General features: G+C 32.6%; 3 protein-coding genes and 1 non-coding gene across 4 annotated transcripts in view; 2 read left to right on the top strand and 2 right to left on the bottom strand.

Moving 5' to 3' along the window:
* Window positions 1-17,664: 17,664 nt before the first annotated feature.
* On the top strand, window positions 17,665-18,435 carry LOC113862376. The gene has a single exon (XM_027495464.1). It carries the CDS (start codon window positions 17,665-17,667, stop codon window positions 18,433-18,435), a length of 771 nt encoding a protein of 256 aa, XP_027351265.1.
* Window positions 18,436-18,952: 517 nt separating this feature from the next.
* LOC113861515 (G-type lectin S-receptor-like serine/threonine-protein kinase At1g11300) lies at window positions 18,953-22,015 on the bottom strand. The gene is made up of 7 exons (XM_027494372.1): window positions 20,698-22,015; window positions 20,512-20,616; window positions 20,176-20,378; window positions 19,889-20,099; window positions 19,569-19,806; window positions 19,340-19,490; window positions 18,953-19,261 (listed from the first exon to the last, which is right to left on the bottom strand). The coding sequence occupies exons 1-7, from the start codon at window positions 21,989-21,991 to the stop codon at window positions 18,953-18,955; spliced, it is 2,511 nt and encodes an 836-aa protein (XP_027350173.1). The 5' UTR covers window positions 21,992-22,015.
* Window positions 22,016-38,137: 16,122 nt separating this feature from the next.
* LOC113864052 lies at window positions 38,138-38,244 on the top strand. The gene has a single exon (XR_003504658.1). It is a non-coding gene; the product is annotated as a small nucleolar RNA R71 (small nucleolar RNA).
* A 31,077-nt stretch (window positions 38,245-69,321) lies between these two features.
* The window catches only part of LOC113862375, a 5,733-nt gene continuing 2,965 nt past the window's right edge, over window positions 69,322-72,089 (bottom strand). The window contains exon 3 of the mRNA XM_027495463.1: window positions 69,322-70,379. Within this exon, the coding sequence (XP_027351264.1) occupies window positions 69,322-70,379 (1,058 nt within the window). The remainder of the gene's footprint in view (window positions 70,380-72,089) is intronic.

Raw genomic sequence — 72,089 nt, 5'->3', positions numbered from 1 at the left:
TTTGGCCTCAGCCCAAAGATGTGAAGAGCTTGCGGGGATTTTTAGGTTTAACGGGATACTATAGGCAGTTTGTGTAGCAATATGGTCTCATTGCTAGACCATTGACTCAGCTATTAAAGAAGGATAGTTTTTTGTGGAGTGAGGAAGCTCAAGTGGCATTTAATAGACTCAAGCAAGCCATGACCTTACTGCCCACGTTGGCTGTTCCAGATTTTTCTAAAACATTTGTTTTAGAAACGGATGCTTCAGGAACAGGTTTGGGTGCAGTTTTGCTTCAAGATGGTAAGCCACTTGCTTTTTGGAGCACTGCCCTGTCAGAAAGAAATAAAAAAAAGTATGTGTATGAGAGGGAGTTGATGGCAGTAGTTAAAGCTGTGCAAAAGTGGCGACATTATTTGCTGGGAAGTCATTTCATTATAAGGATTGACAAAAAAAGTTTGAAATTTCTCACTGAGCAACGATTGTGGGCAGAAGAACAGTTCCGTTGGATTTCGAAGTTATTTGGGTATGATTTTGAAGTGCAGTATAAACCAGGCAAAGATAACACAGTAGCTGATGCTATGTCACGACGGAGCTCTTATTTTTCAATCTCGGTTATAAAGATGTCTGATTTGGAGGAATGGCTAGAGGAGATTCAACAAGATACTAAGTTGAAGGGAATCATACAGGACTTACTACTGAACCCAGCTTCTCATGAAGGGTATGTTCTGAAAGATCAGAAACTGTTCTATAAGAAGAATAGTTTGGTGTTGCCTAAATCTTCTGCAAAAATTCCCATTATTTTAAAGGAATTTCACTCTTTGTTGATTGGAGGGCACTTTGATTATTTTAGAACATTCAACCGAATTGCCAATGTAGTTTATTGGGAAGGTATGAGAAGTGATATAAAGGAGTTTGTGGCTGCCTGTGATGTGTGTCAGAGAAATAAATATTCTACGCTAACCCCAGCTGGATTTTTACAACCATTGCCAATCCCCACAGTGGTATGGAAAGATATATCCATGGATTTCGTAGGAGGGCTGCCAAAATCCAAAAGGAAGAACACAATTCTAGTCGTGGTGGATAGACTAACGAAGTACACCCATTTCTTGCTGCCGAGTCATCCCTACACTGCTGGAGATGTGGCAGCCATTTTTGTACAAGAAATTATGAAGTTACACGGTTTTCCGAGTTCTATTGTCACAGATAGGGATATGATTTTTATGAGTAATTTTTGGAGAAATTTGTTCCGAGCAGTGGGTACCCAGCTGAAATTCAGCTCCGCCTACCACCCACAATCGGATGTTCAAATGGAAGTGGTTAATAGAAGTGTGGAAGTTTACTTGAGGTGTTTAACGGGGACAAGACCCAAAAATTGGAGTTTGTGTTTGGCTTGGGCTGAATCTTGGTTCAACACTAACTATAACGCATCTAGCAAGATGACTCCCTTTCGAGCCTTATATGGGATTGACCCTTCTACGCTTTTAAGAGGGGCTGTGATTCCCTCTCGAATGGAAGAAGTGAATCAGCTGCTGCAAAGCCGTGATGAGCTGTTGGGAGAATTAAGGGAAAATCTTCTTAAAGCCCAAGATGTGATGCGGGTACATGCTAATAAACATAGGAGAAATGTGGAGCTGCAGGAGGGTGATTGGGTATTTTTGAAACTTCAACCTTATCGACGAAGGTCTTTGGCTAAGAGAGTGAATGAAAAATTGAGTCCTCGCTTTTATGGACCATTCAAGGTGTTGTCTAAAATAGGAGAGGTGGCATACAAGCTGGAATTACCTCCAACTAGCAGGATTCATCCGGTGTTTCATGTTTCTTTGTTAAAAAAAATGGTGGGTCTGTTAGTTCAGTCACAGCCACTTCTGGAAATGTTGTCTGAAGATCAGGAATTATGAGTTTCTCCAGAAGAAGTTTTGGAGGTTAGAGAAGCTACTGCGGGTGATGTGGAAGTTTTGGTACAATGGCAAGGCCTTCCTGCTTACGAGAACAGCTGGGAATTTGCGGCAAGGATGCAAGAGGCATTTCCTTCTTTCCACCTTGAGGACAAGGTGAATCTTTTGGCGCACAAGTATTGATAGGCGTAAGCCACTTTTAGTGAAGGTCTATCAGAGGAAGCCTAAGAATAGGACAGCAGCCATGGATTTGAATTTGTCAAACATAACTGTATTGGTATAACGGTATTTTTGTTTCATGTACTATAAATGGTTAGTTAGAAAGGGAGGGAAGGCATCTTGGGAGAAATTAGATGTTGTAAGGAGAGGCTGGAACTCTCAAAATTCCAGAGAATATTCATAGAAGACTTAATAAAAATTCTATTCTTTTTTCAGTACTTATCACAGTCTTTCTTCCATGAAATGACAAATTAAAGTTTTAAACGACAAAAATGATTTAAAATAAATTGGAGTAAAACATAAAATGCAACTGATTTGCACTTTATTTCAATAAGGCTAGACCAAGCTCCAACAAAAAGTTATGGTTTCAAAGTGCTCGTCGCTGTGAATTGGAAGTCGAGAATGTTCAAAATTGCTATCCTCTCACCAACATCAAGACATCACCATTGTTAGACATAAACAAAGGCGTAATTAACCAATAATGTGTAGGATGAACTTGAAGATCGAATTAACTAACATTCACTATTAGGAATGTTTTAGAGAGTTTATAAATCCTTCTTTCTCATTTAAAATATTTCGAACAAAAATAACTATCACATAATTATTTTTCTTTTCTCCCTTTCTTTTTAAAAATCAACTCCTAAACAAAGTCTTAACGATAATAATAATGAAATGTGTGAAAATGTGACATAAGAAAAGAGGTTGATAGAGAGTGAAAGAGATAAGAGTGGGTAAGGATGTAATCTCTTCGGTATGTAAAAATTTAGAGTTAGAGAAAAAATTATTAGAAGTATTTAATATAGCATAGACTACTAATTATCGTTCACCAAAAACTAAAAAAAAGGTAACTATATAAAAACTAAAAAAAAATAAAAATTAATATATATATATATATATATATATATAAATAAGATAAATAATTTAAAAAGGTAACTATATATAAAATTTGTCAATTAATAATAATGTGTAACATAATCATGTTTACAAGATTTTTATTCATAAAAAAATCAATCATATTAAATAATGATTATTTATTCTTTCAATAGTTATTTTTAAAATAAATTACAAAAATATATTATTATTATAATTATTATTATATGTCAAATTTTAATAAAATGAAGTGTGTCAATGTGAACGATTATTTTTATAACAATGTCAAATATGTTTTTGTTTGTAGATTTTTAAAATTTTAGTATTTAAACATTAAATAACTAATGATAATTGAGTTGAAACGTGTTTTCTTGCATTTTTTAAGAGAAAAAAATATGTTTTCTTTAAGATAAATTTTAAGTTCAATTGTTGAGACAAAAATAGACACTAATTATGGTGAGTAACAAGAAAATAAAAAACAAACAAAGAAAAAAGATCAAAGTAAGTCAAAAGAAAATAAAGAATTAAAAATAAAAATAGTAAAAATAATATCAACCAGTCAAATAGTTTTAAAGTTTTACCTTTTTATTGTTTTATTTCAATGAAAAATAATCTTTTATGTGTGGTCCATCTTTTTTATTTTTTCACACAAAATAGTAGAATTTTGGTTGGGGAGGGACGTGTGTTAGGCTAGAGATTTATTATTGAGTAATCTATAATATTTTATACTTATTCAATGTTAATTGAAGGATTATTTGGTACTGGAATAGATTTAGATAGAGTTTGAAATTATTTAAAAAAAAAAAAAAGTGAACAGTACCGTATGAACAGTGTCAGATGAACAGTAAAACTGCCTATGAACAGTGCAAACCGCGTACAAACCGTGTATGAACAGTGCAAACCGCGTATGAACAGTGAAAACCGTGTATGTACAGTGACAGCTGACGTCATCAGTGACATCATCATGACATCATTGCTGACGTCACATACGTGTACAGTGCATGTACAGTACGCGTGCACAGTATTTTCCGACATGAATAGTGCCCTGAACAGTGTTTCCGGCATGAACAGTAAGGCGGTGAACAGTGTTCCGGCGATGAACAGTAAATTCCGCGCGGTGAATGGTAAATTTCGAAAATTTTCTATAAAAAGGGGGCTTCACACGAAATTTTCATTTCTTCACCCCTATCTAAGGTTCTCAAAGGTTCTAAGGCCAAATACCACCATTTCTCTTATACTAAACCTTCCTAAACTTAGATTTCTTGTCAGATCTGAGATTCTACGTCTATTCTGAAGGATTTGAAGTAAGTTTCTTTAAGTTTGAAGCTAGATTTACCGTTCGTTTCTCTTCTCCTTCTCTTTCTCATAGAAGTTCATGGTGTTCTTAGGAGAAACTTCGTTCTAAAGCCGAATCTTCGGTGAATCTTGCATTAAAACAAGTAATATTCGGTAGATCTAGTGTGAATCATCTTTTTGAGGTAAGGGGAGTTTACTTTAACCTATGAACTACGTTTTGAACGGTTTAAATATGCTATTTTAAGATGTTTTGATATGATTTTGTTAGATCTATTGAATAAAAGCTATTTTCTAAGCTGTAACTGTTGTTAATTGATTTAAAATGCTGAGATTTTGGCTGATCTATCTTAAACTTGCCTTAGCTGAGCTATTAAAATAATTTTGGCAGTGTGCATCATGCTGAGATATATGTTTTGCATCATTATAGAGCCGAGTTACATGTTTAGGTGGGTAGACGTGTAACGGTAAGTTCATGCTGAGCTGCTGTGCTGTGCTGTCTGGATCCAGATACCGGAATGGGTCGCTCCCGGACCGGCTCGGTTCCTTCTGGATTACTTAGGCTGTGAAACCAGTTGGAAACCGTTTTCATGTTGTGCATTAGATGGGTTGGAAATGCATGGGATTATTGCTGTGAGAAATATTTTGCTCTATATATATGATTTTATTTTAAGTTTGGTAAGCTCACCCTTGCATTTCTTTCTTTGTCGTTGTGTGCGTGTGTACTGCGATGATCGTACGGTGGTACGTGAGCAGATGTAGCAGGTGTTGCATCTACTTCACAGGCTGCGGGGCCAGTGGAGAAATGATAGAAGTTGAAGTCGAGTAATATTGCATCTAAGTCCTTTTTCCTTATATTTTAAGACCTCATGTAGAGGGAGCTACGTAGTATAATTTTGGGTATTTTTGAATATTATGAACTAAATGTAATATTATGTTGTTCTGTTGGATATTTGTTGTAAGAAACTCTGTTTTATTTTGAATGAGAAGAGAATTTCATAATTATATTTTCTATACTTTATTTCAAATAAGTTTGTGATGTAGAAACAATGTTCTCGGTTCCTTATAAAAGGGGTCGTGACATTTTAGTGGTATCAGAGCATGGTCTAGGTAAACCTACGGGGTGAGGTTGTTAGACGTCAGTTGTGCATATTAGACATGTCAATTTTAGCTGTGAATCATATATCATAATTTCTAATCATCAGGTTGTGAGGGGACGAGCTTGATCACCTCGGTTCTCAGACACGACAGATGTAGGAAATCTTGGTATATGATACTGGGGTGAGCTATAGGCGATTCATGCTGCATGAATAAAAGGTTGTTAAGCTAAGCTGTAAATGATTGCTGAGACAAGTGTGTTTGTTATGCTGTGTGAAATGCTGATATGATGTTGTGCTCAATGCTAAATTGATTAAATTGTTATGATATACTAAATATGAATATATCACTGTAAGCTGAATCTGTGAATATAGTTATGTGATGGTATTGCTGAATGTATTAAATGTTAGTAAACTAAGCTAGTCTATATATATTAGGATGGCTAGACCAAGGAGATCTGCTACAAACCCTCCCCCTCCTGCTGACGTGAACCAAATGGCTCACGCCATGGAGGCCATGGCAGCCACTGTTAGGCAGAGTCTAGATATGATTCAGCAGCAGCAAGCTGCAAACCAAGCCGCTGCTGCAGCACAGGCAGCAACAGCTTCTGCCTCAGCTGCACCTCCTCCTGAATACCATGGTTTGTCAGAGTTTAGGAAGAATGATCCCCCTCAATTCATGGGAGTGGATGGACCAGATGCTGCTGAACTCTGGATCAGGGAGATTGAGAAGATCTTCCTAACTATGGGTTGCGCCGAAGAGAGGAAGGTGTTATATGCTACTTATATGCTGACAGGGGATGCAGAGATGTGGTGGCACGGAGCTCGTGCTATGCTGGAAGCCCGAGGTGAAGTCATCACTTGGGCAGTATTTAGAAGTAGTTTTCTGGGAAAATTTTTCCTTTCCCATGTTCGTGCTGCCAAAGAGCGGGAGTTTCTAAACTTGGTGCAAGGAAACTCATCAGTCTATGAGTATGCAATACAGTTTGAGCGGCTTTACAGATTTTATTCTCACCCGACCTCGGAGGAGTGGAGATGTCAAAGGTTTTCAGACGGGTTGAGAATTGACATAAAGAGGATTTTAATCCCACTTAGGATCACGGAATTTGCTGACTTGGTGGATCAAGCCACCATTATAGAGAGTCTTAATGCAGAGGATGTTGGTGGAGTTGGGAAGGCTCCATCTAGTAGAGCTGCTAGTAGCTATGGTAATGGAAGTAAGGGTGCTAAGAAAGGCCCCTACAGTCGGTCGCTACGCCAACAGCAATCTCGACCATCTCAGTCGAGAGGATCGGCAGCATCAGCCCCGGTGCCAATAGGGACTGCTACTTCTACATTTCAGCCTAGGGGAGCAACTTCTTCTGCTCCTAGAGCCTCAGTGCCACAGATTGTCAGATGTTTCAGGTGTGGTGGGCCACACTACCTGAGCCAGTGCCCACAGGTTGATGTCAGGGTTTGCTTCTCGTGCCAGCAGCCAGGGCATCTTGCTAGGGACTGTCCTACGCCTAGTGGGGCAGTTTCGTCTTCTGCTAGCGCCTTGCACGCTGTTAGGCCTAAAGTGACTAGGGCTCCAACGGCAACCAGATCGAGAGCAGAGGGACGTGTATTCACTACTTCTGCATCAGAGGCAGCCCAGGCGACAGATCTCGTTCAGGGGACAGCGGTAGTGGCAGGTACTTCTCTTTCTGTATTGTTTGATTCTGGAGCCACGCACTCTTTTATTGCAGACATTTGTGTGAGAATCTTAGGGTTATCAGTGAGCGATCTAGGATGTGAATTGGTAGTATCGACACCTACTTTAAGTTCGATTAAGACTTCGACGGTTTGTGTTAGGTGCCCCATAGTAATTGAGGGACGAAAGTACAAAGTAAACCTTATTTGTATCCCAATGTCAGGGTTAGATGTAATTCTGGGTATGGATTGGCTAACTGCCAATCGTGTGCTAATTGATTGTGGCCGGAGGTGTTTAATCTTTCCTGAGCAACAAGGCTGTGTGGAATTAATTTCTACTCGACAAGTAGAAACATCTTTAGGTGAGGGAGTATCTTGTTTTGTTTTGTTGGGAGTTATGAATGCAGAAGTGGAGCAAAGCCTTCAGTCAATACCAGTAGTACAAGAGTTCCCTGAGATTTTTCCAGAGGATATTCCTGGAATACCTCCACGTAGAGAGGTGGAGTTTTCTATAGATTTGATTCCTGGAGCTGAGCCAGTGTCTGTAGCACCTTACAGAATGGCGCCGAAAGAGTTGATGGAGCTTAAGGAGCAGATCGAGGATCTAATGCGGAAACAGATGATGAGGCCGAGTGTATCACCTTGGGGAGCACCAGTTCTCTTATTGAAAAAGAAAGACGGAAGTTCTAGATTATGTGTTGATTATCGCAAGTTAAATAAGTTGACAATTAAGAATAAGTACCCGTTGCCACGAATCGATGATTTGATGGACCAGCTGAGAGGTGCTAAGGTATTCTCTAAGATTGATTTGAAGTCTGGGTACCATCAGATCCGAGTGAAGGATGAAGATATTCCTAAGACTGCTTTCCACACTAGATATGGCCACTATGAATATATAGTGATGCCTTTTGGAGTCACAAATGCTCCAGCTGTGTTTATGGACTACATGAATCGAATCTTTAGACCTTTCTTGGATCGATTTGTGGTAGTCTTTATTGATGATATTTTGATTTATTCTAGTTCGTCAGAGGAACATGCAGAGCATTTGAGGACTGTACTTAGTGTCTTAAGGGAGAAACAATTGTATGCTAAACTGTCTAAGTGTGAGTTTTGGCTAAAGGAAGTGAAGTTCCTTGGTCATGTTATATCTGCTAAAGGAATTGCAGTTGATCCTTCCAAAGTTGAAGCGGTGTTGCAGTGGGAAAGGCCGAAGACAGCCACAGAGATTCGTAGTTTTGTGGGTCTAGCAGGCTACTACCGGAGATTTATAGAGGGATTTGCGAAGATAGCTGCACCATTAACACGGTTAACTCGCCGTGATCAACCCTTTGTATGGACTGAGGAATGTGAACAAAGCTTTAATGAGTTGAAGCAGAGACTAACTTCCTCTCCAGTGTTGATTCTCCCTGATACTAGTCGATCGTTCGAGGTGTACTGTGATGCTTCCCATCAGGGATTGGGATGTGTGTTGATGCAAGATAAGAGAGTGGTAGCTTATGCATCTCGCCAATTGTGAACTCATGAGCAAAATTACCCGATTCATGATCTTGAGTTAGCTGCTGTCGTCTTTGCTCTGAAGGTATGGCGGCACTATCTTTATGGAGCTCAGTTTGATGTATATAGTGATCACAAGAGTCTGAAGTATTTATTTGATCAACGAGAGTTAAATATGAGGCAGAGACGTTGGGTGGAATTTCTTAAGGATTATGATTTTCAGCTCCAATACCATCCAGGGAAAGCTAACGTGGTGGCCGATGCATTAAGTAGGAATGTAGTTCAGGCATTCTCCTTAAGAGTTAGTGAAACTCTTTTGGTAGAACAATTCCAAGACCTGAACATACATGTAGACTTATCACCTGAAAAGATTAGTTGTAGCCGAATTGTGGTGACTAATAATTTCTTACAGGAAATTAAAGACAAACAACTGTGGGATCCGATGTTATGTCGGATTGTATTTCTCTTAGGGACAGATAAAGCAAAGGGTTTTAGTAAAGGTGCTGATGGTATCCTCAAATGCCAAGGTCGAGTTTGTGTCCCTAGAGATACTGCATTAAAGAGAGCAATTCTAGAAGAAGGACATAAGGGTAATCTCAACATTCATCCTGGTGTTACCAAGATGTATCAAGATCTAAAGCAGATGTTTTGGTGGCCAGGCATGAAGCGAGAGATAGCTGAATTTGTTAAAGCTTGTTTGACTTGCCAGAAGGCAAAGGCAGAGCACCAAAGCCCTCCAGGAGAGTTGCAGACAATGGAAATTCCAAAGTGGAAGTGGGACCATGTGACTATGGACTTTGTTTCCCATCTACCTAGAACAATTAAAAATCATGATGCCGTGTGGGTCACAGTTGATAGGCTAACCAAGAGTGCGCATTTCTTGCCAATTAACATGACCTTTAGCTTGGAGAAATTAGCAGAATTGTACATTAGAGAGATTGTCAGGTTACACGGAGTACCTTCTAGTATTATCTCTGATAGGGATCCTCGATTCACTTCCCAGTTTTGGCAGAGTTTCCAAGAAGCTATGGGCACACAGTTGAGGTTGAGTTCTGCATATCATCCGCAGACAGATGGTCAATCTGAGCGTACTATTCAGACCTTAGAGGACTTATTACGGACTTGTATTGTAGAGCAGAAGAGTAATTGGGAGGATATGCTTCCTTTGGTAGAATTCACTTATAATAATAGCTACCATTCGAGTATAGATATGGCACCATTTGAAGCTCTGTATGGCAGAAGGTGTAGAACCCCTATCTGTTGGTTCCAAGATGGAGTACATTTGATGGTTGGACCTGAAATGCTGCAAGAAACTAAGGAGAAAGTTGAACTTATTAGAGAAAAGCTGAGAGCCACCCAGAGTCGACAGAAATCTTATGCTGACCGACGCAGAAGATCCCTAGAATTTGAGGTTGGTGATCACGTATTCTTGAGAGTATCACGCACTACAGGTGTGGGGCGAGCCTTAAGAGCTAAGAAGTTAACACCTAAATTCATAGGACCATATCAGATATTACATCGTAGAGGACCAGTAGCCTATGAATTAGCACTACCACCTCAGTTGTCAGGACTACATAATGTTTTCCATGTGTCGCAGTTAAGAAAGTATGTTCCTGATTCGTCTCATGTAATTGAGCCTGATGTTGTGGAGTTACGAGATGATTTGTCTGTGGAGGTCCCAGCTGCTCGTATCGAGAATACTAGAGTTAAGGAACTTAGAGGCAAATCTATTCGATTAGTAAAAGTTGTTTGGGACCCAATAACTGGTGACGCCACATGGGAGTTAGAGGAAAGAATGAGAAAGTTGTACCCTCATCTTTTCTCTGAGTGATAAAATTTTCGAGGACGAAAATTTATTTTCGGGGGGAGAATTGTTAGGCTAGAGATTTATTATTGAGTAATCTATAATATTTTATACTTATTCAATGTTAATTGAAGGATTATTTGGTACTGGAATAGATTTAGATGGAGTTTGAAATTATTTAAAAAAAAAAAAAAAGTGAACAGTACCGTATGAACAGTGTCAGATGAACAGTAAAACCGCCTATGAACAGTGAAAACCGTGTATGTACAGTGACAGCTGACGTCATCAGTGACATCATCATGACGTCACATACGTGTACAGTGCATGTACAGTACGCGTGCACAATATTTTTCGACATGAATAGTGCCCTGAACAGTGTTTCCGGCATGAACAGTAAGGCGATGAACAGTGTTCCCGCGCGATGAACAGTAAATTCCGCGCGGTGAACGGTGAATTTCGAAAATTTTCTATAAAAAGGGGGCTTCACACGAAATTTTCATTTCTTCACCCCTATCCAAGGTTCTCAAAGGTTCTAAGGCCAAATACCACCATTTCTCTCATACTAAACCTTCCTAAACTTAGATTTCTTGTCAGATCTGAGATTCTACGTCTATTCTGAAGGATTTGAAGTAAGTTTCTTTAAGTTTGAAGCTAGATTTACCGTTCGTTTCACTTCTCCTTCTTTTTCTCATAGAAGTTCATGGTGTTCTTAGGAGAAACTTCGTTCTAAAGCCGAATCTTCGGTGAATCTTGCATTAAAACAAGTAATATTCGGTAGATCTAGTGTGAATCATCTTTCTGAGGTAAGGGGAGTTTACTTTAACCTATGAACTACGTTTTGAACGGTTTAAATATGCTATTTTAAGATGTTTTGATATGATTTTGTTAGATCTATTGAATAAAAGCTATTTTCTAAGCTGTAACTGTTGTTAATTGATTTAAAATGCTGAGATTTTGGCTGATCTATCTTAAACTTGCCTTAGCTGAGCTATTAAAATAATTTTGGCGGTGTGCATCATGCTGAGATATATGTTTTGCATCATTATAGAGCCGAGTTACATGTTTAGGTGGGTAGACGTGTAACGGTAAGTTCATGCTGAGCTGCTGTGCTGTGCTGTCTGGATCCAGATACCGGAATGGGTCGCTCCCGGACCGGCTCGGTTCCTTCTGGATTACTTAGGCTGTGAAACCAGTTAGAAACCGTTTTCATGTTGTGCATTAGATGGGCTGGAAATGCATGAGATTATTGCTGTGAGAAATATTTTGCTCTATATATATGATTTTATTTTAAGTTTGGTAAGCTCACCCTTGCATTTCTTTCTTTGTCGTTGTGTGCGTGTGTACTGCAATGATCGTACGGTGGTACGTGAGCAGATGTAGCAGGTGTTGCATCTACTTCACAGGCTGCGGGGCCAGTGGAGAAATGATAGAAGCTGAAGTCGAGTAATATTGCATCTAAGTCCTTTTTCCTTATATTTTAAGACCTTATGTAGAGGGAGCTACGTAGTATAATTTTGGGTATTTTTGAATATTATGAACTAAATGTAATATTATGTTGTTCTGTTGGATATTTGTTGTAAGAAACTCTGTTTTATTTTGAATGAGAAGAGAATTTCATAATTATATTTTCTATACTTTATTTCAAATAAGTTTGTGATGTAGAAACAATGTTCTCGATTCCTTATAAAAGGGGTTGTGACAACGTGAGATTCATATTTTTTATAATATTAAAAATATTTTTTAAATAAATATAAAAATAATTAAAAATATATAATTAAGAAGGAAATATTATATTAACATTTTTAAATTTTGTTAAAATATTTTTAATTTTTATATAATTTTTTACATCGACTATATATTTAACTCTCTTACTCATTTATCCAAATAGGTAAATTAAAATTTTTTCATTTTTTTATCCATTCATCCAACACATTTTTATTTTATTTTCTTTATTTTCTCTATACTTATTTTATATTTTATTGAAACATTGCATTAGAGAAAAAATATTAAATTTTTTTAAGATAAACAATTTTATAAAAATAGCTAAATGTAAAAATTATGAATTAACCATAATGTCTACCCATTATGATTAAATTTATAAGATGTTTATTTATAAAAAAAATTAATAATCTTAGTTGTCCTTATAGCAAATTCATTTATAAAACAAAAAGTTTGAAGTGAGGAAATAATAATTTTAGTTTTTTTTACATTACATACAATTTTAGAGGTATTCATTTTTCTGCCTTTTCTTTCTTATTTTTGTTTTATTTTTTTTATTATTTTCCCTTCATTTTAATAAAATAGGGAGGAAGAATTTTAATGTCATTAATTTTTTTTATTAAAACATCAAATTCTTTTTTTAACTTTTAAAAATATTAGTATTTTGACATTAAGTGACTAATGACAAATGAGTTTTGACATGTTTTTTTCTAGAACGAAATAAGAGAACAAATTAAGGTGAGTAAAAAAAAGAGATAGAATAAAATAAGAAAATGATGAATTTCAATGTCATGCATTAAATTCAAACTTGGAAGTCTTTCACTTTTTCTTTGCAAACTTCCTCCTTTTTTCTTTCTTTTTTATTATTATTGTTGTTGTTATTTCTCCCTAATTTTAGTAAAATATTCTGGTTTTTCTTTCTTACTTTGTTTTTTCTTATTTTGTCCTACAATTTAATAAAATGAGGTATTTCAATGTCATTAATTACTTTTACTAAAACATCAAATATATCTTTTCCAAGTTTTAAAAATATAAAAAATTTTGACATTAAGTAACTAATAATAGGTGAGTTTTGACCTGTTTTTCTTGAATGTTTTTAAGAAAAAAATGTCTTATTTATAACAAAGTTTTAAGCTTGATGATTGAGGCATAAAAAAGACAGAAATTATGAAAAATGATAATAAAATAAAGAACGAAGAAAGAAAATGGTGACGGTAATATTAACAAATCAAATAATCTTGACACTTCAAGTCCATCATCACCATCAAGTATTATTTCACACATACTTATCTTTTAATTTATATGCTTTTTACTTATTTTTTATTTTATTAAAATATTAAATTAAATGAAAAATATAAAAATTTTATAGGATAAATAATTTTGTAAAAATAGCTAAATATAAAAAGTATTAAATAATAATAATCTGTAACATTATGATTGAATTTATAACATCTTTATTCATAAATAATAATAATAATTATTAAGTAGTGATCATTCATTCTTTAAATAGTCATTTATAACAAATTAACATAAAATAAACAGAGTTTGAAGTCTTCACAATAATAGTCGTAGTGGTTATGCATTATATACAAACTTAAATATTTTTGACCTCTTTTATGCAAGCTTTCTCTTTTTTTTCTTCTTCTTTATTGTTGTTGTTGTTATTTCGCCCAAATTTTAGTAAAGTATTATGCTTTTTTTTTTTTACTTTTATTTTATTATTTTGTCTTCCAATTTAATAAAATGGGGAGTTGAAATTTCAATGTCATTAATTGCTTTTATTAAAACATCAAATATATTTTTTATTAAGTTTTAAAAATATTAGTATTGTGCCATTATGTGACCAATAACGGGTGAGTTTGATGTGTTTTTCTTATATTTTTTTAAGAGAAAAATATATTTTTTTATAACAAAGTTTTAAGTTCAATTATTGAGGTATAAAAAAGGCAGAGATTACGACAATTGACAATAAAATAAAGAACAAAGAAAGAGAACAGATTAAAGTCAGTAAAAAATATAGAATGAAGAAAGAAAACGTTGAAGAAGATATCAACCAATGAAATAGTTATAAAAGTTTTACTTTTTTTATTTTCTTATTTTAGTAAAAAATAATCTTTTATATGTAGTCCATCTTCTTTATTTTTTCACACAAAATGATAAAATTTTGGATGGGGAGTGATGTGAGATTTATTTTTTTATAATTTATTAAGAATATTTTTTAGGTAAATATAAAAATAATTAAAGACATACAATTAAGAAATAAATATTATATTAACATTTTTAAATTTTTTGTTAAAATATTTTTTAATTGTTATATAATTTTCTTACATAGACTACATTTTTAACTCTCTTTCTCATTTATTCTAATAAGTAAATTAAAATTGTTTCATTTTTTTATCCATTCACACAACACTATTTTCATCCCATTTATTTTTATTTTATTTTATTTTCTCTATACTTATTTTATATTTTATTGAAACATTGCATTAGAGAAAAAAATTATAAAATTGAATAAATAATTTTATAAAAATAGATAAATATAAAAATTATTAATTAACTATAATGTCTAATACATTATGATTGAATTTATAAGATCTTTATTTATAAAAAATTAATAACTCATAAATCCTAACGATTATTCATTCTTTAAATAGTCATTTATAGCAAATTAATTTATAAAACAAAGAGTTTAAAACTTAAGCAAATTGTAGTCTTAGTTGTCTTGCATTATATACAAGTTTGGAGGTCTTTACCCTTTTACTTTTTCTTTTTTATTTTTGTTTTATTTTTTATTTTTCTTATATTTTAATAAAATGGAAAGTGAAAATTTTAATGTTATTAATTGCTTTTATTAAAAAAATCAAATATATATTTTTTTATAATTTTTAAAAATATTAGTATTTTGACATTACGTGATCAATGACAAATGAGTTTTGTGTGTTTTTCTTATATTTTTTTTAAGATAAAAGAAATATGTTTTATTTATAACAAAGTTTTAAGCTCATTTATTAAGGCAGAAAAAAGGCACAGATCACGAAAATTGATAATAAAATAAAGAGCAAAGAAAGAGAACAAATTAAAGTGAGTAAGAAAAAGATAGAATGAAAAAAGAAAATGATGAAGATAATATCAACAAATTAAATAATTCTAATATTTCAGCTCCATCGTCACCGTTAAGTATTGTTTTATATGTACCTATCTTTTAATTTAGTTGCTTTTTATGTTACTATCTATCGAAAATGAAGCATGTTCATCTCCTAATATGTTATTTTATTTTTGTTATGAATCTTAAAATTTTTTTGTTTAATAAAAAATATTGTGGTTTACAATCATGTAGAGGTATGAGGTTGTTTTAGTAGCTATAGAATCATGATTGATAGATCAAAAGATAACAACTTTATCTTTATTTTTCAATACTTGTCCTTTCTTTTCTCCATTTAGCTATCTCAAATATTATAAGTTTTCATCCTTTACTTATTTTGGATTACAGGGAATTAGTTTACTTTTTAATTTAAAATTTATAAATTTTCAAAGTTTATCTTCTATCTCATATTGATTTATTCTTAGATAAAAAAGTAATAATTATGAAATTGAGCTTGAATTAAAATTATTGAACTAATTAAATATTTTTTTAGAATTTGAATCTATCTATTCTCTTCCTTCAAAAGTACAAGCTTCATTCTATTGTCTTATTTTAGTTATTTATAAAATAAGGATGTTACATGAAGTTTAAGACAATAATAGTCTTAGTTGTCATACATTATATACAAATTTGGAGGTTATTCACTTTTTCTTTGCAAACCTCCTCTTTTTTTTCTTTATTATTATTATTGTTGTTATTTCTCTCCAATTTTAGAAAAATATTCTGGCTTTTTTTTCTTACTTTTTTTTTATTTTGTCCTTCAATTTAATAAAACGAGGTATTTCAATGTCATTAATTACTTTTACTAAAACATCAAATATATCTTTTTCAAATTTTAAAAATATCAAAATTTTGACATTAAGTGACTAATGAGGGATGAGTCTTGATGCATTTTTCAGATAAAGTTATTCTTGATATTTGAAATAATCTTTGTGAGATGATAACTTGAGAATTCTTAATTCGAAAGCCTTTTATTATTTTTTAATAGGTGCACTTGTCTACGAACAAAGACAATAATAGTCTTAGTTGTCATGCATTATGTACAAACTTGGAGGTCTTTGAACTCTTGTATGCAAACCCTCTCTTTTCTTCTTCTTCTTTATTATTGTCATTGTTGTTGTTTTTATTTTGTCCTAATTTTAGTAAAATATTATACTTTTTCCTTCTTACTTTGTTTTTTTTTTTTTTTATCCTCCAATTTAATAAAATGGAGAGCAGGAATTTCAATGTCATTAGTTGCTTTTATTAAAACATCAAATATATTATTTTATAAGTTTTAAAAATATTAATATTTTGATATTATGTGATCAATGACAGGTGAGGTTTGACGTGCTTTTCTTCTATTTTTTAAAGAGAAAAATATGTCCTCTTTATGATAAAGTTTTAAGCTCGATTATTGAGGCAGAAAAAAGGCAGAGATCACAACAATTAACAATAAAATAAAGAACAAAGAAAGAGAACATATTCAAGTGAGTCAAAAAAAAAAAGATAGAATAAAGAAAGAAAACGATGACGATGATATCAACAAATCAAATAGTTCTGAGATTTTAGCTTCATCGTCACTATCAAGTATTATTTTACATGCACCTATCTTTTAGATTAGTTGCTTTTTATGTTGCTATCTACAAAAAAATGAAGCCAGTTCGTCACCCAGTATGTTATTAATTTTATTTTCATTATGAATTTTGAAAATTTTTTATTTGATAAAAAATATTATTGTGTACACTAGTGAGGGGATATGAAGTTGTTTTTATAGCTAGAACCATGATTGATTGATAGATATAAAGATAGCAACTTCATCTTTATTGAAAAAATTGCCCTTTCTTTTCTCCTTTTAGGTAATTCAAATATTTTAAATTTTCTTCTTTTACCTGTTTTCGGTTAGAGAGAATTAATTTACGTATTAATTTAAAAATTTATAAATTTTAAAGGTTCACGTGGGACTGATTTATTTTTAGATAAATAAAATAGTAATTATGAAATTAGGCTTGAATTAAAATTATTGAACTAATTAAATATTTGTTTAGAATTTGAATAAATGCCTCTTCTCTCTTCAAAAGTACAAGTTTTACTAAACTGGTCATTTTACTAAATTAGATTTTTTTTTATTTGTAACCTTACTTGGAAACAAGCGGATGCAATTGTAAAACTGAATCTTTCTCTCGGTACTTGCCATGTATAATTTTGTTAATGCTTCATGCTTTTGGTTAGAATGTTAATGTCTGTGCGAGGACGAAAATTGATGTCTACTGTTTACTAAATAGTAGCATGATCATGAATTATTTACAGCGAGGAATACTAAGGATGATATTACATTTAAATTGGACTTGAGGATACAAATCCTTCTTTATTTTCTCATTTCCATATAATGTCATTAGACATAAATAAAATTCTATATCTGTTCCTTTCATTTACATTGGAGATCACCAATATTGGTCTTGTCCTTTTTTAATGAATGTAGGAAAACTGAAGGGAAAAATGGTAGAGAAAAGTGAACTTCCTGAGGATGTCTTTGATATTATATCCAAGAAACTAGATTTTGATGACCTCTTTCAGTTTGGTGGAGTGTGCAAGAGCTGGAGGATATTTCACAAAAGTTACTTGAGAGATTTGATGGCATCCCAAGAACCATTAGTGGTCCAAACATCATTTCTCATGCAAGCTTATTCTTTCTTTAGCACACCTGAACAAAAAGTGTATGGCTCGGTGCGAAATTGCTACTTGAGTGAGTTTTTCTATTCAGGGTCTTCCTGTGGATATGTGATTATGGTTGGTATTTCAAACAACAAACTTCTTCTAATGAATCCTTTTGTGAGAAGAAAGGTGGAAATCAATATGTCAGCACTTAATGGTAACATAGAATATTTGGGTTGCAATGCCTTATTTGCTTTTGCAAAAGGTTCAGAGGAATTCATCGTAGTGGTTTCAGGTAAATATTTTCAATGTTTGCATATCTATGAATCTCGAAATTCTTGTTGGGTTACTTGTTCTGCACAGGGAGAACCTTGGACAGTAGTTGACTTTGTGGTTTTTGATAACACCATATATGCTATCACTAACAAGGGTGAGATAGGAGTATTGAGGCTGAATTCTCCAACTTTGAAATTTCTAAAATTGAATATTCCCAAGATAATTGGCCTTATTCTTAAGTTGGTTAGTTGTGATGGACAACTTCTAGTGGTTAATTTGTTTAAGCCAAAAATCTCGCTTAAGCTAATTTTGTGTAAAAAAAATTTCAAGGAAAAATGAAACTGGACATACATCTTGGCGTTAACTATCCTGGATCCAAATTGGATTGGGTGAACATAGATGGATTTCAAATTTGGATACCACCAAGGAAGGTGAGAGGAGCATGTACATTATATTCCTTCAGCATGAGGAAAGGATCTAAAATTATAGGTTGATTCCTATAATGAGTTGCCTAAAGTAGTTAAAATTTAAAGTTTAGATGTTGGATAACCATTTCCAATCATTAAGTTACACTTGGTTCAGTTGAAAAACCATATTATGCAGAGGCTTATGTCTCCCATAGGTAAGACATTCTTTATCCTACAAACCTATCAAGTACTGTTATCCAACCAGCCATATATAACATAAAAGACTTTCAAAGTTCAAACTTCTCACAAACAACTATTTAATTTAAAACTGATTTATCAAGGTTCTCAATTTTGAACCATGTTCCTTAACAATGAAAAGAGCAATCCTACAAAATTCTAACAATCATTTCCGCTAGACTTGAAATTTTTACTCAAAATCTACTAGTTTTCTATCTGCCATGGATGTCTGTAATACTGACAGTGTTGATGGAATACAATCCAAATCTTTCATCAGAGGAGACTGAATTCAACATATTCTGCCTCAGGATAAATGCAGGTTCCCTTGGAGGAGGAAGATTCACAATCTCACTGTTAAGCATTGAAATTACTGTAGCCATAGTGGGCCTGTCTGGAGCAAATTCTTGTACACAAAGAAGTCCTATGTGTATGCACCTCAAAATATCCTTGTGAAGGCTAGAATCATATATTCCTGAATCTATCAAAGTGACAATATTGTCTTCCGTCCACTTTATCCAGGCCTAAAATGAAAATAAAAAATGTTTTATAAGAGAAAGCAAGAAAGCTTCCACTAAGCTAGAGATGAATTATAGACTTACAAATCCTAAGATGGTCTGAGAATTTTCAGGGTCATAAAAGCTTGAGTTTTGTCTTCCACTAACAATCTCTAGTAGCAAAACTCCAAAGCTAAAGACATCTGATTTCTCTGAAAACACTCCATGCATTGCATATTCTGGCGACATATAGCCACTACATTGAAATATTAACAATTGATCAATTATCCAAGTATGTTACTCATTCCTAGTATAAAGAAGAAGGCTCACTTACTATGTTCCAACAATCTTTTGGGTATTGGCTTGATCTTCACTCCCTCCAAAAATTCTAGCCATACCAAAGTCTGATATTTTTGGAATAAGCTCCTCATCTAGCAAGATATTGCTTGCCTTCAAATCTCTATGTATGATTTTTAGCCTGGAATCTCTATGAAGATAAAGCAATCCTCGAGCTATTCCTTCTATAATGATAAAGCGTTTTCTCCAATCTAGGTGTTTATTGTTTGATGGATCTGCAAAAGTAAAGACCAAATATAGCATGTTATTTTGAACATATCAGAAAATGCATATAAAGAGTCCGTCAAAAGATCTAACCAAACAGATATGCATCCAAACTTCTATTTGGCATGTATTCGTATATCAACATCTTTTCATCTCCTTCAATACAGCAGCCCAAAAGCCTTACAAGATTGCGGTGTTGAAGCTTAGAAATTACTACAACTTCATTCATGAATTCTTCTAGACCTTGTCCAGATGCTCTAGAAAGCCTTTTAATTGCTATTTTCTTCCCATCTCGCAGTTCCCCCTGAATAACAACAGGAGGAAACAAAAGCTATAAACAATCAATTTATACTTGATTAACTATGTTAGATTGAACATACCTTGTATACTGGACCAAAACCACCCTGCCCAAGTTTGTTGGAGGATTGGAAGTTGTTTGTGGCCGTCGCAAGCTTTTCAAAGTTAAACAATAACAGCTCCTGTAGCTTGGCTTGTGAAAATTCTCCAATAATGTTGTCACTTACGTTTTCTTCAGATGTTGTACCTTTGTTGAGTCGAAAAAATCCAAGCTTCTTTTTCATTGCTGATTTTTTTTGAAGTTCCACAGTTTAGCAGACATGTAAAACATCAAACATGTAAGCTTAGGTTTTACATCAACAAAATATATGTTTAAATAGCTAAATTTTGAATCAAGAAGGATGGTGTATTACTAGTACCTAGGTGCAAAGCCCTTCTCCAAATGACATATGCACAAGTGAGAAATAGCAAAACTCCTATTATCACTATAATTGTGATGATGACAATTATATTTCGGCCTTTACCTGTAATTATGTATAAACAAATTAATGAAGTCAAGTTGAAGAGCTGTATTCAAATTTTTGGGTTGATAATACCCAGCACACCTAGTTCTGTATAGGCTACACGAATGTATAGATCAGATCCTCCAAGCGTGAACTGTTGGATGTCAATTAGACTTCCACTCCAAGTCATACAGCCAATAACAGCATCATATGAATATGCAATGCAAGTACAGTTCTCCAAGCACTGGCTTTGGCATTGGTCTTGTGTAACAGATGACCCTTCTGCAAAATCAGGCACTTTGACCATCTCTAATCTCAAAAACCCATCTGGTTTATTACTATCCACACTTCTGCTTTGGTGGTTGGCCCTTTCACACTGCAAAGGTGTCCTGCTAATACATCCATTAGTCCAGTTCTGTCTATTCCATTCCTCTATGTTCCTTGGTTCAAACCCCTTCAAACAGGTACATATCGGTGAGGTTTGTGAATTACAGCTTGCAAATGCTCCACATATACCATAAACATCACAATCCGATTTTCGACTTGTCCATGTAACCTGCCATTCCTCCTTCTTATCATCCCAATTATCTTCCTGAAGTAGGCCTTGCCAATTCAGGGTTAGCACTGTAAGTCCTAACTCATCTACGGTAAAATATCCCGCAACTGTTCCATCCCCATTATTTTCGACATGAAAACCGTTAAGATACATCGCTTCCATTCCCGGTACCCCAAGAAACACTCGTCCATTCCACGGACCACTGCGCCAATATGGTTGATTATCATTCCAAATGAAGATTTCAGGAATATTAAAGCGTTCAATACTTAAAGAGAAGCTCCCAATGGATGGATCAGAAGGGCTTTTCCATGATGTAAGTCCTACTTTTTCACCTGTTATTTTGTTGCTAGATAGTTCCAAATGAGGCAACCATGTATTTGTAGGATGCTGGAAACTCTCCCATATTGTATTTCCTGTTATGTTTTCCAACAAGACAAGGCTCCCATAATCTGAAAGTTGGAAAGTAGAATTGGATGATGTGATATTGGACACATTTGATGACCACATGACATGTTTCTGTCCATCCATTACCACTAGATTCCCATCCTCAGATATTGTAACAACCCCAGAAGAATCCTTAAGTGGTTGGTTTCTGTTAGCCACCCATATGACAGTGTCTTTGGTCTTGCACCATATTCCCCAGTAACGATTTGTAGTATTTTCAATGCTGAAGAACCCCAAGGTGAAGTTTCCATTATTTGAGTTTAGCGTTCTTGGGTCCTTGATGAACTGAGATGAAGAAATGGCAACAACATGTAATAAACAACAACTTAATATGATGAAAACAGAGGTGTTTGTGCACCTCCTGAAACCCATTATTGAGATGTGTTTTTTTTCCATGACAAATTTGTGCTTTGTTTTCCTTTCATGTCTAAAAACTATTCAAACATCCCTGAAGTCAACATTAAGCAGCCTATTAGGAATTCAGAGACCGGTTTTCATTGAATTTAGTTATAATTATTTCTAATGACTTTGAAATGGTTGATATAATAGGATGGATTGAGGGATTCATCATTATAATAAAACCTTACGGAGTTAAATCACTACAATTCACTCCTCAGATAGTTATTGCTCATTAGTATACTGAATGTGGTGAACAAAGATATTAAAACCTCTCTGAGAGAGATGTGGCTATGAGTTTTAATTATTTTTTAGTGCCTATTTATATTAAAATTCAATCGGTAGGTGAAGCAAGGTTGAGGTACAACTAAATAAATCATTTTAATATAGACCAGTATGGATGACTATGTATTTTTTATGTGTAAGTCTAGAAGAATTGAACCTGATGCATAGGTTTATTCGAAGGATTGCACTGCGAAATTTTCAATGGCAAATGTGACGGTTTTGTAGCAAAGCACCCGGTATGATGTGGGTAGTTTTTAAAACGGATTCTTCTGCAATGGTTGAGAGTTTCGTTATGCAATAATATTTATCTTTTTCATATAACAATTTTTGTGGATTTTGGCTGTTTGCCCACACGCTGATTCTTATCACACAAATTGTTTTTAATTACTAAGATTATTATGATTTAATTGCTTAAACCTAAATATTGGGTAATAAAATAAAATAGAAAACGAGAAATTAATCAAAATAAAATAATGCAACTTCTAACAAGAAATTATTTGAAATAAATCTAGTGTATAGTTTTACCTTTACACATTTTTATGTTTACTTTTAGTCTAATCCAATTCTAATTTTGCTATAGTCGTAGTTCACTCTTACTAAAACTACTAACGTCCAATGGTAACGCAATATTAGCGCTATTATCTCCAGTGGTCATACAAAGCAAAAAGATAAGGAAAACATAACATGACAGTCTTGATTTTTTTAGTTGAAATGTTTATATAATGTATGATGAAGTAAACAAAATAAAACGAATTTATTGTAAATTGGAGGTATGAACATGAAATAAATTTAAAATTTCTTGTCAATAAATCTCGTCAAAAATTACAAAGATGTTAGAAATAACAGAATGTAAACTATACCTTAACAATTAAATTAATAAAAATAATATACATAGCTGAATCTCTTTTATATACAAAGTTTAATATTTATAGTTTGTTATCAAAATACATTAGGACTTAGAATACATAATTACAATGTCAAAATAAACTAAGTCTTAAGAACAGTCCTTATCTATACCTAAACCACTAAGGACCCAGTTCTAGTCGTCACCTTGCCAGCCCTCTATCTCAACCAGCTCCTTTGGAGTCAAATCCTCATCCTTGTCAAGATCACTAGAATCAGCCACGACCTAAATATTAGTTACTCGCTTGAAAGTAAACTAGGTTGGTCTTTCAAGGAGATCGTGATCAAGGAATATACAAGTAGTTCACTGTGTTTGGCATTGAAACTATTCTTCGATATATATATATATATATATATATATATAGGCTAAGAGCATGGCAAATTCTACCACAGACAAGGTACTTAAAAGGGAGACTATTTTATATTCATTTCCAAAGCATACACATTACTTGATTCATGATTAGTATCTACAGCAAATTTAAAATAACATACACACTGATATTCCATAAATATATAGTTTAACCTACAATTTATAGAAGAATATACTAATCTAATTACTCCTTGTGAGTTAGTCATCCTTGCTCCTTGAAACGTTTAGTAAGGATGAGCACTTTTCTCACCATTAAACATAACATAAATAAAATTATTACAAATCACAATATCAAACATATAACAATTACATACATACTCAAACACAATTCCATACTCTCCCCCTCAAAGAGTGTGTACACATACACGAATGTCATTCACCACCCTACGTTTCTCTCAGATTTCCTAATAGTTTCTAAACTCTATATCTCAATGTATCTCTATAACTATTTACACTAATTTATTTATCATTGAATATCCCAATGTATCTTTATAACTATTTACACTAATTTATTTATCATTGTCATTCCATACTCTTTTTCACATTAATCTCATTGTTTAACTAAAAAGATCATGTTTAGTAGAGCACTTCCAGAATAAATCCATACAACACACACCACGGAAATATAGTATAATCATCTTAAATCAATCAAATACACACATCATTACATTTCACAACTCTTACATATCATTTAATCATATATTTACATACAAGGAACATACAATGATACTCTCATAAACATAAACTATTCACTATTTCATAATGAAGAAAAGAGAACTCTCCTTACCTTGGAATAAAGATTTAAAGGAAGATTTTTGAAGAATTTTGTTCAAAGAATAAAGCTCTTCCTAAATATCACAAAAGAAAGAGCATTTGATAAAATAGAAAACTGAGAGAATAGAATAGAGCTTGGAGAACTAAGCCTCTAGAAACTTACTTAGAGTCGATCAGATTGAATGTCTAAGTTCGAATTCAAGGAAGGATCAATGTTTGAAAGAGGTTTCTCTGAGAAAAGCAAGTGAGAGTTCTAAGAGAAATGAGAGAAAATTTAATTTGGATTGTAATGCAAGTTTTTTGGTTGAAAATCCCTTAAATATCCTCTAATTCGCATGCTCTTGCTTATGCAAGCTAACTCTCGCTAAGGCAAACTAACATCTTGCCTAGGCGAGACATATCTCGCTTGGGAGAAAACATCAGACAATGGTTTTATAGGCTTTTTTTCTAATATTCTCAGTGAACGAGGGTCATTTTCGCCTAAGCAAAAGGGGTCCAGAGAGTTCCCCAAATTTTCCTGCGACTCTATTTGAGTGAGTTTTATCTTGCCTGGGAGATAGGATAGAGTTGCTTCAACTGTCCTCTCTTGGTGATGTTGATCTCGCTTGACCAAGAATGTTCGGGAATCTCTTGGTCCAAAACACTCAGTCTCGCTTGAACGAGACCCCCTACAACAGGTTTCATTCAAAGACTTCTCAAACTAAAATACAATCCAACTCTAATCAATAACAAACAAATAGTTAAGAAAAAAAGGGTGTTACACATAAAGAGCCTATCAATTTCGTTAATTTAATAAGGATTGAAAGAGAAAAACTAAGTTTGATCCACATTCTATGCCTTGTTTTACTCTATAATTTCATTACTTACATGTGGTCGGTCACCTACAATGCAATCAATCATGATATGTTTAAAACGATCAATTCCAAACATACAAATATAAACACACTAGGGCAAAAACCAATCTAAAAAAGAAAATGCAATCAATTATGATATGTTGAAAACGATCAATTCCAAATATACAAATATAAACACATTAGGACAAAAACTAATCTAAAAAGGAAAATGCAACTGTTGTTAAAAATAAAGATCACATAAAGTATGTGATAAGTGCCATTTGGTAGTAGTTTTTGGTATATAATTTAGCACTTATTTGATTTCTTTTTAACTAATTTATATTTAAATTTCCTTTTAATTCAATGCAATTTATATTTCATGCCCATTGAAGTTTAGCCACTTAAGTAGTTGTTAATTGCTCTAAATATGTAGTTATATGATGGTATTTGACCCTGTTCTTTTGTGCTAAATAGTAAGGGCAAAGCATGATGGAATGAAGAGTGAAACGGAGTGAAGTAAAGCCACAAAGCATGCAAATATCACTCAAGAGAGATGTGACTTGCTTGAGTGAGAACCTCGAGTTGCAGGATGTTCATTCTGCCTCATTCTTGTTTGAGCAAGAAAAGACTCGCTTGAGTGAGCCTATCGCCTGAGCGAGGAGAGACCTCGCCTGAGTGAGATCATCTGGAACTGCAAGGCGCATTTGTGTGGTTCTCACTTGAGCAAGAAATCTCTCACTCAAGCAAGAATTCATTAAATGCCCTAAATTTGAAGAGCCCATGCATGATGAGGGATCGGGATTCATAGACCTAGCTTGATTTTGGAGTGCAGAACAAGTGGAGAAGTGTGGGAGAGTGGCTACACCATTGGAGGACTAATTACTATCTCTTTTCCACGTATTTTCTTGTTGTTTTGTACACTATGAGTATAGGGGCAGCCTAAAGCCCAAGCAAGTAAGGCAAGGGCTTTAAGCCCCCAAATTTATTTTTTTTTAGTTTTATTATACTTTAAAAAAAATAAAAAAGATTAAATTTAAAAATAGCTTTGAATTTAAATATCTTAAGTAATTATTAACTTTTCGTTGATATTATAAATAATATTTAATGAGCTGTAACTCTTAACCAATAGATAATAAATATTTTTAATTTATTTTTTTTAAAAAATAATTGAATAGCAAAGAAAAAAAATTGAACAGTTTTTTACTTTTTATTTAATTGCTACTTCTTTCTTCTTCCTTTTTCTAACTACTCTCTTCTTGTTCAATTCTGCTTCAATTTGTTTTTTTTACTAACAACAACCTTGAGGAAGAAGTGGAGGAGGAAGCAAAGTCTTCTATTTTTCTAACCCATAAGCATTGGTACGAAGCCTTCCATTTTCTCAACGCAGAGGCACTTGTACAAGAGTCTTCCCTTCACTACTCAGCCTCTATTACCCACACCTACCAAATAGTATTTCGCAGTTTCTTTGCAAAGCTGTCACTTTTGGAGGCGTAGAGATTGCAAGTGTTAAGTTTATTTTCTTGACAATCAGGTTTTATTGTTTTAATTTGGTTTTATTTTAAATAAATTTTAAATAAAATTATAATAATTTTTAAAAAATATTTTATTAATAAAAAAACCTCATTTTTAAATTTGCTTTAGGCCCTAAAAGCTCTTGAGCCGCCCCTGTATGAGTACTAAGAACTTCATAGGGGATTGAATGTAATCTTAACTTTCTGAGTATTTTAGTTCGTTAATATAGTTTGTTCTGTTTCCATGAGTTGGGTGTGTTTATCTCGATATTAATGCTTGTTTCTACCTTACGAGAATGATTCATGATTCGAAAACTTGGGGTGAGTTGGAAAATTACCTTAGGACCTAGTTGAGATAAACTCACATAATAGGTTAAGATTTTAGGAATAGATTTTAATCTATTGTATGCTTAATAACTCTTGATATTAATGTTGGGTTATTTGTTGTTTATGTAAGGAATTATCACTAAATAAATATATCTTAGAATCTTGAGTGAGAAGAATCTAACAAGTAAATATAATGGGAGTACATCATAAAATCTTGGTATTTGTCCAAACTATATTATGACTAAAAAATGAAGTTAGTGATAGGTGAAATCCGATCCCTACTCTTTATTATCGTAGTAAATTTATATTTTATCATTTTGTCTAAATTTTCATAAATCTAATCAATTAAAACCAAGCGAATTGTAGTTATGAATTTGTGAATACTTAGGATTGTTGATTTTAATTTGGATAACTGAAATTGCTTGTGTATATGTTGTTTACAATTCTGAACACTAACAAGTGCACTAGAAATTGCAGCATGTAATGAGTAATTTTTAAGATCAGAATATCATCTTCACAGGGAACTAGGAAATCAATTATCACTTCACAGAACTATAACCATTTGAGCCATACGAATTTGGAAGATTTATAACATTCAGAAGTCAAGAACAAGCACAATTAAAAAGTAAGAAACTTGCAGTAAAAATAAAGTATGAAAGTTGTGATGAAATGAGATAGGAATGAAGAATAGTTAGGAATTTATTTCACAAGAATGTCAATATCAATTCAATGTTGCCTCTGAATATTCAAGTAATTGGTTAATTGCCAATCAGTTTCTCTTATTAATAGTCAAAGTTTAATTCCTTAAATCATTGATCCTAACAAGCAACTAAACCCCCCTAATCCCTTAGGTGAAGTTCAATTTCAAGTTGCATAAGACTTAGAACCATAGGATTGCAGTATTAGGTCTTCTTATCCCTAGGAAATCCCCAATTCTGATTGCTAACTCAGATTAGAGAAGCAAATCCAACTTTCATTGGTAAATGTTCCTCTTTGATTAACCATACGAATTTCCATTCATAAAGTGCAATAACAGCAGAATTAACAATTCAATTAATCTAAAAGCTTAAATTTCAGAAGCAAATATCGAATCAATATATCAATTCAAGTTCCATAAACTCCTAACTATGGAGAATTAAGCAAACATTGTAACAGAGAAAAAGAAAGAAGGAAAAGAAGAGAAGAATTGCAGAGAAGCCATCTCCACGAGCTCCAATCCAATGCCTCTTCTTAGAGCTTCGAAATTTGACCCCAATTCTCTCTTTCACTCTCTCTCAATGAGAATCTAACATAAAAAACAAAAAATGAACAAAAAGACCTCAATCCTGATTCTGTGCGTTATCACTCTTACTGATAAGAGTGGCCACGTAGAAGATCATGTGGTTGAGGTCGAGTAGTTGCGCGTGATCACTTTTGAGAGCAAGAGTGACCACGCACAACTTGCCTTGATTCGCTCCTCTTTGGAACATCCACTTTTGCTGGTAAGAGTGTTAACGCAGAGCTCGCTGAAATTTTGCCTTCTCTGGAACACTCACTTTCGCCAGCAAGAGTGTTAACGCAGAGCTTGTTCTTCTGAAGAACTCTTTGGAACACTCACTTTCACTGGTAAGAGTGACCATGCCCAGACTTTTTTCTTCTTTTAAGCTCTGGAACGATCACTTTTACTGAGAAAAGTGTTAACACCCAGTGTGTATTCCTCTTTGATGTCTAGAGTGATCACTTTCACTGACAATAGTGATCACACCCAGCTTGCATTCCATTATTCTTGTGTTTTGGAGTCCAGAATTGCTATTCTTCATCTTCCTTTCCATTGATCTTCCATTTCCATGACTTTTGCTCAGATTATTCCTACAAAAACAAGATTAATTTATTAAGATCTAAGCAAAAATTCCACAAATGCTAAAATAACTACATATTAAAAGAAAACTTTCAATCATTCTATTTTTCTGCAGCACTTTGCTACATATTCTTCTTGTGAATTCACATTTTGCTGTTTTCACCATCTTTGCTGCAAATTTTTCATTTTTCTGCAGCTTTATGCTATTTCTTTCTGTCTTTGTGAATTCAAAACCTAGATAGCTTGCTATTCTCCACCCCAAACTTAGAACATTGCTTGTCCTGAAGCAATTAAAATGTGGATGCCACCCTAAACTTAGTTTTAAAACTCATTCTTGAGTAAACTCACTATGCCTCTTTTCATTTGAATGGTAAAATTGGTTTTTCAGCAAGGCTTATAATGAGGTAATTTCAAGAAAAGGAATATTAAGCTCAAAGGGGTGACTAAGACATTCAATCATAAAGGAAGACATTTAGCCTGACTAAGCATAATCAAACATGACCTCCATCATATATGTGAAAACTGTAAAATGCATATTCAATCAAGAAACAAGGCAAGTTATAGAGAATGCAGCAAAATATGATTAATCACACATAAAGAAGAAGTATGCAGCTCAAGTCTCACTAGGGGTTTGTAAGTGAACATGTTAATCAATGAACTCACAATTCACTTTTCAGAATTATATGCACCTAGTGACAAGACTGCCTCATTTTGAAAATACAAGTGTGATCTCATTTTTTATAATGGAAAAAAAAACAACTTAAAAAGAAAATTTAAACATATTTCACAGAATTATCAATTAGGCTTTGTTTGGTTCACAACCAGCAGTTTAATATTTATTCTAGTATTTTGGTGTTTTTCAGAAACAATTCAGTGTAATGTGAAGCTAACACATGAACAAGAGGTAGAGAATGAAACCCCCTTTTTCATGGTAACTTGTGCAAGTGTGAGCATCCATTGTGTGTGAGTGCTGTGTGATTGTGACATTTTCTGCATAAAAACACCAAAATTCCATCAATCATCAGAAAATAAAGTAATTGAAATTTCAGAATTATAAAACTAAAAGAAACTAAACTTCATTACAATTGAAAAGTCTTAAAATTGTTCTGAACAACTACTGAATTTACAGAAATTAAACTACTCAGTGCTAAAATTTACAAAAGTTGAAATTAAAACAACAGAATTAAAATCCTAAACTATTCTTCTGCTCCATCTTCCTCCTCTGAGGTATCTTCCTCTTCTTCTAATTCTTCGTCTTCTTCCTCTTCCTCCACCTCTTCTTCTACTGGCTGTGGAATGTGTGTTTTATAGATGGGTAAATCCTTAAACACAGAGGAGCGAAGGCATTAGGCATTTTCTGCCAGATCAGGTGTGTGGTACATCTCCTCTTTGGTCATTCCCATTTTTTGACCAATATTGAGCATGACACATTCTAGCAGCATAATCCCAGCCTTGAGATTGCTGTGCAACTTAGTTTGTCTTTTAGCTAGCTGATTTTGTTTCTCAGCCATCTGCTTGAATGCATCCTTTATCAGCATTGGTTTATCTTTTTTGTATTGGGAAGGGATGAGAGCTGCAGAGGTGCAGGAAGTGGTGGCATAAATTTCCTTCACTATGGAGACAGAGATAGGAGGAACATATCTAATCTTTTCTTGGTATTCGCCAAACTCCACTCTTGCATCTTCACAAAGTAAAGTGATTATTGAGGGAAAAGCTAGTGAATCTTTCTCGGTCTGCAGAATGTTGAGTATGCATTCACTAATGATTTCCCCCACATCTATGTACATATCTGTGACTACGGCAAAAATTAGCTCAGCTCTCTTCATTGCCAATGTTGAGTTGTGTTTGACTAGCATGAAGGAGTTCAGGATGAAGGTGCTCCATACTTTGGCAAAAGGCAGCAAATTCTTAGTAACTATGCATTTTGGTTTCTTTGCTTGATTCAGCTTCCAAGTTGTTCCTGGCCTTCCAATTTTCTCCAAGATCTGCACATAGTCTATATCAGGACTATTTTTAAAAACACTGAACTCCAGCTGTCTAGGATGCTTTGCAGAATTTATGTTCAGTACTCTATTTATGTTGGCAGGGGTAAAGTCTACTCTCATTCCCTTTACCATTGTATGAAATTTAGGGAATTGATCTCCCTTGAACTTCATAGCGTTGGCATAGAATTCTTGAATAATCTCCCTCCAGCCCATTCCAGCTAAAGAACAGAAGTCATCCTACTCTCTCTTTTGGATCTCTTCCTTGTATTCAGGATAGTTGTCTCCAGCTATTTCAAAAGCTCTGTCTAGGATAATCTTTCTTCTCAGAATATTAGCCCTGAAGAAGTTCTCATGGGCAATACTTCTGAACCTTGGATCATAGACTTCAATTGGTGAGGAAGTTGAGGCACCATTTGTTCTGGCCTTATTTGACCTGGGAGTGTTTCTGGTGGATCCATCTTGGATGTTCCTGTTGGATCTCCTCTTTGGAGTGTTGCTGGAAGATCCAGCCTGAGTCTTCCTGGAGGAGCCAACTGGTGTGTTCAAAGAAGTTTTAGCCATTTTTTAGTTTCTGCAAAAAGGAAGTAATTTGACAGTTTAAATTTGTAACATATAATTGTGAAAGTATAGATCTCTGTACTAAAGAAAGTTCAATCAAACAATTTGCAGAAATTCAATTCTTCTAACCAATATAACATGCAGTCTATTGTTAGGCAAAATCAATCATAAAAATACAAAAGCACAACTGCATAGTATTAAGCATTCATAGTCAAAGCATGTTAAATCCTAATATATGAGTTCAGAGTGTACACTCTTAGAGCATATCAGGTTAACGCAGAGGGATTATTACAGGTTATCAATCTATTTTCCAACAAACTCTGTAATAAAAACAACTATTTTAGCAGAACAGGGTATGTCAATATTCAGATATAAAAACACAGATGCACAAAATTGATTAACCATATTCAGAGAATTTTTAAATTGATATCCCTACTTTGTACTTGTAGAATGTACAATTTCACAGAATATTATGGTAAAGCAGAGAGCTAAGTTCAAGTTTAAACTAATTTTCAACACCGTTATGCACTCACTCATTATCAGCAAAGAGTTATTGTATCACATTCATCCAGAATTGGTTTCAGAATCACAAATAATTTCAGATAATGATATTCAGATATTTTCAATCCAACACTTACACAAAAGTCTATTTAGACATATTGGATTCTAAAGAAACAAACTCAGGCACTGCTTCATTACCTTTCTTTGACATTTTTTGAAACAATACATACAGAACACAGTGCATAAGATAATTTTAAACCATTATCTTTCAATCAAAACACTTTTTTTATTAAAGTCTTTATAGATCACTGAACTTCTGCAGAAACTTAATCAGAGAGTTGGTACAATGCAAATTCTAATCTACTAGAAAATTCATACGTAACAGAGAAACTTATTCAGTGTATTGTTCATGCTATTATTGAGTCAAATAACCTCAAAACAATTTCCTATTACCCTTTTTTTCATTTTCCCCAAAATATTAACACAGGAAACCCTAATCCACTATTTCAGAGAGAAGAGAGTTGCGTACCTGGCGAAAAAGATGTAGAAATATAGGGAAAAAGCTTGCTGCTGCTAGGTCGATGTATACAAGGAGTGAAATCTCAGAGAACACTCAGAGAGAAGATGAATTTTTAAGTGCAAAGGTGTGTGCGTGTTCACTTTAGTTTATATTTATAGTCACGCATTGGCACGTGACAACTTTAAGCAAGAAAAGTGAACGTTACAGCATTTAAGACACTCAGCATGGTTACTTTATCTGATTAGAGTGAGCGTTCCAGAGAGTTAAGTTTTCTGGGTAAGGGACGCGTTATCACTATTGCTGGGCAAAGTGATAACGCCCAAGCAATGTTGCAACTATTTTCACAAAAAGGAGTAATGCACATAGAGAACTCATACTTACCTGTGCGTAACCACTTTTGCCAGGGAAAGTGAGCATTCCAGAGAGTATGTTTTCTCATCTGCCTCTGCGTGATCACTCTCATAAGTGAGAGTGAGTGTTACAGAGGAGCGTGTTTACCTTGATGCCTCTGCGTGATCACTTTTGTCAGTAAAAGTGATTGTTCTAGCAGAGATTCTCAAAATGCATTCTCTGCGTAGCTTCTTTCCTGCAAAATAATGACTCCTTTCATTAATCAAATGCCTCTAAAACTTCAATTAACTCACTTCTCACACTCTAATCCTTCAATTTACTTCTAATAACCTCAAATCTCTAATCAATTATGATATTCAATTCAGAAAACCAGATGCTGCATAATATTTGCAAAAATTGCAGAGAATTGTAAGACATGAATATGCAGAATTCTAATTTGCAGAACTGCAGAATTTGTAAATCTGAAATGCAAACTTCTAAAACAATACAAAAAAGTTAAAATGGGTTAGAAATGTGAGTTGCCTCTCACAAAGCGCTTCTTTAACGTCACTAGCTTGACGTTAAATGTTCCTCACTCAAGAGGAACCAATTTCATGCATGAGATATTCCTTGTAAACTCCTCTCCATGATAGACCTTCAATCTTTGGCCATTAACCTTAGATTCTCTCCCTGTCTTTTGATCCTCAATCAGAATTGCTCCAAAGGGAGATGTTTCCTTGATCAGAAAGGGTCCAGACCATCTTGATTTCAGTTTCCCTGGAAATAATTTCAATATGGAATTAAACAACAGCACTTGCTGTCCAGGTCTGAATTCTCTTTGCAAAATAAATTTGTCATGAATTCTCTTGGTTCTTTCCTTGTATAGCTTTGCATTCTCATAAGCTTGTTGTCTGAATTCCTCCAATTCATGTAGTTGCAGAATTCTCTTCTTTCCAGCACTTGGTAAATCAAAGTTCAGCCACTTTGTAGTCCAATAAGCTCTATGCTCCAACTCTAAAGGTAAATGACATGCTTTTACAAAGACTAATTGATATGGTAACATACCGATTGGAGTTTTAAAAGCAGTCCTGTATGCCCATAGAGAGTCATCTTGCTTCTTTAACCAATCTTTCCTTGCATTATTCACTACTTTCTCCAAAATCTGCTTGATTTCTCTGTTTGACACTTCCACTTGCCCACTTGTTTGTGGATGATATGGAGTAGCAACCTTGTGCTTCACACTATATTTCATCAATACTACTTCAAGATATTTGTTGCAAAAGTGAGCACCTCCATCACTTATCAGAAATCTGGGTACTCCAAACCTTGCAAAAATGCTCTTTCTTATAAAAGATATCACTACCTTGGCATCATTTGATCTTGTGGGAATGACTTCCACCCATTTGGAAACATAATCCACTGCCACTAAAATGTATTCATGCGAAAATGATGGGGGAAAAGGTCCCATGAAGTCAATCTCCCTACATCAAATAGCTCCATTTCTAAAATGTTTATCAATGGCAACTCATGCCTGTTCTTTGACATTTATCATAGCTTTCAACATACTTCTTAGCATCTTTGAAGAGTGCAGGCCAAAAGAAACCTACTTGCAATACTTTTGCAATAATTCTTGAACTTGCATGGTGGCCTCCATATTTTGAGTTGTGACAATGCCATAATACCTCAAATTGTTCAATTTGTGGAATGCACCTCCTAATTAGACCATCTACCCCAATCTTGAACAAATAAGGGTCTTCCCACACATAGAATTTGCTGTCATGTAAGAACTTCTTCTTTTGCTGCCAAGTGAACCTCTTTGGAATGAATTGAGTAGCTTTAAAGTTTGCAATGTCAGCAAACCAAGGCATCTCTTCTACTGCAAGAATCCTTTCATTTGAAAATTCTTCATTAATTTCCAAGGAATTAAGGGTTAGAATTTCCAATGGAAGTCTGGACAGGTGGTCAGCTACCCCATTTTCCTTTCCCTTTTTATCTCTAATTTCCAATTCAAATTCTTGCAGCAATAGAATCCATCTCAGCAATCTTGGCTTGGCATCTTGCTTTGACAACAAGTATTTAAGTGCAGAATGGTCAGTATACACAATAACTTTTGATCCCATCAAATATGATCTGAATTTGTCAAAAGCAAACACAATAGCTAGGAGTTCTTTTTCTGTGGTTGTGTAATTTACTTGTGTAGGATTTAAAACTTTGCTGGAATAATAAATGACATGCAATTTCCTGTCCTTTTTCTGTCCTAAAACAGTACCCACTGCACTATTACTTGCATCACACATTAGTTCAAAAGGTAAATTCCAATCAGGTTTCACAAGAATAGGTGCAAAAATCATTTTTTCTTTCAAAACAGAAAATGCATGTAAACAAGCATCATCAAATATGAAATCAGCATCTTTTACAAGTAAATCGCTAAGAGGTTTTGCAATTTTTGAAAAGTCCTTAATAAACCTCCTATAAAAACCAGCATGTCCTAAAAAGCTCCTAATTCCTTTAACATTAATTGGTGGAAGTAGTTTACTAATGACTTCTACTTTTGCTTGATCCACCTCTATTCCTTTTTCTGAAATCTTATGGCCAAGAACAATGCCTTTTTGGACCATGAAATGACATTTCTCCCAATTCAACACAAGGTTAATATCTTGACATCTCTGCAAAACAGTGGATAGATTAGCTAAGCAATCATCAAATGAATCACCAAATACAGAGAAATCATCCATGAACACCTCTATAATTTTCTCTACCAAATTAGAAAAAATGGAAAGCATGCACCTTTGAAAAGTGGCAAGAGCATTACATAATCCAAAAGACATTCTTCTATATGCAAAGACTCTAAATGGACATGTAAATGCAGTCTTCTCTTGATCCATAGGGTCCACTTCTATTTGGTTGTATCCTGAATACCCATCAAGAAAACAGTAGAAGGAATATCCAGCAAGTCTTTCCAGCATTTGATTAGCAAATGGTAATGGAAAATGGTCCTTTCTAGTTGCATTATTTAGCTTCCTATAGTCAATACACATGCACCAACCAGTGACAGTCCTAGTAGGTATGGGTTCATTCTTCTCATTAGGTACCACTGTCATCCCTCCTTTCTTAGGGACAACTTAAACTAGACTCGCCCATTGGCTGTCAAAAATTGGATAAATGATCCTTGCATCTAGCAACTTCATAACTTCTTTCTTGACTACTTCTTTCATGGCTGGGTTCAATCTTCTTTGTGACTGCACAACTGGCTTAAACTTCTCTTCAAATAAAATTCTGTGTTTACAAAAAGAAGGATTTATACCTTTCAAGTCTGAAATACTCCAGCAAATTGCATATTTGTGTTTTCTCAACAACTTTTCCTCTTCTTCCTCCTTGAGATCATTGTTGATGATAACTGGATTTTCGTGACTCTCATCCAAGAAAGCATATCTCAAGTTAGAGGGTAGTTGCTTGAGCTCTAACTTCTGATTTTGATCTTCTTTGATTTCCTTTTTCAGCTCTTCTTTAACTAATTTTTCTGCAGGATTCAAAATTGGTAGGGCTTCTAGTTGCTGCTCAATTTCCATCATTTGTTCTGTTTTACAAATCTCAGAATTTGTATTTCCTGCAGCTATGATTTCTCTCAACACAAAATTTTCATCAAATTCATTAATAGGATAGTGTGTAATAATAGAATCCAAAATATCTACTCTCATACATGAATTATCTTCAACTGGATATTTTAATGCTTCAAACACATTAAACACTACCTTCTCATCTTGAACTCGAAACATAAGTTCTCCTTTCTGCACATCTATTAAAGCTCTCCTTGTTGCAAGGAATGGCCTTCCTAGGATCAAAGGTATGTTTGCATCCAGCTCTATGTCCAGAATTACAAAATCTGCAGGAAAAATGAACTTATCAACTTTAACCAATAAATCTTCAACAACTCCATATGGATAAGTGTATGATTTATTAGCTAGTTGCAGTGTGATGTTGGTAGGTTTTACTTCTTCTGTGCCTAGTTTCTTCATGATAGCTAAAGGCATCAAGTTAATGCTTGCTCCCAAGTCACACAATGCTCTTCCAACAGTGCACTGTCCTATTTCACATGGAATGCTAAATGATCCTGGATCTTTTAGTTTTTGAGGAGGCTTTCTCTTGAGAATGACACTGCATTCCTCTGTCAAGGGTACTGTCTTGTCGTGCTCTAGCTTTCTTTTTCTGGAGAGTAGTTCTTTCATAAATTTTACATATGAAGGCATCTGCTTCAAGCCTTCTGCAAAAGGTATGTTAATCTGTAATTTCTTAAAAACATTAAGAAACCTTTCAAATTGTTCTTCCAATTTAGGATTTTGAACCCTTTGAGGATAAGGCAGCCTTTTGTATTTTTCTGGGTATATTGGCTTGCAAGCCTCTTCAAAGAGTTGTTTCTAGAAATTCTTTTTAGAATTTCTAGGAGCTTCCACTTTTTCTTCTAATTGCTCTTTCTTTAATAATATGAAGTTTCCTTGTTGTAGATCTTGTTTAATCCTCCTTTCTTCTGCTGCATTATTAACTTTCTTTTCTGCAACTTTTGGACTTGCAACTATAGCTTCACTCCTTGTACTGATGGCTTGATATTGCTCCTTAGGATTTATTACTGTGTTACTTGGAAATCTGCCCTCATCTCTGCTGGACAACTGCTTAGCTAGCTGTCCAATTTGGGTTTCTAGTTTTTTTATAGAGGCTTCTTGGTTTTTGAAGCTTGTTTGGGTCACCTTCATAAAGTACAACATGGTTTTCTCCATCTCAGTCAACCTTTCATTCATAGGTTTGGAAAGTTTCTGAGTTCCTTGAGGTTGAGTGGATGGATTCCTCTGAAAATAAGGATGTTGTGCTGCTGGACCTGTATTAGAAAAAGGTAAATTGGAGTTAGAAGTCTTGGCAGCAAAATATTGATTATTCCAATTAGAATACTGTTGACTTCTATTATTCAAAAATTGAAATCCAAGAGGATATGAGGGTTGTTGTCTCTTAAAATTGTTCATATAATTTACTTGTTCTTGTGGTTCACTTGTAGATGCCTCACATGCACCATTGGCATAATTTCCTCCACAAAAATCACAGTTTAGCTGACTGGTAGGCATACTCCTTGCTTGAAGATTTCTGATTTGTTGAGTTAAGGCAGCTATTTGTTCTAAAAACATTTGATTTTGTAGCTGGTTCTGTGCAAGAAAGGTTTCCAAAACCTTAGCTTCATAACCAGAGTTTTTTCCTTGATTTCTTGGGTTTGAATTCTTGTACATTGATGATGTCATCATTTCAATGATTTTCTGGGCTTCTTCTAAAGATTTTGTATTTAAGGAACCTCCAGCAGCAGCATCAACCATTGTTCTTGTTAATGTATTCATTCCATTATAGAAGGTTTCTAATTGCATCTAGTCTGGAATACAATGATGTGGACACCTCCTTAGCAGCTCCTTGTATCTTTCCCAAGCTTTATACAATGACTCTCCTTCCTACTGCACAAAAGATGTAATTTCTCCTCTCAGCTTGGCAGCTTTGGATGGAGGAAAATACTTGGTTAGAAATTTATTCACTAGCTCTGTCTAAGTTGTGATACTTCCTTGTGGTTGAGCTTTCAACCAGCATTTGGCTCTATCTCTGAAGGAAAAGGGAAATAATCTCAGTCTGATGGCTTATTCACTAACCCCATTCATTCTTATGGTATCACATAATTACAAAAAGTTTGAAATATATAGGTTAGGGTTGTGAGAATTTCCACCAAAAAACTGATCCTATTGGACTAAGTGTAATAGGGCAAGTTTAATCTCAAAATGTTTAGCTTGGATAGTTGGCCTCATTATAGAAGAATTAAAACCTTGCATGTTAGGAATTGCATAGTCCCCTAATGTTCTAATTTTATTTTGCTCTACCATCTCTATTTCTGGATTTGGTTGTCTCAAAGGTGTAGGTGTTCTTTTTACTGTAGAAGTATTCTGAATTTCTGGAGAATAGACAACTTCTACTTCACCATCACTTCCTATGAATTTTTCTGCTCTAGCCTCTCTTCTTAATCTTCTTAAGGTTATGTCTATGTCAGGATCAAAGACCAAAATTGATTTATTTTTGTTTTTACCACGCATATATAAATCAAAATGCAACAAAATTAAACCACAACTCGATATTCAGAAATGCACAACAAAGATTATGCAGAAGATATTAGCAAAAGCATATAAAATTCAAGTCTAGCAACTGCAGAATTATGCAAAATTGAATAGAAAATGATGTAGAGAAATGAAATGAAATTATGCAGAAAAATGCAAAAAATAGCAAAAAATAGTGCAGAAAACTACACAAAATGCAGAAAAGAAAATCATGCAGAAAAACATGGAAGCAAAACAACAAAAATAAATGCTCAATCTAGCTACTTCTCTGCTACTAATGATATTGAAACACAAACTTAAAAACTTGTTGTTTACAATTCTGAACACTAGCAAGTGCACTAGGAATTGCAGCAAGTAATGAGTAATTTTTAAGATCAAAATATCGTCTCTACGGGGAATTAGGAAATCAATTATCACTTTACAGAACTATAACTATTTGAGCCATACGAATTTGGAAGATTTATAACATTTAGAAGTCAAGAACAAGCGCAATTAAAAAGTAAGAAACTTGCAGTAAAAATAAAGTATGAAAGTTGTGATGAAATGAGATAGGAATGAAGAATAGTTAGGAATTTATTTCACAAGAATGTCAATATCAATTCAATCATGCCTCTGAATATTCAAGTAATTGGTTAATTGCCAATCAGTTTTTCTTATTAATAGTTAAAGTTTAATTCCTTAAATCATTGACCCTAACAAGCAACTAAACCCCCTAATCCCTTAGGTGAAGTTCAATTTCAAGTTGCATTAAGACTTAGAACCGTAGGATTGCAGTATTAGGTCTCCTTATCCCTAAGAAATCCCCAATTCTGATTGCTAACTTAGATCAGAGAAGCAAATCCAACTTTCATTGGTAAATGTTCCTCTTTGATTAACCATATGAATTTCTGTCCACAAAGTGCAATAACAGCAGAATTAACAATTCAATTAATCCAAAAACTCAAATTTCAGAAGCAAATATCGAATCAATACATCAATTCAAGTTCCATAAACTCCTAACTATGGAGAATTAAGCAAACATTGTAACAGAGAAAGAGAAAAGAAGGAAAAGAAGAGAAGAATTGCAGAGAACCCATCTCCACGAGCTTCAATCTAATGCCTCTTCTTGGAGCTTTGAAATTCGACCCCAATCCTCTCTCTCACTCTCTCTCAACGAGAATCTACTAGAAAAAATAGAAAATGAACAAAAAGCCCCGAGTTCTGAGCTAAAAACATATATTTATAGAAATCTCAATTCTGTGCGTTATCATTCTTGGAGATAAGAGTGGCCACGCAGAAGCTTATGTGGTTTCTGGAAACTGGAACTATCACTTTCGCTGCTAAGAGTTGCAATGCAGAAGGTCGAGTAGTTACGCGTGATCACTTTCGAGAGCAAGAGTGACCACACACAACTTGCCTTGATTCACTCCTCTCTAGAACATTTACTTTCACTGGTAAGAGTGTTAACGCAGAGCTTGTTGAAATTTTGCCTTCTCTGGAGCACTCACTTTCGCCATCAAGATTGTTAACGCAGAGCTTGTTCTTCTGAGTAACTCTTTGGAACACTCACTTTCGCTAGTAAGAGTGACCATGCCCAGACTTTTTTCTTCTTTTAAGCTCTGGAACGATCACTTTCACTGAAAAAAGAGTTAACGTCCAGTGTGTATTCCTCTTTGATGTCTGGAGTGATCACTTTCACTGACAATAGTGATCACGCCCAACTTCCATTCCATTGTTCTTGTGTTTTGGAGTCCAGAATTGCTATTCTTCCTCTTCCTTTCCATTGATCTTCCATTTCCATGACTTTTGCTCAGATTATTCCTACAAAAACAAGATTAATTTCTTAATATCTAACCAGAAATTCCACAAATGCTAAAATAACTACATATTAAAAGAAAACTTTCAATCATTCTATTTTTCTAAATTTTTCTGCTTTTCTTATATATTTTCCTTATCAAATGGGTTAGAAATACACTAAAATATTAGTAAAAATATGGATTCATCAATTAACACTACCTGTGGATATGACAAATCTTTTATAATACATCAAAAACTTGGTGCACTTGCCAAAACCCTTAACAAGTTTTCTGGCGTCATTGTCGGAGAGTGTGATCACAATTATTAGTTGCCTCTAAGATTTCATGAGGTCTAATATAGATAAGTGAATACTCACTAGTTAGCCCTTGCACAAGGATAAACCATATACAATATAGGGCCCTTAACAAAGGTAAAGACAAATTATTAGTCAAGAAATGAGTGTGAGGCCTTGTAATGCATTCACTCTCAGATATACTGTATACACTTAGGCTAATGTCATTCACCATCCTACATTTTTCCCAGATTACCATAATAAGCCTAATTGATAAGTCTATATTTTGGTCTATTTTTATAACTTATATATTTATGTTTGGCCTATATTTTAGTTGGATTTTGCACTAATTCATATATATTGTGCATTTAGTATAAGAAGCCCACAGTTGGATTTTTGGGCTTTTTATAGCACATATAGTCCTTAAAATGCTTCCACCTAAGCTTAAGGAAAGGAGTTTTTCTATTTCTTGCACCATTAAAAACACTCATATTGATTAGACCTTATGTGATCTAGGAGCAAGTATTAACCTTATCCTTTATTATATTTTCAGGGAACTTGGGATGCATAAACCAAAATCTACCTCCGTGTTATTTCAGCTGACAGACAGGTTGATCACTTATCCTGAAGGAATAGTAGAAAATGTGCTTCTAAAGGTTGAAGAATTTATATTTCCTATGGATTTTATGGTGCTTGACATGGAAGAGGATGGTGATGTCCTCATCATACTGGGTAGACCTTCTTAGCCATTACAAGAGCCCTTATAGACTTCTAAGAAGTAAAGCTCACCTTGAGGTTAGAAGAGAAAATCAGAAAATATGCACATGCCAACTCTCATGGACATCATCTCGCTTATGCGAGATTGGGTTTGCTTAAACGAAAATATTAGAAAATAGTTGGAAAAACTACTGTCTGCATATCTCGCCCAAGTGAGATAGAGATCACCCAAGCAAAAATAGTCTTACTCAAGTGATAATTCGCTTGCTCAAGCGAGAGCATGTGCGATTCAATGGGTATTTAAAGGATTTCATACATGAGACTTGCATTACAATCCAAGAAACATTTTCTAACTCTTTTTCTCTGAACTCTCTTTTCGCTCCTCTAGAGAAAAGTTTCAAAAACTCCAAAGTTACTTCGAATTCGAGCTTGAACCTCAACTTTATAGAATTGTTGATGAGTATCTTAGAGTTTAACTCTTCATTTTCATATCTATTTTCTTTGTTTTCTCTCTTCTTAAAAACGATTCTTCTTTGTAAAATATAAGAAGATCTTAGCTTATTGGACCACTCTTTCCATTAACTTCTTCACTAAACTTGTCCATTGAGGTAAGGAGAACTCTATTCTATTACTAAAAACATGATTTGTTGTACTTGTGTGGATGTGACTATATGTCCTTGTGTATGAATATATGTCTATATGATTTTGCTAATAACATGAGTTTTCTTATTCTTGATGAATTGAAATGACATGTGTATTGAAAATAAATGTATGTATGAGGTGAACTTGAACAAATTAGAAAGAGAAAAGAATGAATAAAATGTTAGTATAAAGATTACAAGTTCAAGTTATATGACTAATGAGAAGAGTGAAATCATAATGAAAAACATGGAAATGAGAAGGGAGATATGAAAAGAGAAATGGAATGAAAAAGGAAAATGATAAGGATAAGTATGGATAGTTCAGAGATACACAGGAGTGTAGAAGATAGAGACGATTTGAGCAATATTGGAGAAATAAAGGTAGTGGATGCTCTTCTTGAATTACGTATAACCACTAAGAGTAAAAGCACCTCAGGCCTCATACTTATTTCTTGACCTAAACTCCTGACCATTTTGTTAAAAGGGGTCGATTGTAACATCCTTATTTGTATTTAAAACAATATCAGTAAATCTTCAGAATTAAATGGAAAATGAGATAAATTTTTAGTTACTGGTCAAATATAACAGTAAATTATCATATATTTCGTTCATTTTTGCTCAATTGTACAAAATTTTGAATGATGAATAATAATGATTAAGCAGAATCTGAATAATAAACATTAAAATACATGAACATACATTGTTCTCATAATAAACATAATGTTAACATTTACAAAGTATTCATTAAAACATAATAAAATACATTACGACTTCATTTTCAACATTTACAAATTACAAAACATATGGATTCCTAATGAGCAGCCTATCCATCACGTGACCAAAGAGACATTAGTCATCCCCATGCCATCCCTCTATCATCACTATATCATCAGAGTCGAGGTCGCCATCCAATCCGAGATATACATCACCAAGGTCTGCAGTAACATGGGTACCAGTAATTCTCTCAAACGTCCAATAAGATGGTCTTCCAAGATAATCATGGTCATGATACATGAACATATATGTCAATGCTGCAGGGGTCCTCACGGTGTCAGGAAAGATATATACGCATAGAGTATGACGGATTCTACTTATAGGAAAATCAAAAGGAATACTAAAGGCTAATTCTATTTCCATCATAATAAGGTCACTAGATACATCACTTTCATATACAATAATCCTAAAGAAACAAAGTTTTTTATTCTCATTAAATACATAATTTAACCTATGAGTTATAGAACTATCTACAAGTCTAAGGCTCTCGGTGGGTGCTGTCATCATGGGTTCCTGAAATGATTATGTAAGGATGAGTTTCTATTTCCATTACTAAGCATACAATCACAAATAATTTAATGATACATATGAAACAATCATGCAAGCATCATACTACAAGATTATTAATATTCTAATTTATTCAACTTAAGTTCATTACTACTAACACTTCTATTTTTTCCTTTCACTGCCCTTGGGATCTGTCGAGGTCTTCCTTAGCATAGATAGTCGCTGGATAGCAGTAACTACATGGATACAACGTGTGCTGACCTAGCCCCTTTTAGCAAAAGCATGATCAGGAGTTTAGTCAGGAAACGAGTGTGAGGCCTGTGGTACTATTACTCCTATTTGTCTTGCACAATTTAAGAGGAGCATCCACCATCTCATTTTCTCAAGACTTTTCAGTTTTCTCCATCTTTCATACCCTTAATGTACTTTTAAACTATCTATACTGTCCTTATCTTATCCTTTCGTTATTTCTTTTCCCTTTCCATCTTTCTATGTCATTTTTCTATATTTTTCTTATTTCATTATTATGTCACATATTACTCAATTCCTGATGAGAGTTAATTCCCTCGGACTCAGTCCACCATATTCATATATATGTATACATATTCAAAATAAAGATTACAATCATCATCAATCATCACCAAAACATGCTTCGCATATATCAAATTATATTCCAAGCATATCAAAAACATATTATCACTTATCACATATTCAAATCAAATACAATCATGCATGCAAATACAACATTTCTTAGTAATAAGATAAAACTCTCCTTACTTTAGAAAACTAGTTTTTTTTTTTTTTTTTGGTTGAGGAGAAGATAAGAGAAGGTTGGTTCACGGACCTAGGTAATTCAACACCTTAAAGAAAAGAGATTCTTTGAGAAAAGAGAAAATAAAGAAGATAGAATTGAAAATGAAAGGTTCGAGCTTTAAGATACTCACCAACGATTTCGTAGAGTAGAAGTTTGAGCTCGTGTTCGGTGAAGTTTCTGAATTTTTAAGGCTTTTATCTATGATAAGAAAGAGAGAGTTTAAAGAATATGAGAAATGTACGTGAGTTGTGAAAGTGAAATGAATTTCTATGCTACAAATCTCTTAAATAACCCCAGCCTCGCGCAATCTCGCTTGAGCAATGAACAACTCGCTTGAGCGACGGTAACTTGCTTGAGCGATAGATATCTCGCCTGAGCGAGATATATAGACAATAGTTTTCTCAACGTTTTTCTGGTATTCTCGTTGAGCAAGCTCAATCTCGCCTCAGTGAGCTCAATCTTGTAACGCCCCGAATTTTGTAATATTAATTATTGATAATTATATAAATCTAAATGTATATTCATGTGTGTATTTTTAGATATATGTTGTGAATATGTATATATATATATGTGTGTGTGTGTGTGTGCATGACTAGTTGGGCTGAAATGGGCTAAGTGCCTAAGTGCAGGGCGTATTACTGAGTTGTTCTTGTTGCAGCGAGAGGGTTCTCGCTATAGCGAAAGGGCCTTGGGAGGAAGGATCAAAACTGTCGCCTTCTTGTTGTAGCGAAAGACGTCTCGCTGTAGCGACAGAGCGATAGTTTGGGGTGCATTTCTGGGTGCAGTCTCGCTATAGCGAGAGGGTCTCGTTGTAGCGAGATTCTGCAGAAACAAGGGTGCAGCTTTGTCTAATATTTTTGCTGCAGCGTGAGGGCGTGCCGCTGCAGCGAGGTCCCCTAGCTGTAGCGAGAGTGTCGTGACCAAAAAAGGATTTAAAGGGAATTAGGGTTCGAAGAGGGTTATTTATCCCTCTCCCTTTGAAATTCTTTCGATTCTTTCATTCCTAAACCCTTTTCCACCGATTAAATTGCCTCCAAAGCCATTCGGGAGATTGAAGGTGATTTTTAATGGTTATGGTTTCGATTTTTCATCCCCTTTCTCTATTTTCGTGGTTTCCCTAGGTTCTCATGGAGTTTCTCCATGTGTTTAACATGAAATCTATGAGGGAGAGCACTTCTTGGTGGATTTAGTGTGTGAGACGTCAATCCGAGGTAAGAGGGACTTTACCCTATCTCAATGTATGGAAATTCTTGCATGTTTTGTCGATTAATCCAATGTGGCTGAGATAGAGAGTAGGAATTGTGTGTTTGATAGAAATTGGTATGCAAATGTGATGTGTGTTGGAATAGTTAGGCCCCGTGGGGGTGATTGTGTGTGTGATAGAATGCCATTCATTAGTGAATTAATGATATTGTGAATGAATGAAGGTTGTGTGTTGTATATTGTGGATAAAATATGGACTCGAGGGCTGTGTAATATAGATGAATATTGGCTACGTGCCGTGTAATGTGAAATGAATGTGGGCCTAGTGCCGTGTATGTAAGCATGATCATTGCATGCGTGAATGGAATACGTGTGAATGACGTGATAGCGCCGTTGTATTGTGTTGTGAATGGTTCAGCGATACACTGGGGTGTGGAGGATAAGGACAGTAGAAATACCTTGGGGAAGAGGGAGTGGTGGTGACACCGACTGTGGAACGGGTGCACCACAGGCCACACACTCTCTTCCTGACTAGACCTCTGACCACTATCTTTGCTGAGCGACCCGTGACTGCCCATGTGGTATCCGTGAGGCGGGGGTAACCGGCAACCATTCATGGTGTAAATTTGTGATCATAATGCCACAGTGAGTGTGACTGGTGTGCGTATGCAGGGGTTTATGTGTTGTACGTATTAATGTGAAATGCTGCCGATGCCGTGAGTGCATCGGTGTTAAATTGACATAAGCTGTGTGATAATGTTGCATGTGATTGTATTTGTCTAATGTATTGAAAATGTGCTGGAGGTGAGACTATGCTGACTGTGCATTTTTGGTAGTGTAGAGTACTCATCCTTACATTCATTTTTTAGGTAATCAAGAGGATTAACACCGGACTCAGTGAAGGGATGGATGAACTGTTATAGGACTTAGCTGTTATTTTGAAATTGTTGTAACTGAACTAGTCTTGTAGCAGTTATTTGTTATTAATTTGTAAACCTTCCCTTATTTTGAAGTATTTTATGAAAATTAGTTATTCTAATTTGTGAAATTATTATTAAATCAAAATTAAATTTAAGGTGTTACAATTTTAGTATTAGAGCAATTCATCCAAACTGGACTGGGGTATCAGGCTGAAGCATCCAAGATAAGTGTTGGTTATTTTGTTTGCCTGAATTATAATGTATAAATTGATTGGTGAATTAATGATATTGTGAATGAATGAAGACTGTGTGTCGTATATTGTGGATAAAATGTGGGCCCAAGGGCCGTGTAATCTAGATGAATATTGGCTACGTGCCGTGTAATGTGAAATGAATGTAGGCCTAATGCTGTGTATTTAAATGCAATATGGGTTGTGTGATGTATGTAAGCATGATCACTACATTCGTGAATGGGCATGATAGCGCTGTTATATTGTGCTGTGAATGGTTCAACGATACACTGGTGGTGTGGAAGATGAAGACAGTAGAAATACCTTTGGAAAGAGAGAGTGGTGGTGACACCGACTGTGGAACGGGTGCACCACAGGCCACACACTCTCTTCCTGACTAGACCTCTGACCACTATCTTTGCTGAGCAGCCCGTGACAGCCCACGTGGTATCCGTGAGGCAGGGGTAACCAGCGATCAACGATAACCACGTCGCAATGGTATCAAACAAACTAGATTTTCTTAAAAATTTTGCAATAGTAGGAGTAAACCTAGGTCATCTCACAAGGATATAACATACATTTTGTTTCTAGTTCCATCATGAAATTTCATATTAGCTTTGGGATGGATTGTTTTGAATTAAATTGTAAACAACAAAAAAGAAAAGAACAAAGAATGATTCTAACGAAACGAAATATGAAGTTCAACCAAATCAAGATCTCAATCACTACAACGCAATTCTCATTGTTACACGAATACAATTCCAACGAATTTCCAATCAACACTAATTCAATACAACATTAATAACCCGAAATCTAAATCTAGATTATGAATTCCCTCAAAACAAGAACTGCAATCGCAAATCCAATGCTCTAACGAAATTCAGAAAAATTGATTTATTGAATTAGGTGAATTCATTTATTTCAAATATGAAATTCTCATTCTTTGTTTAGAATGCAAACAAAAATTCAATATCATGAAAAACGTAATTATCCTAATCAGAAAAGAGGAGGAAGAGCGAGAATTCGATAGAACCTAACCCGAAACTCAAATGCAATGTAGTTCTTGAAACCTTGAACCGATTGATGGATTAGCCTTGCTTTATGATCATGCTTGCTTCGGCCAAAACCAGAAAATAAGAAAAGATAGAAAGTAGAGAGACAAAAATAAAAGAGAGGAGAAGAAAGAATTTAAAATAGAGACTTTTTGAATCTTAAAAAAAATTGCGGGAAAAGAAAAAACAAGGATTCATACATGGAGTCATAACCTATTTAAAAACAAAATAATTGGGCTTAATTAAGGCCCAACTCCCTAATGAGGTTCCTAAACACCTAACTAAGTAAAATCAACAATACAATCAAATTCTAAAAATTTCAGTGCAAGGCCGCAACATTGTGACGTAATTTTGGACCTGAAGATGTTCGAACTGGGCTTTTCTGCCAACAAAGAAGTTGTAGATCTCTGTCTTATATTTCTAGGGACACCAATTTTGTCCAATTCCAAGTAGTGTAGCTCCAGATATGGTCTTTGCAAGAAACTGTGTCAAAATAAGAAATTATGGCAGAAATTAAGAAAGATTTATATTTAAATCCTAAATTACTTACTAACACAAATCTAAACTAACACATCAAAATAATGCAGTAATGAAGCTCAATTAAACCAAAAATATAGAGAGAAAGATGTACTAAAATATGACTATCAACCACTCATGGTGTAAATCTGTGATCACAGTGCCACAGTGAGTGTGACTCGTGTAAGTATGCACGGGTTTGTGTGTTATACGTATTAATGTGAAATGTTACCAATGTCGTGAGTACATCGGTGTTAAATTGACATGAGTTGTGTGATAATGCTGCCTGTGATTATATTTGTCTAATGTATTGGAAATGTGCTGGAGGTGAGACTCTATGTTGACTGTGTGTTTTGGGTAGTGTAGAGTACTCACCCTTACATTCATTTTTCAGGTAATCAAGACGATCAGCACCAGACTCAGTGAAGGGATGAATAGATTGCTATAGGACTTAGCTTTTATTTTGAAATTGTTGTAGATAAACTAGTCTTGTAGCAGTCATTTGATATTAATTTATAACCTTTCCTTTATTTCGAAGTATTTTATGAAAATTGGTTATTTTAATTTATGAAATTATTATTAAATTTAAGGTGTTACAAATCTCGCCTGAGCAAGATAGCAACTAGAGAGGGCGAGATTTCTCCTGTGAGTCCTCGCCTGGAAGACCCAGCTTGTCTGGGCGAGATCTCCATCTCGCCTGAGCGAGGTGACAGTTGAACTAGTTCTATCCTATGTCACTTGAGCGAGATTGCTCTGAAACCAGATATTTCTGGACACTCAGTCTCGCTTGAGTGAGATTCTCTGCATCAACCTCTTCTAAAACTCTTCTCAATTTACTCCTAACATATCCTAATACTATTTAATGTCAAACAAAACATAATTTTCTGAATATGAAAAAGGGGTGTTATAGTTGGCATACATTGTAACCATATAACTGTAGCTATCCGCAACTATTTATGTTAAGGAAGACTTTAAGAAATTCCAGGGGTAGTGAAATTATGAAATGAGAACTTCAAGAATTAGTAGAAAGGAGATGTGATAAATTGAATAATTAATAATTATTGTATGTATATGAAAATGATTGTACTATGTGATTGATTAATGTATTATCCTTGCTTGCATTGTTTGACTTAAATGTGAATTCATGTTTGGTAATGAGAAGAGAGACTCATCCTTACATAACCTTTTAGGGAATAAAAATGACGGATCCATAGGGACTTGTTAGTTTGTCTAAGGTACTTATCACCAATAAAATAAATCATGTAGCAAGGAAGTGGCAGCGGTTATGTCATTGTAGTTTTATTGTACATAGTAATGATGGTTCTGATATTATATTTACTTTAGAAATGACGTTAGAATATGATGTACCCTTAGATTATCTTGGTAGTGGTAGAATCCACCATATCGTATACATAGTTATATATAGAGGTTTGACCAGGCTACCAAATGCATGGAATTATGTGTATACTTTTCTGGGTCATGATCAACATGGGACCTAACTGGTAGCTGATGAGGGTGACCTTGATGAAGACAAAAACTTATCCCTAAAAGAGATAGTAGAGATAGAAGGGTGGCTTGGGGATGATGACCAATAGCGTCTTCAGTCTCTTAGTGGATAGACTGCTCATTAAAACTTGTCATACTTTTGTATTTTGTAAATAATGTGGACTATTTCTAATATATTTTGAAGTTATATTTTGCAAATACTGACTTTTTATAAATATATAAGAACAATTTATATTAATATTATTTTAACTTTTTACTTAAGTTTGTTTAATTTCTATTAATTGATCATTTATATTTTTGTATAAATGTGAGTAAATTAAATGAAATGTTTATATATTCGCACTTGGCATTATGTGAGTAAACGTATTTAATTTGATTTCCCTTTTTGACTCCAAAATTATTTTTCTATTGTATTAAATAAATAAGGATGTTACAATTTTAGCAAACGTATTTAATTTAATTTCTCTTTTTGACTCCAAAATTATTTTCCTACTTTATTGAATAAATAAGGATGTTACAATTTTAGCAAACGTATTTAATTTAATTTCCCTTTTTGACTTCAAAATTATTTTCCTACCGTATTCAATAAATACGAATGTTACACAGCCCATTTAATGCAAATGCAATAGTTCAGTTCTAACTAGTTTCACAACTCAGGTATTTTAGAAGAAACTGTTTATGGTCTAGGAGCGACCCATCTTAGTATCTGGATTCAAACAAAACACAACTCTGCATTTTTTATTGTTACATGTCTAACCACCTAAACATGTAACTCGGCTCTAGAATAGTGAAAATCAGCATGATGCAGCATAGCTATATATAAATTCTCAGTCTGTCTCAGCATTATAGTCATATATTTTCATTCAATCTCAACAGCACAGTCATATATATATATATATATATATATATATATATATATATGTATAAGAGTTATATATATATACTCTTATACCCAATCTGAGCCTTTCATTTAACTTAAATCTAATTTTTTCTACGACTCCTCACCTGAGTGAGCTCCTCTCGCCTGAGCAAGATCCCTTCTCGCTTGGGCGAGAGGACGATTGGGGAGGTCTTATCTTATCTCGATTGAGTGAGGCACACCTTATTTGAGAAAGAAACCCTGCACCTAAAACTCTATATTTTTTGCGTAATAAGGCAATACTAGTCATCGGCTATAATCCTTAGATTATTACATACATAACACACTTAATGATTGATCATAAACCTGCACAACTAATCACATTCAACAAAACCATCACACAGCACTACGAATACACAGCTCTTTATTCAATAATCATACAACTCTTATATTTATACTCCAACATACGAAAATTCATATAATTCAAGCATGCACAACACAATTCAAAAGGAATAATATATATAAAAATATATAACTCTCACATTTTTCTTGTATTTTTTGAGAGAAAAATATGTCTTCTTTATGATAAAGTTTTAAGCTCGTTTATTAAGGCAGAAATCATGATAAGTGACAATAAAATAAAGAATGAAGAAAGAAAATTTGATGAAGATAGTATCAACAAATTAAATAGTTTTAACATTTCAACTCCATTGTTACACCAAGTATTGTTTCACATATACCTATCTTTTAATTTAGATGCTTTTTACTTGATTTTCTGTTTTATTAAAATAGTAAATTAAATAAAAAATATAATAATTTTGTAGGGTAAATAATTTTATAAAAATAGCTCAATATAAAAAATATTAAATATAATAATGTGTAACATTATGATTAAATTTATAACACCTTTACTCATAAAAAAAAAAAAAATTAATATTAAGTAATGATCATTCATTCTTTAAATAGTTATTTATAATAAATTAACATAAAATAAATATAATTTGAAGCCTATGACAATAATAGTCTTAGTAGTCATGAATTATATACAAATTTGGAGGTCTTTGACCTCTTCTATGCAAACCCTCTCTTTTTATTTCTTCTTTATTGATATTGTTGTTGTTATTTTGTCCCAATTTGAGTAAAATATTATGCATTTTCCTTCTTACTTTGTTTTTTTTATTTTATCCTCCAATTTAATAAAATGGAGAGCAGAAATTTCAACTTCATTAATTGCTTTTATTAAAACATTAAATATATTTTTTTATGTTTTAAAAGTTTTAGTATTTTGACATTATATGGCCAATGACGAGGAAGGTTTGACGTGTTTTTCTTCTATTTTTTTAAGAAAAAAATATGTTCTCTTTATGACAGTTTTAAGCTTGATTATTGAGGCAGAAAAAAGGGAGAGATCAAACAATTGACAACAAAATAAAAACAAAGAAATAGAACAAATTAAAGTAAGTCAAAAAAAAGATAGAATGAAGAAAGAAAATGATGAAGATGATATCAACAAATCAAATAGTTCTGAGACTTTAGCTCCATTGTCATTGTCAAGTATTATTTTACATGCACATACCTTTTAGATTAGTTGCTTTTTATGTTGCTATCTATTAAAAATGAAGCATGTTCGTCCCCTAGTATGTTATTTTATTTTCGTTATGAATCTTGAAATTTTTTTTTTTGATAAAAAATATTGACCAATGACACTATGTGACCAATGACGAGTGAGTTTTGACGTGTTTTTCTCTTATTATTTTAAGAGAAAAATATATCCAAAGTTTTAAGTTTGATTATTGAAGCAGAGAAATACAGAGATCACGACAACTGACAATAAAATAAAGAGCAGAGAAAGAGGTCATATTAAAGTGAGTAAAAAATAAAATAAAATGATGAAAAAAAAACGATGAAGATGATATCAACCAATCAAATAGTTATAAGGTTTTACCTTTTTATTGTCTTATTTTAGTAAAAAATAATCTTTTATATGTGGTCCATCTTTTTATTTTTTCACACAAAATAGTAGAATTTTGGATGGGGAGGAATGTGAGATTTATTTTTTTATAATTAATTGAAAATATTTTTTAAGTGAATATAAAAGTAATTAAAAACATATAATTAAGAAAGAAATATTATATTAACATTTTAAAATTTTTTGTTAAAATATTTTTAATTGTTATATAATTTTCTTACATAGACAACGTTATAACGTCTACCCATTATAATTGAATTTATAAGATCTTTATTTATAAAAAATTAATAACTCATATTAAGTAATAGTTATTCATTCTTTAAATAGTTATTTATAGTAAATTAATTTATAAAACAGAGAGTTTGAAGCTTAAGGAAATAATAGTCTTAGTTGTCCTGCATTATATACAAGCTTAAAAGTCTTTACCTTTATGCTTTTTCCTTCTTATTTTTGTTTTATTTTTTATTATTTTTCTTTTATTTTAATAAAACAGGGAGCAAAAATTTCAATGTCATTAATTACTTTTATTAAAACATAAATTTTTTTATAAGTTTTAAAAATATTGGTATTTTAACATTTAGTGACCAATGATGGATGAGTTTTGACGTTATAAAAAAATATTACAAAATTTTAAGCTTAATTATTGAGGCAGAAAAAAGGCAGAGATCACGGCAATCAACAATAAAATAAAGAATGAAGAAAGAGAACAAATTAAATTGTGTCAAAAAAAGATAGAATGAAGAAAGAAATCAATAAAGAAGATATCAACAAATCAAATAGTTCTTAAACTACAACTCCATTATCATCGCCAAGTATTGTTTTATATGCACCTATCTTTTAATTTAGTTGTTTTTTATGTTGCTATCTATAAAAAATGAAGCATATTCGTCCCTTAATATGTTATTTTATTTTTGTTATAAATCTTGAAATTTTTTTTATTTGATAAAAAATATTGTGTTTTACAGTATGAGGTTTTTTTAATAGTTATAGAACCATGATTGATAGATCAAAAGATAACAGCTTTGTCTTTGCTTTCTCGTACCTGTCTTTTCTTTTCCCTATTTAGGTATCTCAAATATTATAAGTTTTTATCCTCTACTTATTTTGGGTTAGAAGGAATTAATTTATTTATTTATTTTAAAATTTATAAATTTTCAAGGTTCATATTCTACCTCATTGATTTATTCTTAGATAAAAAAATAATAATTAGGCTTGAATTAAAACTATTGAACTAATTAAATATTTGTGTAGAATTTGAATCAATCTCTTTTCTTCCTTCAAAATTACAAGTTTCACCAATTTGATTTTTAAAAAATTAATTTAGTTCCTTAATTAACTAGAGAAAGAATTCTTAAACTGGTCATTTCTATCAAATTAGAGTTTTGTTTTTGTTTTTTAATTATAATCTCACTTGGAAACAATTGGATGCAATTGTAAAACTGAATCTTTCTCTCACATTTGCCATGTATAATGTTGTTAATGCTTCATGCTTTTGGTTAGAATGTTATTGTCTGAGTGAGGATGAAAATGTATATCCACTGTTTACTAAATAGTAGCATGATCATGAATTATTCAAAGTGAAGACTACTAAGGATGGTGTTACATTTAAATTGAACTTGAGGATACAAATCTTTCTTTATTTCCTCATTTCCATAATATCATTAGACATAAATAAAATTCTATACATTAATAACTCATTAAGTAATGGTTATTCATTCTTTAAATGTTATTTATTGTAAATTAATTTATAAAACAAAGAGTTTGAAGCTTAAGGAAATAATAGTCTTAATTATCTTATATTATACACAATCTTAGAGGTCTTTATCTTTCTGCTTTTTCCTTCTTGTTTTTGTTTTATTTTTTTATTATTTTTCTTCATTTTAATAAAATGGAGAGCAAGAATTTCAATGTTATTAATTGCTTTTATTAAAACATCAAATATGTTTTTTTTATAATTTTTAAAAATATTAGTATTTTGACATTAAGTGACCAATGACAGATGAGTTTCGACGTATTTTTCTTCTATTTTTATAAGAAAAAAAATCTTTATGAAAAAGTTTTAAGCTTAATTATTGACAATAAAATAAAGAACGAATAAAAAAAAAATTAAGGTGAATAAAAAAAGATAGAATGAAGAAAGAAAATAATGAAAAGGATTTTAACAAATCAAATAGTTTTGAGACTTTAGCTCCAACAATGAAGATGATATCAAAAAATAAAATGATTGTGGAAGTTTGAGGAAATGTAGGGTGGTGAATGACCTTCGCTTGTGTATACACAATATATTGAGAGTGATGCATTACATAGCCTCACACTTGTTTCATGACTAACACTTCTAACAATACTGTTACTAAGGAGCCATTTATTGTATACATTGTATTCGTGTGTATGAGCTAACTAATGACTATCTATACTTATGGAATACCTTAAAGGATCGCAGGAGCAATGGTTGTGAAATTGTGATATGTGTGATTGTAATAGACGAGTCATTATGAATTGATATGTGATTATAACATATATATATATATATATGTATATATATTATAATTTGACGGGTATAATTATAATGTATATATTGTAATACATTAATTAATATGATTATAACACACGTATTATGACATACTGCTTGATATAAGAATATATAAAATGATACGAGCCTAGTGTATAATTGAAAGTACTTATTATATGATTGTTATCATGTTTGAATTGCTGTAAAATTCATTATTGCAATATATGAGTTAGCATTATCTTAGTGAATATTGTATTAGATGTTATTTTTATGTTACATCATTTATTTATAAAATAAAGGGTTTACTGGGACAAAAATATCCACCCTTATAAATTATTTTCTAAGAAATGAAATTGAAGAGTAAAGGAAGGTTGATTCAATCTAGAATCATACTCTCAGTGAGATTATAAGGAAGAATTACTCTGATAATGTTTAGATTAATTTGAGGTCTACAACAATCTTGTTTAAGTTCTATTTTTAATTGATAAGAGTTTGTAGATATTTGTTTATGTCAATTGATTTTGAATTTGTGATATTTAGTTAAATTTTGTTGTATTTAGTAATTCAAAGTATTTGTAATATTGATAGTTAGTTAATTTAATTATAGTTTATATTCTATTTTAGATAAAAAAAATTATCTTGCTGATTGACAAAGTTATTTATGATTTAAATCTAAATGTATGCAATATAAACTTTTGTTTCCACTCAAATTTTTACAAATCTAAAGATTTAGAAATTATTTCTTTTGAAATGTAATTTTGTCATTTTTACTTAAAGTCTTTAAGCTATAAATATTAAATAAATTTATTTTATTTTCTTTCTTCATTTTAAATCATTATACATATTTGAGATATAAAACAAGGATATTACATGAAGTCTACAACAACAACATTCTTAGTTGTCATGCATTATATACATACCTAGAAGCCTTTCACTTTTTCTTTGGAAACCTCCTCCTTGTTTTTTCTTCTTTATTCTTCTTATCCTTCTTGTTTCACATATACCTATCTTTTAATTTATATTTTTTTACTTATATTATATTTTATTACAACATTAAATTAAATGAAAAATAGAAATTTTCTAAAGGATAAATAATCTTATAAAAATAGCTAAATGTAAAAGTATTAAATAATAATAATGTGTAACATTATGATTGAATTTATAACATCTTTATTCATAAAAAATAATAATTAATACTAAGTAATGATCATTCATTCTTTAAATAGTCATTTATAACAAATTAACATAAAATTTTGAAACCTAAGATAACAATAGTTTTAGTTGTCATGTATTATATATAAAGTTGGAGGTCTTTGACCTCTTGTATGCAAACCCCCTTCTTTTTTTTCTTCTTTATTATTGTTGTTATTTTTATTTTGCCTCAATTTTAGTAAAATATTATGCTTTTTCCTTCTTACTTTGTTTTTTTTTTTATTTTATCCTCCAATTTAATAAAATAGCAAGCAAAAATTTCAATGTCATTAATTGTTTTTATTAAAACATCAAATATATTATTTTACGTTTTAAAAATATTAGTATTTTGATATTATGTGACCAATGACAGGTGAGGTTTGACATGTTTTTCTTCTATTTTTTAAAGAGAAAAATATGTCCTCCTTATGACAAAGTTTTAAACTCCATTACTGAGGCGGAAAAAAGGCAGAGATCATAGCAAGTGACAATAAAATAAAGAATGAAGAAAGAAAACGATTAAGATAATATCAATAAATCAAATGGTTTTGACACTTCAACTCTATCGTTTCCACCAAATATTGTTCTATATATACCTATCTTTTAATTTAAATTTTTTTACTTATATTATATTTTATTAAAACATTAAATTAAATGAAAAATAGAAATTTTCTAAAGGATAAATAATCTTATAAAAATAGCTAAATGTAAAAGTATTAAATAATAATAATGTGTAACATTATGATTGAATTTATAACATCTTTATTCATAAAAAATAATAATTAATACTAAGTAATGATCATTCATTCTTTAAATAGTCATTTATAACAAATTAACATAAAATTTTGAAGCCTAAGATAACAATAGTTTTAGTTGTCATGTATTATATATAAAGTTGGAGGTCTTTGACCTCTTGTATGCAAACCCCCTTCTTTTTTTCTTCTTTATTATTGTTGTTATTTTTATTTTGCCTCAATTTTAGTAAAATATTATGCTTTTTCCTTCTTACTTTATTTTTTTTTTATTATTTTATCCTCCAATTTAATAAAATAGCAAGCAAAAATTTCAATGTCAGTAATTGTTTTTATTAAAACATCAAATATATTATTTTATGTTTTAAAAATATTAGTATTTTGATATTATATGACCAATGACAGGTGAGGTTTGACATGTTTTTCTTCTATTTTTTAAAGAGAAAAATATGTCCTCCTTATGACAAAGTTTTAAACTCCATTACTGAGGCGGAAAAAAGGCAGAGATCATAGCAAGTGACAATAAAATAAAGAATGAAGAAAGAAAACGATTAAGATAATATCAATAAATCAAATAGTTTTGACACTTCAACTCTATCGTTTCCACCAAATATTGTTCCATATATACCTATCTTTTAATTTAGATTTTTTTACTTATATTCTATTTTATTAAAACGTTAAATTAAATGAAAAATATAAAACTTCTATAGGATAAACAATCTTATAAAAATAGCTAAATCTAAAAGTATTAAATAATAATAATGTGTAACATTATGATTGAATTTATAACATCTTTATTCATAAAAAATAATAATTAATATTAAGTAATGATCATTCATTCTTTAAATAGTCATTTATAATAAATTAACATAAAATAAACAGAGTTTGAAGGCTAAGATAACAATAGTCTTAGTTGTCATATATTATGTATAAACTTGGAGATCTTTGACCTCTGCAAACTCCCTCCTATTTTTTCTTCTTTATTATTGTTATTTTTAATTTGCCCTAATTTTAGTAAAATATTATGCTTTTTCCCTCTTACTTTATTTTTTTATTATTTTATCCTCCAATTTAATAAAATGGGAAGCAAAAATTTCAATGTCATTACTTGCTTTTATTAAAACATCAAATATATTATTTTATAAGTTTTAAAAATATTAGTATTTTGATATTATGTGACCAATGACGGGTGAGGTTTGACGTTTTTCTTCTATTTTTTAAAGAGAAATATATGTCCTCTTTATGACAAAGTTTTAAGCTCAATTATTGAGGCAGAAAAATGGCAGAGATTACGGCAATTAACAATAAAATAAAGAACGAAGAAAGAGAACATATTCAACTGAGTAAAAAAAAAGATAAAATGACGAAAGAAAACGATGACGGTGATATCAACAGATCAAAAAGTTCTGAGATTTCAGCTCCATTGTCACTATCAAGTATTGTTTTACATGCACCTATCTTTTAGATTAGTTGCTTTTTATGTTGTTATCTACAAAAAAATGAAGCTTATTCGTCTCCCAGTATGTTATTAATTTTATTTTCGTTATGAATCTTGAAATTTTATTATTTGATAAAAATATTATCGTGTACACTAGTGAGGGGGTATGATGTCGTTTTTGTAGATAGAACCATGAATGATTGATAGTCTAAAGATAGCAACTTTATCTTTATTGAAAAAATTGTCCTATCTTTTCTCCTTTTAGGTAATTCAAATATTCTAAATTTTCTTCTTTTACTTGTTTTGGATTAGAGAGAATTAATTTATGTATTAATTTAAAAATTTATCAATTTTAAAGGTTTATGTGGGACTGATTTATTTTTAGATAAATAAAATAGTAATTATAAAATTAAGTTTGAATTAAAATTATTTAACTAATTAAATATTTGTTTAGAATTTGAATAAATCTCTTCTGTCTCTTCAAAAGTGTAAGTTTTACCGCTTTAGTTCCTTGATTAACTAGAGAAAGGGTTGTTAAATTAGTCATTTTTACCAAATTAAAGTTTTTTTTATTTGTAGCCTTACTTGGAAACAAGTGGATGCAATTGTAAAACTGAATCTTTCTCTCAGTACTTGCAATGTATAATATTGTTAATGCTTCATGCTTTTGGTTAGAATGTTAATATCTGTGCGAGGAGAAAATGAATATCTACTGTTTACTAAATAGCAGCATGATCATGAATTAATCACATTGAGGAATACTAAGGATGGTATTACATTTAAATTGGACTTGAGGATACAAATTCTTCTTTATTTCCTCATTTCCGTAATGTCACTAGACATAAATAAAATTCTATATCTATTCCTTTCATTAGACATAATGTCATTGTTGATGTTTTTATTTTGTCCTAATTTTAGTAAAATATTATACTTTTTCCTTGTTTGTTTTTTTTATTTTATTTTATCCTCCAATTTAATAAAACGGGGAGCAGAAATTTCAATGTCATTACTTGCTTTTATTAAAACATCAAATATATTATTTTATAAGTTTTAAAAATATTAGTATTTTGATATTATGTGACCTATGATGGGTGAAGTTTGTCGTGTTTTTCTTCTATTTTTTAAAGAGAAAATTTGTCCTCTTTATGACAGAGTTTTAAGCTCGATTATTGAGGCAGAAAAAAGGCAGAGATCACGGCAATCGACAATAAAATAAAGAACGAAGAAAGAGAACATATTCAACTGAGTCAAAAAAAAGATAGAATGAAGAAAGAAAACGATGACGATGGTATCAACAGATCAAATAGTTCTGAGATTTCAGCTCCATCAACACTATCAAGTATTATTTTACATGCACTTATCTTTTAGATTAGTTGCTTTTTATATTGTTATCTACAAAAGAAAATGAAGCTTGTTCGTCTCCCAGTATGTTATTAATTTTATTTTTGTTATGAATCTTGAAATTTTTTTATTTAATAAAAAATATTATCGTGTACACTAGTGAGGGGGTATGAGGTCATTTTTATAGCGATAACCATGATTGATTAATAGATCTAAAGATAACAACTTTATCTTTATTGAAAAAATTACCCTTTTTTTCTCCTTTTAAGTAATTCAAATATTCTAAATTTTCTTCTTTTACTTGTTTTGGATTAGAGAGAATTAATTTACGTATTAATTTAAAAATTTATAAATTTTAAAGATTCATGTGAGACTGATTTATTTTTAGATAAATAAAATAGTAATTATAAAATTAGGTTTGAATTAAAATTTTTTAACTAATTAAATATTTGTTTATAATTTGAATAAATCCCTTCTCTCTCTTCAAAAGTGTAAGTTTTTCTGCTTTAGTTCCTTGATTAACTGCAGAAAGAGTTGTTAAACTAGTCATTTTTACCAAATTAGAGTTTTTTTTTTTAATTTGTAGCCTTGGAAACAAGTGGATGCAATTGTAAAACTGAATCTTACACTCAGTACTTGCCATGTATAATATTGTTAATGCTTCATGCTTTTAGTTAGAATGTTAATGTCTGTGTGAGAATGAAAATAGATGTCTACTGTTTACTAAATAGCAGCATGATCATGAATTATTCACAGTGAGGAATACTAAGGATGGTATTACATTTAAATTGGACTTGAGGATACAAATCCTTCTTTATTTCCTCATTTCCATAATATGGTTAGACATAAATAAAATTCTATATCTATTCCTTTCATTTACACCGGAGATCACCAATATTGGTCTTGTCCTTTTTTAATGAATGTAGGAAAACTGAAGGGAAAAATGGTAGAGAAAAGTGAACTTCCTGAGGATGTCTTTGATATTATATCCAAGAAACTAGATTTTGATGACCTCTTTCAGTTTGGTGGAGTGTGCAAGAGCTGGAGGATATTTCACAAAAGTTACTTGAGAGATTTGATGGCATCCCAAGAACCATTAGTGGTCCAAACATCATTTCTCATGCAAGCTTATTCTTTCTTTAGCATACCTGAACAAAAAGTGTATGGCTCGGTGCGAAATTGCTACTTGAGTGAGTTTTTCTATTCAGGGTCTTCCTGTGGATATGTGATTATGGTTGGTATTTCAAACAACAAACTTCTTCTAATGAATCCTTTTGTGAGAAGAAAGGTGGAAATCAATATGTCAGCACTTAATGGTAACATAGAATATTTGGGTTGCAATGCCTTATTTGCTTTTGCAAAAGGTTCAGAGGAATTCATCGTAGTGGTTTCAGGTAAATATTTTCAATGTTTGCATATCTATGAATCTCGAAATTCTTGTTGGGTTACTTGTTCTGCACAGGGAGAACCTTGGACAGTAGTTGACTTTGTGGTTTTTGATAACACCATATATGCTATCACTAACAAGGGTGAGATAGGAGTATTGAGGCTGAATTCTCCAACTTTGAAATTTCTAAAATTGAAGAATATTCCCAAGATAATTGGCCTTATTCTTAAGTTGGTTAGTTGTGATGGGCAACTTCTAGTGGTTAATTTTGCATCTATGGAAAGATTGGATGTATACAAGATAGATTTCTCAACCATGGGTTATGTGAAGATGGAAACAATGGGAGACATTGCATTGTTTTTTGGGTGGACGAAGTGCTATGCATTGAGCAATCCAAGTAGGTGGGGATATGATAGCAACTCTTTGTACTTTGTTAATCGTTCAACTGCGGGAGGGAGTGTGTATTCAGAGGATATGAAACCAAAGAAATCAATTTTACCTTGGAGACCTCCACCTAGTGATCTTAGATCATCTCTCCACTGGTTGGACTGGTGTTTCAAGCGTCATGACCAGGTAGATTATTCTGTGGTTCACTGACTTGGTTGCTCTGCATTATGCAACTCGTGACTATGTTTGGACATTGTTCCTTGTATTTTCCTTTTATTGAAAACCTTGTTATGTTAGCACTTGCTTTTATTATATTTGTTTGGGTTGTCATTGGACTTGGGATTGTTATTATCCTAGTTTATATTTTGTATTCTCTGAATTTTTTATGTTTAAAAAGGCCATATGAGTGTGTTTATCAATTGCCTTTAAATGTTTTAATTTATATTGATTATCTGTTTTAATTGAAATATCAGTGTTTAAGTCATTTAAGAATTTCATGGAACATGTATAGTATGCACACATGTTTATGGTTATAAACTGTATATTTAGTCAAAGATAACGACCTTACACTTTAGTTTAAGCAAATTTTTTAAGTAAAACTTTTTTATATTTTGACTCAAAAAATTAGAATTAGATGTTCACTTTCAGTGCAAATTGGATACATTTTAAGCGAAAATAAAATAGACTTCAATCTCTGGACAAGATCCCGATATCAGAAAATAAGCGTAAAAATATAATAATAGAATTTTAAATAAGTTTTTTTTACACATTTTTAAAAAGTTGTTTTGCTACTAAAAATGAACATATGTAATTTTTTATTCGAGAAAAAAAGAGTAAAACATTACACAAAATCTTGAAATATTTTCTTTGATAATTAAAAAAATTAAACTTAAAATAGTAAAATGTAAGAATAATTTGAAATTGACAAATCTTGTATTTTCAAAATGCATGTGTATGCACCACAAAATATACTTGTGAAGGCTAGGATCGTATATTTCTGAATATATCAAAGTTACGACATTGCCTTCCGTCCACTTTATCCAGGCCTAAAATGGAAAAAACAAATTGTTTTATCAGAGAAAGCAAGAAAGCCTCCACAACTAAGCTAGAGATGAATTATAGAGACTTACAAACCATATGATGGTCAGAATTTTCAGTGTCATAAAAGCTTGAGTTTTGTCTTCCACTAACAATCTCTCGTAGCAAAACTCTAAAGCTAAAGACGTCTGATTTCTCTGAAAACACTCCATGTATTGCATATCCTGGAGATATATAGCCATTGCATTGAAATATTAACAATTATCAATTATCCAAGTATGTTATCCATTCCTTGTATAAAGAAGATGGCTCACTTATTATGTTCCAACAATCTTTTGGGTATTGGCTTGATCTTCACTCCCTCCAAAAATTCTAGCCATACCAAAGCGATATTTTGGATTAAGCTCCTCATCTAGCAAGATATTGCTTGCCTTCAAATCTCTATGTATGATTTTTAGCCTAGAATCTATATGAAGATAAAGCAATCCTTGAGCTATTCCTTCTATAATGAAATTGAAATATTAGAGTTTATCAGCAGGTGAAGATTGAAATTGATGTCACAAACAAGGAAAATTTGAATACTGTGAACTAGTCCAGTAAAATACAAGATGAGTCACAAAGTATAGTAGCAAGAAGAATAAAGAGAGAAATTAGAAAACCTATAAGGTATGAGATGTGGTTAATGTTGTTGATACTAACGCTATTACATATGCCTTGGCAGTGATTGAAAATCTTGATCCTGATGAGCCTAGATCCTATAAGGAGAAAATTCAAAGTAAAGAAGCATCAGTGCTTAACTAAGATGGAGAACTGACTAAATACTGAGGGCTGTCTGCCTTCACTAAGCACAACTCTCCAAAGTTTGAAGAGAAGTTTGACCTTGAGCGAGCCCAGAGATGGGTAGCAGATGTGGAGAAAATCTTCTATGCAATGGGGTGCAGGGAAGAACATAAGGTGACCTACACCACATATATGCTATGTGGGGAAGCAGAAGACTGGTAGAGATTTGTCAGTCAGACCTTGCCATAAGAGGGTGACTATATTCAGTGGGAGACATTCAAGGCGAGCTTCTTGAGAAACTACTTTCTCCGAGATCTGAAGAAGCAAAAGGCTCGAGAATTCCTTGATCTGAAGCAAGGGAATATGACAGTGGAGGAGTATGCTGCAAAGTTTCAAGAGCTGATGAATCAACATAAGGATGGAGAGAAAGACTTGTGTGCTCAGTTTGAGTGTGGGCTGAGACCATAGATTCGTGCGGCTATCAGCGTGTTCTAGCTGACTGACTTGCCCACTCTGGTGAGCAAGTGTAGAATCTTTGAAGCCAACTCCAAGGGCAAGACTGTGGATATTAGGGAGAGTGGTCTGATAAGGCAAGACAGAAGACCCCCTAGATTCTTGAAGGGGTTGTATTCACTCTAACCATTCATAGTCTAGAGGAACTTCATCTCAGGAGAAGAGTAGTAAAAGTGGCTCAGGTTCAGGCTTTTTCAGAGGGCCAATCAAATGCTTTAGGTGTGGAGGGCCACACATGTTGAGAGACTGCCCATAGCCACGAACTAACTATGGTAACTGCAGGAAGTTGGGGCACATTGCTAATGTGTGCTGGACTGGTAAGAAGAGTGGCAGTACGAGCATAGCACAGAGGCCTGAGTCGAGAGTGAGCACGGGGCCGAACACGGGACCAAAGCCGAGTATTCAGGGAAGAGTCTTTGCTATGAGCGGAGCGGAGGCTTTACAATCTGAGGAGTTAATTCAAGGTAAATGTGTTATAAAGGGTAGATTGTTGGATGTCTTGTTTGACTCAGGTGCTACGCACTCTTTTGTTTTTGTGGATTGTGTGAAGTGTTTGAGTTTGTCTGTGACTAAATTGTCATGTAATGTTGTGGTGACTACCCCTATAGATAAACTGGTTGTGACCTCTTGGATGTGTCTGGGGTGTTCGATAATGGTGCATGGAAGGGACTTTGAGATAGACTTAATCATTTTGCCTATTTCCCAATTAGATGTGATTTTGGGAATGAATTGGCTAACCGCCAACCATGAACTGCTGGACTACAGAGAGAAGACGTTGATTTTTGGTGCGTCGACTTTGAAAATTCCTAGAATTTTGAGTCAAGGTGTGTGGGATAGCACGGTGAATGCTAAGGCCTTTATGGTCATGTTTTCATTAGAGGCTAAAAGTGGAGTGAAGTCAGAGTATATCCCAGTGGTGAAGGACTTCTTGGAAGTCTTCCTGAAGATGTTTCTGAGTTGCCGCCAGAGAGGGAGATAGAATTCACAATTGACCTCATTCTGGGAGCAAACTCGATTTCTGTGGCACCTTATAGGATGTCACCGGTAGAGTTGGTGAAGGTCAAGAAGCAAGTGGAGGACCTATTGCAGAAGCGGTTTGTGAGACCAAGTATATCACTATGGGGAGCACCAGTGCTCTTGGTGAAAAAGAAGGATGAGAGCATGAGAATGTGTATCGACTACAAACAACTAAATAAAGTGATGATAAAGAACAAATATCTACTTCCCAGAATTGACGACTTGATGGATCAATTGAAGGGAGCTGTAGTGTTTTCGAAGATTGATTTGAGATGGGGTTCCCGCCAGATTAGGGTGAAGAATGAGGATATACCAAATGTAACACCTTAATTTTACTTTCCAAAATAATGAATTTCACAAAAATATGGAGAATAAACTTTTTCATTCAAATAAAATCCTCATTAAAATGTTTCAAATTTAAGGAAAGGAGTTACAAAATTCATATCAAATCACCGCTACAGGATTAATTCAAATACATTAATTTCAAAATGATATCCTAAGTCCTATAGCAGTTCCATCCACCCCTTCACTGAGACCGGTCCTGATCGTCTTTATTACCTGAAAAAAATAAATGTAAGGTTGAATACTCTATACTACTCATTACACAAACAAATACAGAGTTTCACCATATGCATATTTAAATCATTTCTAATATAATTCATATAAATATATTCACAGGCAACATTACCACTCAATTCATTTTTAATTCAACTCCGATGCACTCACAGCACCAAACAGTTTACACACACGTAATTATCAAACAATAATCCCGTGCACTCACTACACGCCAGCCACGCTCACTGTGGCACTGTGATCACAGATTTTCACTATGGATGGTCGCTGGTTACCCCCGCCTCACGGATACCATGTGGGCAGTCATGGGTCGCTCAGCAAAGGTAGTGATTAGAGGTCTAGTCAGGAAAAGTGTGTGTGGCCCGTGGTGCACCCACACTCACTGTTAGTGTCACCACCACTCTCTCTTCCCCAAGGTATTTCTATCGTCCCCATCTTCCATACCCCAGTGTATCGCTGAACCATTTACAGTACAATATAACGGTGTTAACACGCTCCATCCACACATTTCAGCATTTAGTCACAATTCACGACACAAAGCCCACAATCATTTATTTTACACGGCTCTTAGGCTCACATTTGTTAGCAATAATCGTTCTCAATACACGGCACAAGTGCCCACATGCATTTACAACATAATTCGTTTCAACCACACACACAATATTCACCCATCACGGGTTTCACGTGCTATCACACCTCACAACACACAACAAATTTCATCAAATACATATTTCCTACTCTCTATCTCAACCACATTGCAATATTCATCAAAATACACGACAATCAAACCCAAAGAGATAGGGTAGAGCCCCCCTTTACCTTGGATTGAAGACCCACACTCGAATTTAACTACGGAAGTGCTCTCACACGGATTTTGGCCTAAATACATGGAAGAACTCCATGAGAATCCAAGGAAACTGAGAAACAGAAAAAGGGGATGAAAAACGAAAACCCTAACTATTAAAACTCACCTCCAAGTGTTGCAGCTTTGGAGACAATTTAATCGGTGGGATAGGATTTTGGGTTGAGAGAATTGAAGAAATTTTGAAGGAAAGGTGAGAAATAACCTTTCTTGAACCCTAACCCCCTTTAAATCCTCTCTGATTGCGACACTCTCGCTACAGCGAGATATTTTCGCTGCAGCGACTCCCTCCCTCAGTACAGCGAAAAACTCAGATAAAACTGCACTCTAGTTACTGCAGCATCTCGCTACAGCGAGACTGCACCCAGAAATATAGCCCAAACTGTGGCTTTGTCGCCACAACAAGAGAATAGTTTGTGTGTGGTTAAGGCTAATATTCAAGGAAAATGAGACAGTGGCCTTAACATTGTGATTAAAAGAATTATCTTCTTCATTGATATTATGATGTACTCACGTTTATTTATTTATTTGTTAAATTATACATTTAGTATCTATAGATTAAAAGTAGTTTATGAAATAGTTCGTATAAAGACTAAAAAATAAGTTTTCTTTAATTGCGAGAATTGATTCATAAACAAGTATTAACTATAAAGATTATATATATATTTTAACCTTCTAAAAAAATATTTTTTTAAATATGTCTATAAAAATTAAAAATAGTCATCAAATAAAAGAATCGTAAATTTTAAAAATATTAAAAATTAATATATTTAAATTAAATATTATTTATAATTTAAAATTATATATTTATTGATAAAACTTATTAATTTAGTAAATATATCAATTAAAAATAATAATTATAGTTAATAAAATATTAAAAATAATTCACATATGATAAAGACTTTTTATTATAGCTAAAAAAATATTTAAACATATAGTCTTTTTTATTCGATATAATAGGATAAAAAAATTAAATAGATATAAATTATCTTTTGTATCTAATTGATAAATAAAGTAACAAAAAGACTAATAAAATTTTGAGTTGATATAACAAGAATTGCTTACTTATATTATAATTAAAAAAATTATGAATCTATTCATATAGTAAAGTTGATCCTCTAAAATTTTTAGTAAGATAATTTTACAACTCAAATATAATAAATATTTCATTTCTTATAAAAAAAAATATTTCAAAGACATTATAAAAATTGAGACATCATATAAAAAATATAAGCGTTTGGTCCTTACAAAAGTTATATAAACACTTAATTATGATATTTAAATTCAAATTGTACAACATCTTTAAAGTTATAATTGGTTAAAAAATCATATTTAATATCTATTTTTGAAATATTTACAAATTAATAAAAATACTTAAAAAATTGATGTTTTAGTCTATATACTTAGAAAAAATTTACATGTTAATTCCTACGCTTAAAACAATTAATGTTTTTGTCTTTGTACAAATATTTTGTTATGATTTATCTCCTTCTATCATTAACGTCGTTGTAATAGGAAGAACTAAAATGTACTAAAACTTTTGTATTGAGACTAAAATATACTTTTTTAAAATAATGAATTAATTTTATATGTATCAATTATAGAAACTAAATTTATAATTTAACCAAAAATTTAGATATAACTATTCTTCATTAGAAACATTATTATTTCAAATTAGATAAAATATATTATATTATTTATATTGATAGATTTAATATAAGTGACGAGTGAACTAATTTTAATAAATTTTTTGTAGTATCAAATAAAAACTAATATAAATTTAATGAGTAGAAATACTTTTTGCCCCATTAAAAAATAATAAAAACCCGATTTAGTTTAAAAATATAAACTATGCATTCATGATGTGATATAAAATTAGAAAAGTCTCTAATTCTCCTATAAAAAAAACGAACAGTGATATCAATGGAATACGGTGATTTGTTTAAAAAAATCATTGTACTAAAATTTCGTTCCGCTGGAATTGTCAATCAATTCACATATATTCAAGTATTTTTTAAACTTTAAGAATCTTGATAATATGACACAAAAGATTACGTAATAGCATAACTCTTGTCCATGGAAGCCTTTTGTTTTTCCCACAAACTTTGTAAATGTGCCTTGCACCTTCATCAAGGGACTGGAAAGTGTTGGGTGTGAGCTGGTACATGAAGAAAGGAGAGTGAGAGGGTTTAGGCTGAATTTGTGAAAGGAGTTAGCTACCAATTCTATTTTGGTTCATCTCCACTTCTTCATGTATTTTGGGGATCACAAGGACATGGAAACCAAACGGATGCAAAGACGCTGTAACAGGTGATGAGTATACACTTGAAGCACTGTTGTCAATTTATCTCTTTTAAATTCGAGAATTTTCGCGAGATTACATCATTTGTAGCTTCAAAATTGACGATCTTGTCCAGAGATTGAAGTCTATTTTATTTTTGCTTAAAATGTATCCAATTTGCACTGAAAGTGAACATCTAATTCTACATTTTTGAGTCAAAGTATTAAAAAGTTTTACTTAAAAAATTCGCTTAAACTAAATTGTAAAGTACTTGTCTTTGATCTTGTGCAGAGTTTATAACCATTAACATGTGTGCATACTATACATGTTCCATGAAATTTTTAAATGACTTAAACACTAATATTTTAATTAAAACAGATAATCAATATAAATTAAAACATTTAAAGGTAATTGATAAACACACTCATATAGCCTTTTTAAACATAAACAATTCAGAGAATAGAAAATATAAATTAGGATAATAACAATCCCAAGTCCAATGACAACCTAAACAAATATATTAAAAGCAAGTGCTAACATAACAAGGTTTTCAATGAAAGGAAAATACAAGGAACAATGTCCAAACATAGTCACGAGTTGCATAATGCAGAGCAACCAAGTTAGTGAACCACAGAATAATCTACCTGGTCATGACGCTTGAAACACCAGTCCAACCAGTGGAGAGATGATCTAAGATCACTAGGTGGAGGTCTCGAAGGTAAAATTGATTTCTTTGGTTTCATATCCTCTGAATACACACTCCCTCCCGCAGTTGAACGATTAACAAAGTACAAAGAGTTGCTATCATATCCCCACCTACTTGGATTGCTCAATGCATAGCACTTCGTCCACCCAAAAAACAATGCAATGTCTCCCATTGTTTCCATCTTCACATAACCCATGGTTGAGAAATCTATCTTGTATACATCCAATCTTTCCATAGATGCAAAATTAACCACTAGAAGTTGCCCATCACAACTAACCAACTTAAGAATAAGGCCAATTATCTTGGGAATATTCTTCAATTTTAGAAATTTCAAAGTTGGAGAATTCAGCCTCAATACTCCTATCTCACCCTTGTTAGTGATAGCATATATGGTGTTATCAAAAACCACAAAGTCAACTACTGTCCAAGGTTCTCCCTGTGCAGAACAAGTAACCCAACAAGAATTTCGAGATTCATAGATATGCAAACATTGAAAATATTTACCTGAAACCACTACGATGAATTCCTCTGAACCTTTTGCAAAAGCAAATAAGGCATTGCAACCCAAATATTCTATGTTACCATTAAGTGCTGACATATTGATTTCCACCTTTCTTCTCACAAAAGGATTCATTAGAAGAAGTTTGTTGTTTGAAATACCAACCATAATCACATATCCACAGGAAGACCCTGAATAGAAAAACTCACTCAAGTAGCAATTTCGCACCGAGCCATACACTTTTTGTTCAGGTGTGCTAAAGAAAGAATAAGCTTGCATGAGAAATGATGTTTGGACCACTAATGGTTCTTGGGATGCCATCAAATCTCTCAAGTAACTTTTGTGAAATATCCTCCAGCTCTTGCACACTCCACCAAACTGAAAGAGGTCATCAAAATCTAGTTTCTTGGATATAATATCAAAGACATCCTCAGGAAGTTCACTTTTCTCTACCATTTTTCCCTTCAGTTTTCCTACATTCATTAAAAAAGGACAAGACCAATATTGGTGATCTCCGGTGTAAATGAAAGGAATAGATATAGAATTTTATTTATGTCTAACCATATTATGGAAATGAGGAAATAAAGAAGGATTTGTATCCTCAAGTCCAATTTAAATGTAATACCATCCTTAGTATTCCTTATTGTGAATAATTTATGATCATGCTGCTATTTAGTAAACAGTAGACATCTATTTTCATTCTCACACAGACATTAACATTCTAACCAAAAGCATGAAGCATTAACAATATTATACATGGCAAGTACAAAGAGAAAGATTCAGTTTTACAATTGCATCCACTTGTTTCCAAGGCTACAAATAAAAAAAAAAACTCTAATTTGATAAAAATGACTAGTTTAACAACCCTTTCTGTAGTTAATCAAGGAACTAAAGCTGTAAAACTTACACTTTTGAAGAGAAAGAAGGGATTTATTCAAATTATAAACAAATATTTAATTAGTTAAAAAAATTTAATTCAAACTTAATTTTATAATTACTATTTTATTTATCTAAAAATAAATCAGTCTCACATGAATCTTTAAAATTTATAAATTTTTAAATTAATACGTAAATTAATTCTCTCTAATCCAAAACAAGTAAAAGAAGAAAATTTAGAATATTTGAATTACTTAAAAGGAGAAAAGAAAGGGTAATTTTTTCAATAAAGATAAAGTTGTTATCTTTAAATCTATTAATCAATCATGGTTATCGCTATAAAAACGACCTCATACCCCCTCACTAGTGTACATGATAATATTTTTTATTAAATAAAAAAATTTCAAGATTCATAACAAAAATAAAATTAATAACATACTGGGAGACGAACAAGCTTCATTTTTTTTTGTAGATAACAATATAAAAAGCAACTAATCTAAAAGATAAGTGCATGTAAAATAATACTTGATAGTGACGATGGAGCTGAAATCTCAGAACTATTTGATCTGTTGATACCATCGTCATCGTTTTCTTTCTTCATTCTATCTTTTTTTTGACTCAGTTGAATATGTTCTCTTTCTTCGTTCTTTATTTTATTATCAATTGCCGTGATCTCTGCCTTTTTTCTGCCTCAATAATCGAGCTTAAAACTCTATCATAAAGAGGACAAATTTTCTCTTTAAAAAATAGAAGAAAAACATGACAAACCTCACCCATCATTGGTCACATAATATCAAAATACTAATATTTTTAAAACTTATAAAATAATATATTTGATGTTTTAATAAAAGCAAGTAATGACATTGAAATTTCCGCTCCCTGTTTTATTAAATTGGAGGATAAAATAATAAAAAAAACAAAGAAGGAAAAAGTATAATATTTTACTAAAATTAGGACAAAATAAAAACATCAACAAAGACATTATGTCTAATGAAAGGAATAGATATAGAATTTTATTTATGTCTAGTGACATTATGGAAATGAGGAAATAAAGAAGAATTTGTATCCTCAAGTCCAATTTAAATGTAATACCATCCTTAGTATTTCTCACTGTGATTAATTCATGATCATGCTGCTATTTAGTAAACAATAGATATTCATTTTCATCCTCTCACAGACATTAACATTCTAACCAAAAGCATGAAGCATTAACAATATTATACATGGCAAGTACTGAGAGAAAGATTCAGTTTTACAATTGCATCTAGTTGTTTCCAAGTGAGGTTATAGACAAAAAGAATAAAAAA

This window comes from Abrus precatorius, unplaced genomic scaffold (assembly GCF_003935025.1).
Source record: "Abrus precatorius isolate BTA unplaced genomic scaffold, Abrus_2018 Scaffold3, whole genome shotgun sequence".
Taxonomy (NCBI): Eukaryota; Viridiplantae; Streptophyta; class Magnoliopsida; order Fabales; family Fabaceae; genus Abrus; species Abrus precatorius.
The sequence above is the reverse complement of the archived record's forward strand: the minus strand, read 5'-3'. Positions and strand labels throughout refer to the sequence as shown.

What these genes read in the sequence shown, in the direction of transcription:
- LOC113862376 (XM_027495464.1), top strand. Translation starts at nt 17,665, where the DNA reads ATGGTAGAGAAAAGTGAACTTCCTGAGGATGTCTTTGATATTATATCC.
- LOC113861515 (XM_027494372.1), bottom strand. Translation starts at nt 21,991, where the DNA reads ATGGAAAAAAAACACATCTCAATAATGGGTTTCAGGAGGTGCACAAAC. An exon ending in GAGAAGGGCTTTGCACCTAG is followed by an intron (nt 20,379 to 20,511) that starts GTACTAGTAATA and finishes AAAAAAAATCAG; the next exon opens with CAATGAAAAAGAAGCTTGGA. An exon ending in CAAAAGATTGTTGGAACATA is followed by an intron (nt 19,491 to 19,568) that starts GTAAGTGAGCCT and finishes ATTTCAATGTAG; the next exon opens with TGGCTATATGTCGCCAGAAT.